This window comes from Arachis hypogaea, chromosome 17 (assembly GCF_003086295.3).
Source record: "Arachis hypogaea cultivar Tifrunner chromosome 17, arahy.Tifrunner.gnm2.J5K5, whole genome shotgun sequence".
Lineage (NCBI taxonomy): Eukaryota > Viridiplantae > Streptophyta > Magnoliopsida > Fabales > Fabaceae > Arachis > Arachis hypogaea.
In genome coordinates, this window is record NC_092052.1 from 9166156 (window position 1) to 9230682 (window position 64527).

Consider the following 64527-nt stretch of genomic DNA (forward strand, 5'->3'; position numbering starts at 1 on the left):
TCACCCTAGGACGATTAATGAATGAATTTGTGATGCAAAATAAGAGTAAATCGTGGCAGGGCGTCTTGGGTTAGTAGTTGAGCATAAATCGTCCCAGGGTAGTAGGTTTTACGAGTTAATGGGCTAAACCAAACTGGGCTGCCACGATTTATGTGTTTTTTCGGAACCTCAGGAGCCTGGGACGATTTATGTGTTACTCTGTAACACTCAAAGGGCTGGGACGATTTATGGCCAAGTTATAACCCTAAGGACTCAAGCACGATTTATGCAGGCAGAAACTCTATAAATAAACGAGTTTCAAACAGACGAGCCACACAAAACATATGTTGAGGTTGTGAGAGATGGCAGAGAGTATTTTCTTGTTAGTGCATCACCGGGGAAAAATAGATGAAAACACAAGTGAGGGTGTAACTTTTTCTAGCAAAAAGCAGATAGGTGTGTTTATTACTCCGTCGACGACGTTGATGGATTTGCACAGTAGTATATTAGAGAAGGCTGGAAATTGTGGCAAGAAGCGCGTGAAGCAATTATTTTTTCGTATTCCGATATCGTTGAAGCCAGGTTATGTTAAGTTTGGGAAGTACGCGATGTTGGGTGATGACGACATGCGAGTTATATTTCATAGTCAATCAAGATTTCCCGACTTAGGCGCGCTGGAGTTGTTTGTCAGAATGGTTGACGTGGAGAGCAGTAGCGGGGGGACTGCTCCGAATCTGCCCACTGGCGTCATAGAAGGAACTTCCACCGCCGTTCCAACAGGGCAACCGGTGACTCCACTTGTTTTGTCCCCATCTTTTGCTGCTGATTTGCCTGTCTCGGGTGATGACTTGGGTGATGGGCGTAGCTTCGACCAGCTTGCAGCTGCGATGGGAGTTGATCCTGTAGTGGACGGTGCACCCGCATTCATGGAGGTAAGAGAGAGAGATCCGTTTGTGGAGGCTATAGGTGATGATGGGTCAGATTCGGAGCCACCAATTATTGGTGACGAGAGCGACGGTGACGAGGACACCGCAGTTGCCGTGGGAGCTCAAACCCATGGTAGCAGTGGAACGCAGCAGTACCCTCGACACTTTACCACATTGAACCTTGAAGCAATGAACCCGGCCGCAAACTTAGATCAGCATCACCAGGTGATTCACGGAGAAAGGCCTAGCGTGATTGGCACGGACGAGTTTGAGGTTGGGCAAAGGTTTGAAACAAAAGAGGAAGCTGTACTGACAATAAAGAGTTATAATATTCGGCGGGGAGTAGAGTATAAAGTGTTTGAGTCCGACCAGTTGAAGTATCATGGGAAGTGTGTCCAGTTCGAGAATGGTTGTAATTGGCTGATCCGTGTCACTATGAGACAGAGAAAAGGCTACTGGGAAGTTAGAAAGTACAATGGACCACACACGTGTCTAGCAACGGAGATATCAATGGATCACAGGCAGCTCGATTACCATGTCATATGTGCCTCGATTTTATCGTTGGTGATGGCTGATGCATCGGTGTCGGTTAAGGTGTTACAGAATGCGGTGTCATCGAAGTTTGGGTTCAAGCCAAGCTACAGGAAGGTTTGGATGGGCAAGCAGAATGCAATTGCGCAGATATATGGAGATTGGGAGGAGTCTTATAACCACATACCACGGTGGATCATGGGGGTTCAGTTGTATATGCCAGGTACGATTGCGCTTTTGCGTACTTCGCCAGTGAGGATAGGTAATACCGTTGATGCGTCAACGGTTTTCTTTCATCGACTATTTTGGACGTTTCCTCCATGCATTGAGGCATTTAAGTATTGCAAGCCACTTATATCCATTGATGGGACCCATTTGTATGGGAAGTATGGCGGCACTCTGCTAATGGCTATTGCCCAAGATGGAAACTCGAACATTCTTCCAGTGGCTTTCGGGTTAGTTGAAGGCGAAAACACGGATTCATGGAAGTTTTTCCTCACTAATCTCCGCCAGCATGTCACACCTCAACCCGACATTTTAGTCATCTCTGATCGGCACAATGCCATCAAGGCTGCCTTGCTTGCAGAGGACGGTGGATGGCTCCCACAGTCGGCATACCGGGCATTTTGTGTGCGACACATCGCGTCTAACTTCGCACTGTCATACAAGTCTAAGGAAGCCCGGAGGATTCTAGTGAATGCCGCATACGCAAAGACTGAGGAGGATCACCGGTATTACATGGATATTTTGAGGAAGGAAGATCCTGGGATGGTTGAATGGTGCGACAGGATTGGGTTGGAGTTGTGGACCCAATATCGGGATGGTGGTCGTCGATATGGTCATATGACGACTAACATCTCTGAGTGTATCAATGCCGTGTTTAAAGGCACACGCAACCTCCCGGTGGGTTCATTAGTTAAGTCAACATATGGGCGGTTGGCCGAACTCTTTGTGAGGAAAGGAAAGGAGGCCGAGTCTCAAGTCGGAGCAAATCAAGAATTCTGTCAGACCCTTGTGAAGGCGATCGAGAGGAATCTACAAGCCTCAAGGAATATGCGGGTGGATCTATATGACAGGGGAAACTCTGAGTTTGTCGTTGAGGAACTTGCGCCGACCGCGGGTAGGATTGCAATGAGTGTGTGTCGGGTGTCTCTATCCGCCCGCACATGCGACTGTGGGAACTTTCAAGCACTCCACTATCCGTGTCGTCATGTGCTTGCCGCATGTTCATTTTGCAGACTGGATTGGAGGACATACGTTGATGATGTGTACCGCATGAAGACCGTGTTCAATGTTTACAAGATGGGTTTCTCTCCGCCTATCCACGATGATCTCTTACCCGTGTATGAGGGACCTCGTGTCATCCCCGATCCTGGCATGATGCGGGCTGCAGTTGGAAGACCTCGGAGCACTAGGATAAGGAATAGTATGGATGAGGCGGATCCGGATAGACCCAAGAGATGCGGACTGTGCAGGACCCCTGGTCATACCAGAAGAAACTGTCCACAGCGCCCGGGAGCTTCTGGATTGCACGAAGGTAGCAATGCGTAGGCACCGTTGGCTTAGGAATGTTTACTATACGTCATGCCTCTTTATAGTATGTCGTCTACTTTTTAAGTTTACATTCGTTATAAACCTTTGTTAACGTGATCTATATGTATTTCAATTCGGTTGTTTTTAATTTGCGTTGACTTTGCTTTTTGTTTGGACTTATACTTATTTTCTATTACCTCATGCTAGTGATACGCGAACTTTATATATACGAATTGAAGGAACATAAACATATACCGAATGGAAAGATACAAAACCATAAAGTAGCATAAACATGTACCAAGCACAAACATGTCCCCAAACGTAAAGATAAAAAACCATGAACAAGCATCAACATAGACGAAATGAAAATAACAACTCTAAAAACAACACAACTCCAATAACTAACACATGTGTGAACCAGTGTCACACTTTGCCGGCTTGATCAAGCGCTTCCTCCGATAGAGAATAACCACATCATTATTTCGGGTACTTATACACACACACATAGAAAATAACTTATGCCATGACAGATATTCAACTCACAGATGCCATCAAAATGGATATGTTCATAATAACATTTCATGTTCAAATCGACATTACCAATACAATGTAAGAACCATAAAAGTCACAACCGAACCGATCATTTCAACGGGTTAACGGTTCAACTGGAAATTCACCGATTGAACCGATTGACCTCGTCCTATATATTTAAAAAATAAAACATATTAATAATTTTCAAAACTAAAATTTAAATACATATTTTAACTATTAATATCTCTACAACATTTTTAAAAAAAAATTTGAAACTCAAGCGGTTCGGTCGACCCGGTCTTACTAACTGATATCAGTTTAAACCATTTCATTCCGGGTTTGACCACACCGAACCGGTTCGTTCCCTCATCCAGTCATATCATCAGACTGGCCCGGTTCAGGATCCCATTGGCCGGTTTAACCCTCAAACCGCTTCGTTCCGGTTCGGTTCGAACCTGTCCGGTTCGGGCCGGTCCGAACTCTATAGTAAAATCAGCAAATTCCATGGGATTCTACCGTCAGAACCATCACCCTATGATGAGTGAATTCCATGATCTTTTAAGACCACTGATTTCTAACGTCTTATACTAAACAAAAAACTAACTAAATCACTATACATGATATCCGGCAACGTCTTAATAAAAAAATATTCTAAGATGCATATTCACCCTATACAATATCATCCAACATACTATATCATCCAAAATTTAAAACCATTACAAAATTTATAAGATTACCTCTTGATCGATAAATCCGGCAACATGCGCAACGCCGTTCAGGCGGTACATATCTCCTTGGTTCGCGGCCATTACCACCGCCGGAGAGATCCCCCAACTCCTCCTGCCGACCACCTGCGGCCCGCTGCCACCACCCCCGGTGCCACTCAGACGCCTCTGCCCACCACCAGTTGCACCTCCGCCACCGGCTGGTCCCACACCCAAAAACACTTCTCCACCCAAACTCTCTCCGGTCAACAATGGTGGCTCCAAGACCTCCCTCAACCCTTTACGCCGCAGCAACAACAAAGATGACTCGTGCTTGAGTCCTTAGGGTTATAACTTGGCCATAAATCGTCCCAACCCTTTGAGTGTTACAGAGTAACACATAAATCGTCCCAGGCTCCTGAGGGTTCGAAAAAACACATAAATCGTGGCAGCCCAGTTTGGTTTAGCCCATTAACTCGTAAAACCTACTACCCTGGGACGATTTATGCTCAACTACTAACCCAAGACGTCCTGCCACGATTTACTCTTATTTTGCATCACAAATTCATTCATTAATCGTCCTAGGGTGAGATAATTTACGTTTTATATAATCCTTTGCACCCTGGAACGATTTATATAATAATACAAAAAGGATAATCACGTTGCAGAATCTGATTCAGGGGAATTGGATAATTTTGAAATGCATTTAATTTATTTAAGTAAAAAACCCTATTTTATATTTAAATATTGTATGTGTATAATTAAGTTTATTACATTATAATATGTATAAAAAGATAATTTACTCTTTAATTTTGAGAGAGAATAAAAAAATTAGGTATTATCTATTATATCACTGATAAAAATAATTTTAAAAATTATGAATTACAGATAAATTTTTAAAAGATTTTAAAAAATAACTAAAAAATAATAATAAACAAGCATTGATTCATTTTTCACTTACACAATGGTGGGACCCATATTTCTCTTCCACTTTGGTGACAAAACTCAAATGACTAGATTAGATTAAAAAAAGAAAAAGAAAAAAAAAATATTTTCAGTTTCCTTGTTGTTCTCCTTTGTTTCTTTCTTCCTTTCTTTTACTGGGTCAGTTTTTTCCGTTTAATGTTGTCATGGTTTGGTTTCTTACATATAGATAACAAGAAACCTGCACCCACCATATGGAATTTAGAATTTTCAATATCATGAGCTGTGTCCTTTCATTTTCTTATTTTCCATTTTTGGTTGCAAGTGGCAGTTACCTATCTCTTTGACTCTCATGATTGAAAGGTTTTACTTCCGAACCCTGCTTTATAGTTATTACTTTGTTCCAAGCAAGAATAAACGAACTAACCATTCTTGTTTTTCAAATCCTGCAGCTGCAGCTTCAGCTTCAGCTTCATTAGTATTTGGTTTCATCTTTTCTGAGTTTCATCGAATCTAATTCTTACTTGCTTTCAACGCCTTCTTAGGTATGTATGTGTGTATTTTTGTTTCTGCTTTGCACCAATTCCTGAATATGCCTTTTGAATTTTGATGTTACTTTTCTGAGATTGGTTACCATGATTTTTTTATTATGGATCTGTTGAATTTTGTTTAGAATTAGATTTTGGGGTTTGACCTTGATTATTTAATGATCAGTTTAGAATGATCTGTTTATATAAAGTTTGTGTGTTGATATTCCATGTTCTTTGGATCCACTTGTAATTTGCCAGGGAATTTTTAGGGAATTTTTAGTACTTATCTCAGCTGGTTCTGTTTATGCCCTTGCAGTGTTTGTGAAATTGTTCTGTAACATTATAATTGGTTATGAGGTTCTGATCTTGACTTGAGAAAAGCTCAGAGTACAAATATCAGAATGGTTGTTGACAATTGTAAAGATGAAATTGAGGAATCTAATGGAAGTAATAAGGAAATGGAGTTCGTTTCGATAGATTTTTCAACTTCAAGAAGAACGTTGCTGAGCAGCGAAAATCCCCAGAAGAAATTCCAGGGCACCTTGAGTTCCATTCCCAATAGGCTCAATCTCTTCAAATTTGGTTCTGCATCTGCGAAATTCAAGCGGCTTGCAACCTCGAAAGACCAGATTTCACAGGCTGTGCCTTCCCCTCATGGCTTGAGAGGAAGGTTCAGCGGGATGCTCTCTAAGAAACTAGATTGGGGTTCACTCAAGAAGATGTGCATAGAATGGTTTAGGGACCCAATGAACATTGCCCTTTTTGTGTGGATCTTCTGCGTCGCTGTTTCGGGTGCAATTCTATTCCTTGTGATGACTGGAATGTTAAATGCTGTGCTGCCGAAGAAGTCCCAGAGGAATGCATGGTTTGAAGTGAACAATCAAATACTCAATGCACTGTTTACACTTATGTGTTTGTATCAGCACCCACAAAGAGTCTACCACCTTGTTCTTCTGTGCCGATGGAGTCCGAAAGATATCTCAAAACTTAGAAAATTGTATTGCAAGAATGGAACATATAAGCCTCATGAGTGGGCACACATGATGGTGGTGGTGATTCTCCTTCAGTTAAACTGTTTTTCTCAATATGCACTTTGCGGTCTAAATTTGGGGTACAAAAGATCTGAGCGCCCAGCAATAGGAGTCGGAATATGTATGTCTTTTTCGATTGGTGCAGCTGCGACTGCTGGTCTATATACCATTCTTAGCCCTCTTGGTAGAGATTATGATTCTCCAACAGACGAAGAAGCGCAGGTTCGAATTTCTCCTGCTCAAAAGCCACAGGTGAAAACATTTGAGAAGAAATATTCATTTGCAACCCATGATCGTCAAAGGGTAATTGAAACTAGACCTCAGTGGAGTGGAGGAATACTTGACCTTTGGGATGATATCTCTCAGGCTTATCTATCACTTTTCTGCACTTTTTGTGTCTTCGGGTGGAATATGGAGAGACTAGGCTTTGGAAATATGTTTGTTCATATTGCCACTTTTATGCTGTTTTGTATGGCTCCTTTCTGGATTTTTATATTGGCTGCTGTTAATATTGGGGATGATACTGTTAGGCAGGCTCTAGTAGCTACTGGGATTCTTTTGTGCTTTCTTGGTTTACTTTATGGTGGATTTTGGAGGATCCAAATGAGGAAAAGGTTCAATTTGCCTGCTTATGACTTCTGCTTTGGTAAGGCTTCGGCTTCTGATTGCGTACTTTGGCTATGCTGTTGCTGGTGCTCTCTTGCTCAAGAAGTTAGGACTGGGAATACCTATGATGTTGTGGAGGAAAAATTCTCCTTGAAAGAAACTGATATTGGTGAACAACCACCGATTTCTCCTTTGCCGCGCGAAGATGTTGCATCTCCCAACTCCGGCACAAGTTCTCCTCTGGGTACCAACTCTTCCCCTTCTATGATCAAACCACCTAGCCCTCTAAGTTCAAGCAGTGTCTTCAAGGAATATCATAGTCCAAACAGGCCACTATCTACTGTAAAAGAAGAGAATCACGAAAGACGGGAAGAGGGAATGATGAGCCCGCCAATACCACCACTATTACACAGAGAATCTCCCTAATCCCTGGTGTTTAAAGGCAGGGTCTTCAAAGTGCAAACCACTGCTTGCATTTTGTATATGACACTATGTGGGATACTCCACTAAGTTTTTAGAACATTCATGTAAATAATTGAGTAGATGTATGTGTAAAGTGTGAACTTGAGGGTCTTTTTTTTCTTTCCTGAGATTTTCTGTGTTTTTGTTCCCACATATGAAACACATCTGTAATAATAGGCATTAAATAATTGTGGAGAGGATTAGTTATGTTCCTTCTTATGAGAGTGTGAAGTTATTGCCTTAATGATTGTGGATGATGAATTATTCTTTGATACTGTTGATTGATCATAAGTCATACATTTATGAAATCATTGTAGAGCTTTAGAGACAATTTACACTTATTGTGTTGAGAGAATGAGAATTCAAGGGCAAGCTTTTGTGTTGTGAATGGTGATGTTCTTTCAAGCCCCTACTTGGTTCTTTTAACACAGTAAAATGTGGCTCACAGTCTTCATCATGAAATAGGGAGAGGCCACATTAATGCAACAGCTTAGTGTTTGTCAATTTTTCTTCCTCACTTATTGTATGGTGGTTCATTCCTCATATGATATAAAACATGACAGAAACTGTTATTGGATCATAGGAGATGCAGTTGCCAATGCTTATTTGAGACCTTGTTTATTACATTTTCTTATATAGATTTTTTATATTTTTTTCTTTTTAGATTCCAAAACTTAAATTTTCAAGGCCATTGAGAAAAAAAGAATAGAAATTATATTGACAAAATCATCACAAAATTCTTCTTCATATATAATTTTTCAGAAAGGTCTATTATATTTGTTTAAATTAGATATTTGTTCATGACAAAAAAAGACAAAGACAGATATTTTTTTTATGTTTTAATCCAAGGGCACCCTTCACCCTTGATTCAAGGATCATTGGCAATTGAACTTGAACCCCATGTCTCAATCTATGATCCATTCTTTTATTCTTCCAATTCCATTATCATTTCCTTAAAATCTCACACCTTTCTAATTCCACCACCAATAACAAAACCCATAAAAGAGGGGAAAAAAAAAAACCCAAGACATTTTCCATCGCTAACTTCTCAAAGATCTAAACTTTAACATTAAAATAACAAAACCCAAAAAAATCCAATCCATTATCAACCATTTGCTTTTCAAAAATCTAAACTTTTATCCATTTCATATATGGGAAAATCAATTCTCTCTGCGGTTAGGTTCCAAGAGTTGTGTCGCATCGTTTCATCATCTGCGAATGGGAATGCGAGGAGGACGGCGACAGCACAGAAGCAACAACCACAAAGGATGCAAACAAACACGGTTGCTGTCCCTTCTCTAAAACATGGTAAGATGGGAACATCGGAGGAACAATGTCGGATGCCACTGTCCCGTGTGGTCGCAGATTGTACCAATCGGTGGTTCCATGATACCCTTAAGGAGGCAAAGGCTGGTGACACCTCTATGCAGCTCCTTGTTGCTCAGATGTATTTCAGTGGATATGGGGTCCCCAAGGATCCTCAAAAGGTTACATTTTTTTGTTCATTTCTTTGTGTTTTATGTTAGCATAGTTGTGAAGGATCAGACTAGGTGCAGTTGTCTTTGTAAATTTTCATATCTGAGAATTGTTAGTTAATTTGACTAAATTGTCATCTATCTTTGTGTATAGTTAAAAATGGTTAGATAGCAATTTAGTCATTTGCAGTTGATAATTGAAAATGGTTATATAACAATTTAGTCTTAGTCACTGGTATACACATAACATAACTTGTGAGTTTCCACCTTGTGAGAAATGTTATTGTTACATGAGATATGTAAACATAACTTGATATAGACAGAAGTACAAAGTCCTAGCTTGTGAATGTTGGAGAGAGAAAAACTAATATATTAGTTATCTTTTTTATAATGTCTTTGTACGTTAGCATTTTTAGTGTGTGGGATTGGAAATGAAACTAATGCATATTGTTCAGAATTAGAAGGTCCGAGTCACCATTTGTGATTGGTATTCGGTGTTTGGTGTTGACATTATATGATTTCTGAGTCTAGCTCAATTGGCAATCTAGATCCATAGCCATGGGTGATTTGATTGTTGTGTGCCATTTGTTTTGTACTACCCTGCTTTGGAACTTCTGGTTACTTAATATGCTGTGATGAACTTGGTTTAAAGGGAAATGTTTGGATCGATAAAGCAGCTAGAAGTCGGAATTCAGTTTGGAAAGCATGTGATAAGCATATAGGTAACACTCGATTTTTATGGGTTAATAGATTGCAGCATTCTGTGTCGTAATTTTCCTCGTCTTCATGGAATTTTAGGTTACAGAACTAGTGATTCAGATTCATATGGACTGGAGAACGATGCTAAGTAATCCCCATAGTTCACTACCACAGGGGTAAGGGGTAATGATAAGACTTTAATGCTCCGTTACCAGATTCAATTTCAATTTTGTAATTTCATTTTTGTAATCTGTAACATGTACTATATGATAGTTTATACATATTTATTATAGCATCAAAATAACAAGGTTCTACTTCAATGATCTCTCTTGTGTCTATATGTAGTAAGCACATGTACTGCTCATTTTCAAGGAGTTAGAGAAACTTAAACATCAAATATAATGTCATTTTTTTCATACCTGATGGTATGTGAATCTTCCATATGTTTCAACCTCTTCTGTAAAAATTGTGTAGAATGTTCATGTTTTTGTTAACTTTATCATCCAAGCCTTCAATAAAAATACAAAAAAGAATGGTTCTGGTTAAGTTAATAGCTGCTACATATACATGTAATTTGTTACAAGTTACAACAATGACACATTATATTGAATGGAAGAGGCAGAATTTTATTTTGCATTTGGCATTTTGATGATGTTATCTAGCTTCTCTCTTGTCCTTTCTCCATTCCCATGGCTTCTCTGGATTCTTTGAGGCCCATAATCCAACTCGCTTTGCTCTTGCTTGTTTTTCCCACTAGAATAAGAGCAATATAAAGTTTAGATATATAGCTTTGGGACAAAGAAATGAAGGAAACCAGAAAAAGTAGTATATCACATACTGTTTCTAGTTCTGGTCTTTTGTCATAGGCTGAGTAGTGCCATGCCAAACCCTTCTTCAGCATCATTTCCTTATCATAAAAGAAAAGCAAAATGAGAAACTCAAAAGCAATCCTATGTTATATAGAGCTAAATTGAACTAACATGTATTTCGTTATTTATTTAATTGCATTGATTCAAGAATCTTCCAAAGGCGACCGTGACAAATGAACAAAAAATCGAGAGAAAGCACAAACCGAATTACCTGTACAAAAACGCCATTACAGTAGAGATCGCCGACATAACGACCATAGCGATCTTCTCCATATACAAGGACCCTCAAAGACTTTCCTTGAACAATCTTTGTTAGTTCATTTTTAGCTTCCTTTCCATATGGCATTGCACTTTCAGGAGCATCAATTCCCCTGTACGAATTTTCAAGTCCAATGAATTCTTACTAATCTGAAACAAAACTCTTGTCTTGTTAGTTTGATCATTAATTACCTTAGTCGAATCCGGTACTTCTTAGCAAGGACTTCCTCATTTTGATGAACAATCACCCTGAATAAGACAACAATTACTAACCATTTGAACAAAAACTAAGTAGCTTTTGGAGCATTTGATATTTAGAACTGGGAAACTCCTAAAAACCAACCGATATCCTGAGTCGATAATCTGTTGGTGAAGTGCATCCGCTTGTTCATAGTTCCTCCGAGCACGCGCTGCTGATCTTTGCACTGCTGCTGCGTGCACGTTGCCGGGGACATATGCTGATTCCCTGGGGTCTGTTGTGCTAACATACACTGTTACAGTATCACCATCTGCCACTGCTTTTGCATCAACCTAGTCCCATTGAGATATTAAATTATGTCAACTACCAAATTTTAAGCTTGATTGCACATATCACTCTAAATGTTATGATAATACTATAGATTTGGATATCTGCATAAAATACACTAAAAATGTACCCAAATTAGATTCAAACATAAACACTACTCTTACTGGCAAGGTGTGAAATTCAAATTTCACTCCATCTGGCAAGGATGTAGGGGGTTGAGCAGCTACTTCAACAAGGGTATGAGGTAGTGGAAGACCATAGAAAGCCAGTAATCCCTATAAACAAACCAAGATAAGTTTTTCCCAATTTTTTTCTAAGATTTGCTTTTGTATGTCAAAAGACACATTCATTGCTGGAACACAAGTTTGTAATTAGTACATGCAAACCTCAACATCTGCTTTTTGGTGTCTCTTCAAGGTCTGAATGACAAGCCTAGCTGCTTCTTCAGGTGTCTTTGGAGGGGGTTTTGATTCTCTCCAAGCATCTACTAACTTTCTATACCTTCAAATTTAGGTCCAAAAAATTTGTAAAAAGAAGAAGAAAAACCAGAAACTGCACTAATATATATACAATCATAATAATAAGTCAACAATTCAGTAATCAACTCAGCGTAAAGAATGTGATTAATACCAGTTAGCCTGAGCCTTCTTAGAAGATACAACATGATTGCTCAGCCCTTCCGGGACCTAAACAAAACACAATAGGAAAATATTAAAAAAAAAAATACAGATCTCACAAAACCGGCGTAGATTAGCTGAAAATAACACAATTAGGCCTCGAGTGCGCCGCGCCATTGTAGATTTGGAAAAACTCGAGTCAACTCATATCGGTTTACAAGCTTTATTGTTCAAGTTTACCTAAGCTAGCTCATTGCTCCACATGAGCTTAGATGAATTCCCAATTCTGATTATCTTGTTGGTAAGTACTTAAGACCTGTTTCTTTTTATGTTCTTCTCAATAGAGAAAGAACTTGACTTTCTGAGATACTTTGAGCAGAAGTAACTAAATAATCAAAACCAAACAAGCATATAATCCTAACATGCTTTCTCTGGCTTCAACAACTAACTATCTCAAGAAATATTTCTTAGTTTCTCACTATAACCAACCAGCTCTAAACATAAAACAAGCTTATTCAAACATGAACCTAGTTCCAAATTAGGGTGTTGTACGGGGTGGCATTATTTACCTGAGAGGTGATGTCAAATTGAAAGAGATCATGGGCAAGTGCCGAAACGCCGACGGTGGCGGAGGAGACACCGTGTGGCCCAAGTGATCCAGAATCAGCTGCTGAGGGCTCGAAGCACTTCCCACACAGGAACCTCAATGCATTTCCCATGGTTGAATTTGAAGCTCAACCCAATCTTTGTTTTTTAATAAAGTATGAAAATTGATGAACCAAATTATGGGAATTGATCAAAGTTCGAAACTTTAGATGCAGAAAATGCAGAGAGGGAAGGAAAAGGGATCAGAAGAGGAGAAAATCTAAGAGGGGTTGCGGCGAATCTGGTTACTGGAATCAGGGGAGAGGAAACACATGCCAATTGGAAAAGATAATAAAAATGTAATAGAATGACACGTGGAGCATTTTGATTTGCTGATGCTAACTATATATTAGAGAGTTGGGATTTCTATGTCAACGGTTTAACGTAAATTTCTGGGTAACACCCAACACTTTTGCTGTGTTTTGGAGCGTGAAAGCGCGTGAGATGTTGCGTTATGACGTCAGAAAGTGAAAACCTTGGTGAATTTTCAAAAAATATCTCCTATATTAAAAAAAAAAACTGCAATAAAAATGTAAAAAAATAAAATAAAATAAAATAATCCCTTTGACCTAGATATAGATTTTGACAAAAATATCTTTTCAAATATGGTAATGAGAACAACAACTAAAAAAATGTTTTATTTAACAAAAATAACACATATATTTGATCGAATCTTAATTTATTTAGCCAACGATTAATATTTTATGAAATTATAATTTAATTCTATTACAATTTTTACTATTTTCATCTCCATATTCATTTGGTTAGAATTAAATTAATAATTTCTTAAAAAATTAATGGTTGATTAAATAAGTTAACGATTAATTAAATAGTATATACATTTTGTCAAATAGACTGTATTCTTTTAGGATCATTTTATTGTTTTAATTTTTTCATAAAGATTTTGTCAAAATATGTCTTTTTAGATATTAAAATTGTTATTTACTAAAAAAAATATTTTTTTAACATCTTTTTTGAAGTTTTTATGTTTTTACTGTAATTGTTAGTTATAGAATTATTTTTATAAGTTATTTAAATAAGGTGGAAATTAAAGTACCGTAAACTTCACGTGAAGTTGATAACTAAGAGCCATTAAATGAAAATTTAGTCAAATTATTTAACGATTTTGCAAAAACTCAAAACAGAAATACTATCTAAAGCTAAACTAAAAATCACACAAATAATTAAAAAAAAAAAAAAAAAGACTCTCCTAAGAGACCTTTATTTTTTCAGAAGACTAATGGCACCCTACTTTGGTCAGGATAGAAAAATAATAAAACATACGTGTATACTGCATAAGCCAAAGTAGGGTCATTTCAAGGTACAATCTTATATGCATAAAAAACCTTTTGGTGTTCAAATATCTTGAATAATATAAATTATTTCGAACTGTATCCTACCAATTACTTAATAAGTATTAGAGTGGAGATGATATTTAATTTAGAAATAAGTTGGTGAATGGTGAAGGATATCAAATCTCGTAAAAACTGTTTCCTTCTATACAAATTTAGTTATGCCAGCACCACCAATGTTTCATAGTTAAAATAGAGAGTAAAGTATTATTTTAGTTTCTAATATTTGAATTAAATTTGAAGTTTATTTTTAATATTTTAAATATTTTATTTTAATTTTAAATTTTTTTAATAAATTTAATATTATTCTATTATTAAATTTGATATGAACAAATATTAATATATTAAAAATATAATAACGTTCGATTTCAGTATGTAAATAAAATTTATTTTTTAACGAATCATTAATATAAATAATTTTTCTTAAATTTTAGAATTTTGACGATTGATTACTAGAGTTTTATATTTTATACGGAAAAAAATTGAAAAAAGAAAGTGTTATAAAAAAAAGTTTTGGTTATGTATATTTTTTTAACATATGAAAATAAAAAAATATGACTTGATTAAAAATATTGCTAATGTTCATGTCACTTCGCTAATTATTTATACTAAATTTAAAGGTGGGACAACATTAAATATATTTAAAAAAATTTTAAATTAAAATAAGACGTTTAAAATGTTAGAAACTAAATTAAAAATTAGTCCAAACATTTAACACAACTAGTACTTTATCCTAAAATAAAATATATGACAATAATAAAGGTCACAAGAATTACAAAACTTCCACAACCCTACCTGGAACGACAAGTTCCTCGCCAGCGACACCTCCGGAATCTCCGTCGCCATCTACGCCGTCGGCACCTTCCGCCTCATCGGGTAGGTTTTACAAATTCATATAGATAGATGATCATGAATAGTTTATATATTATGTTTCTATGGGGAAAGAAAACTTGTAATAATAATAATAGTAAGAGAATTGATTGTGAATTCAGCAATTGGGTTGAGGTTGAAGATCTTGTTCCCAAGGTGTTGCATTCTTGCCATTCTTTTGAAGAACTCTAATCACTTCTTCTGTAGTCACATTACCGGTAACAATGACCTTGTTTAGCTGCTTGTCCACATTATAAGTTTCAATATCTGCAAACCCAAGATTCCAACATTACTTAAGAAACAAAATTAAGCTGTCAAAGGGTAATTGTGAAGTTGAAACCAGAGACAACTTAACTAACTAGAAATTAAAGTAAAATGGTAGATTCAGAGCCAAGGTTTATTTATTAATATGATAATTATTCTATAATGAAGTCATACTATGTAGTTCTATAAGCTTAGGGAATGAATGGATTAATGAAATTACCTTCAATCTTCTTGATGGCCTTGAGAATTTTCTTGATACATTCATCACAGTGCAAACCAACCTTTACTTCTACCAACTGAACCAAAAAAGAAAAAAAGAAAGAAAAATAAGTAATACTGATCAAAGTCCTCTGTTGAAAACTAAACTAAATGATCCAATAATTGCTTATGGATGTGACATTGGTTCTTAGACTCTTACATTGGTCATTCTGACTTCTGAGGAGAAAATTAGTAACAAATGTTTCTTTTCTTCTGCAAAGGCCTTCAATAAAGGAGCAAGTTTGTTTTTAATGTATTGAACAGATTGTGAGATTGAACAAAAAGATTTATATAGAAATAAGGAACATTGCATGTAGGCGAAGATGGAATTAGATTCTGTAATTGGATTATGGCATCCTTTACTTTTGTGTGAACAAATTGAAAAGCTGATGAAAACTTTATTCCTAGTTGTTATTGATTTGGGAGTAATTGGAATCCACTCATTCAGCAAGTTGGCAACCACCATGAACCTGCCGAGTTTTGTCATCAACACCCAACTGAGCTTTCATTAGATACCTGACACCTGTTTTTTTTTTTTTTTTTTAATCTTTCACATAAAATATTAATTTTTTCTGGGATATACTATGATATCTCATGATCACCGTTCATTTTCTTTTCAGCTTTGTTTTATTATTATTATTATTAGTATTAACAATCTTTTAAAAGTCAACCCAATGATATATTTATTAACAATTTAATTAGGAACGTCTGCTATTAGATAAGGTGTACTGTGCATATGTTTAATTTAGATAAAGTACTATTTTCGTCTTCACACGTTTGAGGAGAATTTTATTTTGATCTTTAATATTTAATCGTCTTATTTTTATCTTAAAATGTTTAAAATGATATTAATATTATTTTATTGTCAAATTTTTTACTAATATTTAATAAAATTAATGTATTATTAATAATATTTTTATTAAAATTACGTTTGCTCAATTTTTTTTCTTAATTTCATCCTTTCAATAAACTTAAATTTTATTTTTTTACTTCCTTCTTTTTTCCCTTCAAACTCCTCTCCCAAAATTTGAGGAGAAAGAAAAAGAGAATAAAAAAATAAAATTTAAATTTGATAAGAGGGTGAAAGTAGAAAAAAAATTTAAATAAACGTAGTTTTAATAAAAATATTATTAACAGTATATCAATTTTAATTTTACCATTTTTAATTTTATATCATTCTATTATGAAATGAATTGATATAAGATTTATCTTCCATCTATTACATAAAGTGAATTAGAAAAAATTTAATGCATCTTTTTATATATATATATATATATATATATATATATATATAAATAGCAAAACATACAGTTCAACAAGCCCAAATAAACTATAAGATTGACAAGTGATTACACACATTACCTGTAAGTGTATTTGTGCAACTCTCTAACTAAATAATAATTATTAGGGATAAGTACTGTTTTGATTTTTAAAGTTTAGGGTCAAAATCAAAATCATCCATAATTTTATTTTTTATTTAAAATTGTCCTCAACGTTTTATTTGGTATTAAAATCGTTTTTTCAAATAAAATTTTTCTAAAACGACAAACATACCCATTTTACTTTTTATGATTTCGCACGAAATACTTCATATGTTCATTTGTCTCTAAACCCTCAAAACATTAACCACAATGTTTCAGAAACTAATATAAATGCTTCATGCCCTAACCCAAAATCGGAAACGATGAAGGCTATTCTTGGAGAAAAGAGAGCAGGTGAATGCGATTTGTTCGAAGGAAGGGTCTTGAACAGTTAGTTCGCCAGTAATCGCAAAGTTGACGTAGGTATGATTTTTCTCCTTTTATTGACTATGGTATCTCTCCTCCTAGTAGTTAGTTTCAGATTTGAGGGTTTAGGTTGCAGTTTTTGTTGATGATTGAATGGAGACCAAATGTGTTTGTAGTGCACTAGGGATTAATATCTCTATGAAATAGGGATGTATGTGTATGTTTTTTTTCTCTTCTAATTTAGTAATGTGTTCTGATAGTTGTTTACTAATAGGGTATTGGAGAAGAGGATGGGATATCTTAAACTAAAGTTCTATCATGAAGTATGGTTTAGTTATGATAAAGGGCCATTACAGTATGTGAGAGGAGAAATAACAGTTATAAAACATATTGACTGTGATCGGTGGTCTTTGTTTGAAGCTTATGCAGAGTTAAAGCAGTTTGGTTACCTTGAAGGGAGTATTTCAGCATTGTGGTTCAAGGATCCTATAGATGAAAATGTGGAGGATAATCTAAAGTTGTTTCAAGATGATGCAGATTCGATTGCCATGTATAAAATATCTTAATTAAGAGAACATGTAGAGTTGTATGTTGTGCACAAGGTTGAGGAGGAGGATGTGTTTCCTGAAGCTGGCTACATTGATGTTAGGAGAATCAAGGGGTTGGTGATAAAAGTGAGGAACATGAGGTGGTAGTGTATGATGGAGAACAGGCTGAGGATGGTCAGCAGCTGCATCAGGAAAGTGCAATGTGGTTGTTATAGTCGATAAATCTAATGAGGTAGGGAAAAAGCAAACTGAACCAGCTGATGATACTGGGGCAGAGTTTAGTGATAGTGATGAGGATGAGCATCACGAACCTGAGTTTGTTAATATTGGTGGATGTGATAGTGATAGTCTCAATTCAGATTATCAACCATCTGAAGAGAAAGATGACAGTATAAATGATTTGCACTTCACCGACAGTGAAGATGAACTTGATCCTGATATTAGTGGGTTTGAGGATGTGAATGTCATGGTTGATAAATATAGGGCAGCAAAGAAGAAAGGTGTGGCAAATGAGAATTTTGAAGATGATGAAGGAGCAGATAGTGATGAATTAGAATTCGACCACGAGGTTGGAGCTGGGCTGATAAGGATGGTGAAAATGAGAGGTCAGAGTCAGACCATAAGGGAGTGATGTATCCAGTTCACAGGGTACAAAAACACATGAAGCAATATAAGTGAAAAGTTGGGACACTGTATGCATCTTGGGAGAATAACAAGGACATTGTCACTGCATATGCTGTACAGACTGCTAGAGCCATTACATTCAAAAAGTGTGATCTTAAGAGGGTAGGGGCAGTTTGTTCTGATGACTGTCCTTTTTGGCTATATGTTGCCAAAATAAAAAAAAAGGATACTTAACAGCTTAGAAGTACGAATTTGAAGCACACATGTACACAGGCACATAGAGTGAGAATTTTACACTCCAAATGACTTGGCAAGGCATTTAAAAAGAAGGTTGAATCAAATTCTAAATTGAAGATAAATGAGTTAGTTTCCAAACCTCTGAAAAAGTGGAACTTGACTGTGACTAAATCAATGGCTTCTAGGACAAAACAGATTGCATTGGATGAAATTTAGGGAATATTCAGAGAGCAATATAAGAGAATATATTACTATAGTCATGAGCTGTTGAGGGAAAATCCAGGCTCCTCTGTCCATATACAAGTGCAAAGGTCCTCTAATTTTGCTAATGAAGTGCAAACCTCATCCATGACCCATTATTGCATCTTCCAGAGGATCTATGTATGCTTGAAAGCATACAAGCAGAGCTTTCAGCATTACAGGCCATTCATTGGTCTGGATGAATGCTTTTTGAGAGTTAAGCCCCACTTTAGTTCCTGAGATTGGCGAGTTGTACTGATTTAGTCCCTGACTTTTCAATTGCTACAATTTGGTCTCTCAGATTCAAAAAAGTGTATTAATATAGTCTCTCATGTATTTTCCGTCACCGGAACTCAACACCGTTAGTGACGTGACTCAAGCCTTGTCATGCTGGACATATTAAAACGATATCGTATGCATTTTGACGCTAAAAAAGGCATTAAACTACGTCGTTTGAGGGTTTGAACAATCTTGTCATAACCAAGTTCCTTGTCATAACCCTTAAATGGCGTCGTTTAATGCCTTCTTTAGCGTCAAAATAGGTACGACGTTGTTTTAATATGTCTAGCGTGGTAAGACTTGAGTTACGTCACTAACGGTATTGAGTTCCGATGACGAAAAATACATGAAGGACTACATTGGTGCACTTTTTTAAATCTGGGGGGGACCAAATTGTAGCAATTGAAAAGTCAAAGACTAAATCAATGCAACTCACCAATCTCAAAGACCAAAGTGGGGCTTAACTCACTTTCTGAAGACACTTCAGGGTGGACAACTGCTTATTGCAATAGGGTGGGACCCTAATGACCAAATGCTACCAATTGCATATGCGGTTGTAGAGGCCGAGACCAAGAACTTATGGATTTGGTTCTTGAATCATTTTGCATCTGACATCGGGATTGAGAAGATAGGAAGATCAACATTCATGTCTGACCAATGGAAAGTAAGTCCAGTTCACTAATAGCATCTGTACATTTAAATTGTTAAGTACAATACATTATGATTTAATTTTTAATTTATGACTAACTATATCATGTAAAATATCACCTATGCCAGCATCCCAAGATGTGATACCAGGTGTAGACAACTTATTGTATGTGAGACATTTATACAACAACTTCAGAAAAAAAAATTTTCAGGATTGGGTTTGAAGCAAATGATGTGGAAGTGTGCTAAGGCGACTCACCGGAAAGAATAGGAAGTACATGGCAAAATTTAAATCTGTGAATCAAGAAGCTTTTCGCCACTTAATTGCTATTGCACCTAGATATTAGTCTAGATCTAGGTTCACCTTTTATTCTAAAGTAGATACACTAGTTAACAACATGTCTAAGAGTTTTAATTCTGCTATAGTAGATGCTAGAGAGAAGCCTATAATTATAATGTTGGAGGAGATTAGGGTTAAGTTAGTGACTAGGTGGGAACAAAACAGAGAGCTGGTTCAGAACTATTTAGGGACTATCTTACCTAGGATTAGACTAAGATTAGAGATAAGGTCTAGGTCAGCTGGGGAGTGGTGGCAGTGTTAGTCTGCAGCTAAAAAATATGAGGTAGTTAATGGTATTGAAAAGTTTGTTATGGATATAAGTACTCATGAGTGTTCATGTAGAAGGTAGCAGATGAGGACATACCTTGTGCACATGCTGTTAGTTGCATCAACTTCAAGAGACTTAACATGGAAGCATTTGTGGCTGACTGCTATAAGAAAGAAGCATACTTGAAGTGCTACGAGTCAGTCATACACCAATTGAATGGACCTGATCTCTGGGAGACGACATAATATGGTAATGTTATGCCACCACCTTTTAGAAGGCCTAGTCACCAACCGGTAAAAAGAGAAGAACAGCTGCTGGAAAAGAAGAACAGAACAACCATACTCACTTGTCAATGAGGGGGCAGATCCAAAGATGCTCAAGATGTGGTACAACTGGACACAAGAAGGGGAAATGCCCTGAACCTATTGAAGAGATATGCTGATTTTTTAATTTTTCACAACTTGTCTTTACGCTAATTTTTTTAATTTTTCACAACTTGTCTTATATTTGCTATAAACTTAATTTGTATATATCTGTTAGGCCCAATCATCAAAGAAGCTTAAACAGGGAAAGAAGTAGACTACAAGCACCAACTTACATCCTCAAGCTGCCAAGGGAGAAAGGAAGACTGCATCTTCACAATCCACTACTAAGATAGGTGTGAAGAAAAAAACTTCTTCAACAGCCTAACTCTTCACCCCCAGTCCAACTCTGCATCACAGTCCAAAAGGTCCAGAGATAGGCCTAAAAGAATAACTAAACCCAACTCTTCAGCCCAAGCAGCACCACAACTCAAGAAGTCAACACCTTTTTCATCTTCACAGCCCAAGAAGTCAGAACACTTCATCCTCACAGTCCAAGAAGTCAGCTCCTTCGTAATCACAATCAAACACCACATCCCTTCTAGCATCTCAGCCAACTCCTACCACATCCTTAACACAACCACCACACCAATATAAACATGCAATGAGACAGACTTCAAGCCAACCAATTGAAAAACATGCATAATTCTCTATGAGAAACTTTAGAGCACCTCATGTTTCTCCACAGAAACTGAGGTCGATGGCAAAGTTGCCTCCAAGAAAATGGAGCCGACTTTAAGAAATTTGGACGATTAAAGAATATTTTGATATTTAGATAAAATGCATGTGGTCTTATTTTGGGTTAAGTTAGTATTGAATTTTAGTAATGTCAAGCAAGTGTTGTCAGTTCTATTTTATTCTGGATTATTTGCATGCTGGTGATATTTTGGTTTTGGGTTACTCAATGTTGTTCTGCATTATTGGCTTGGACCATTTGTCCTATTGGGATTTAGTTTCTTGTGAAAAACTATGTTCATTTGGTATATTATTATGATATTTACTATGTTGATGTTATTTAGTTTGTTGTTTATAATTTTGTTATGGAATTGTTCATTTATTAGCAGACTTATAATAGGAAAATTATGCAAAACAAAATAACAAAACTCATCTAATTGCCAAACTGAAATTCTGATCTTATTTCAAAAGCCAACCATTGTACATAATTGTCATTCATACATACCTGAAATAGAATTTAGCTTAAGTGAAATAGGAGACCAATCTAAACAATAAATCCTAATCCAATTTACCCATCTAATTCTAAGTACACACTTAAAATAACAAAATCCACAATAAATTCTAAACCAAAACAGCATACTTCATCCAGACTCCAACATACTGTTCAGCCAAAATTCAATGAAATTACACACGGTAGCCTTATTTTCAAAATTTTCTGCAACAACAAATAAACAAAGCCAACCCACCCAATAAACCCCAACACAGTAATGACTTTCAACTTCCACTCTGCAACTTTCATTCTTAATTTCAGAGGCGAAACTTTTCTCCTCATTCTTGCAATTTATGAATGTTCCACTTTTGCCTTTGGGTCTACCCAATGAAAGAAATTGCACCCTTGTTGAACCTGAACAAACCCACCATTATCACCCTTCAATCCACCACACAAATAGCTCAATTGAAAAAAAAAATAACATACCTCAAAATAGACGCAGCCCCAAAATCTACGACCAGAGTTCTCCAACACAGAACAGCAACATAATAGAGAAGCCAGAGCTAATTAATAATCAAGTAATCATTCAATAAAAATATAAAACATTCAATAATCAATATAATTTATGAGCAGAGCATAAAAAACCAAAGAACAAGCAGTGAGCACTGACTTTTGATCTGAGTAGTCTGCGCAGAGTATGACGGAGAGTGGTTGAGCGCGACGGACGATGGCAACCAAATGAAGGCGAGCACGATGACAACTAGATGACAGCGAGCAGACGAAGACCAGACGACGATCACACCATTGGTGAATGAGAAAACGGGTTAGAGACTTGGAGCAACACGACAGACGAGGACCGAAGCTCTTGAGTGCGACAAACAGCAGCAAAAGCGTGGCTGAGCAGATGAAGATGACGGAGCCGAGCACGAGGGAAGCTAGATGAATGAATGGCGGCAATGTGTCACTGCTTGCGGCAGTAGTAGGTTAGGGTTTTTTTGTCTCTAGGTTTGTGATTTCAAAGAAAGAAAGGGACTTGAAAATTAGAAATTAGAAAGTTCAATATACTATCTAAACAACTTCATTTCTCGTTACATTTGACTCAACCAAATAAGAATGACTTACAAATGAAGATTTACAGGTGGTCCAAAGTAAAAAAAAAAGTTAATACTCAAAGTGGTCCTGAACTTGCAGTCGAGCTTCAATGTCGTCGCTGAACTTAAAAATGTTCCAAATTTGTCCCTTAACTTAATAATGGTCGTCCCTGAGATATTTTTTGGTAACGGAATAATGATGTGGTTGGACGGAAGCCACGCTGGACTGGTAAAACATCGTCGTTTCATTTTTTGCGTTCAAATAGAACATAAATGACATCGTTTGAGGTATTTTTAGAGGATTTTAACATGTTGGAGTTAAAACCCCTCAAAATACCCTAAAAGATGTTGTTTATGTTCTATTTGGGCGCCAAAAATAAAATGGCGACATTTTACCAGTGCAGCGTAGCTTTCAGCGTGGCTTCCATCCAACCACCTAATCATTTCGTCATCAAAAAGTATTTAGGAACGACGGTTATTTAAATTCAGGGACAAATTTAGAATAATTTTAAGTTCATAAACGACATTGAAGCTCGACTGCAAGTTCAGGAATCACTTTGTGTATTAACCTGTTAAAAAAGTTAGCATATTAACATTTTAATAGGTTATAAAGTGTCGAAGGTGAGTGGAAAATAAACAATATCCATGTCTTGAATTATTTCACAAAACTTGATCACGATGATGATGATATAGAACGTTTCCGTATAATAGATGCAAATATATTTTTAAAGCTAGTGATAAATAATATGTGACTTCATCATTTAAGTGTTATTTAGAAAGGTGGATCAAAATTGATTTAAGGATATTGATCAATCATTAATAGATATAAAATTAAAATGAAGTTTCTCAAGATAGATAATAACCTAATTTTTTTAAATATCATTTATCATATAATTTATTTAAAAAATATTTTTTTATTATTTCTATAACTTAACCCTAAAATTTCATAATTAAAGTACAAAATATTTTTACCATTTAAGTTAACCTTACATTTGGTGTTATTCTATATGTTTAATAAATAAAAAATTGGATTAATACACTAATATAATTCTATTTTTTAATGAAATACTGAGTTTATTGAAAATCATTTCATATGTTGGTCTTCAATCTATACACTGGAGAGTAGTGACGAGTCTATTAACCTACTAAGTTCATATTGAAAGGGACAATATAAATAGAAAAATACTAAGATCAGAAACAGGTCTCTTTCACGATTAAACTAATTGGCAGGATACAGTCCCAAATAATTTATATTATTCAAGATATTTGAACACCAAAAGGTTTTTTAATTTTTATGCATATAAGATTGTACCTTGAAATGACCCTTCTTTGGCTTATACAGTATACACTAGGAGTGTATATTGGCTAGGTAAAATTGGGTTATTTTCATCCGAATTTGACTGTAAATTAAATAATAACTGTTTTTATTTTTGAGATTTTATTTGATTCTAAATTTGAGGAAATCTTACTATTTTTGTATCACACTAAAATCAAGTATAACCAGTGAAGTCTGGATTTTGATAAACTTTATATCAAAAAATTATGATGCACTTATTTATAAAAAAAAAAAAAAAAAGTATATTTGTTATCGAGAAGTTAATATCCATATTTGAATTTTAATTTGTCAATAAATTCTAATTTTATGCTTTTTTTTTATTTATTTTCTAATTCAACAAGTGTGATTAAAAACAAATTAATAAGTTTATAATTAATATAACATAATATTAAAATTAATTTAAAACATATATATATTTTTTATAAAATTAATTTATAACACATGGATCGAGTGAAGCCGAATTCTTCTGGGCCTGGACTCGATCCGGACCCGACTCTAAATAATAACTAGATCTATTTTTAAAATCCTTATCTAATAAAATCACACCAAATTAGTACCAAAAGTATTAGAGTTTGAGCTGAGGCAGACTATATACACCCCTAGAATACAAATATATTTTTCTATCCTGACCAAAGTAGGGTGCCATTAATCTTCTGAACAAATAAAGGTCTCTTAGGAGAAGGTTTTTTTATTTAAAGATTATTTATGTGGTTTTTAGTTTAGCTTTAGAGAGTATTTCTGTGTTGAGAGTTTTTATTTAAATAACTTATAAAAATAATTCTGTAACTAACCATTACAGTAAAAATTTCAAGCAAAAAATTATTAGAAAAAATATTTTTTCAATAAATAATTATTTTAATCTCTAAAAATATATGTTTTGACAAAATTTTCATTAAAAAATTAAAACAATAAAATGATCCTAAAAGAATATAGTCTTTTTGATAAAATGTATATGCTATTTTTAATCCTTAACTTATTCAATCAACCATTAACGTTTTAAGAAATTATTAATTTAACTCTAACTAGATGAATATGGAGACGAATATAGCAGAAATTGTAATAGAATTAAATTATAATTTCATAAAATATTAATCGCTGGCTAAATAAATTAAGATTTGGCCAAGTATATCTGTTAGTTTTGTTAAATAAAACATTTTTTTAGAAGTTTTTCTCATTACCATATTTAAAAAGATATTTTTGTCAAAATCTATATTTAGGTCAAAAGGATTATTTTATTTTATTTTTACATTTACTCTCCATTTTAACTATGAAACATTGATGCTGCTGGCATAACTAAATTTGTATAGAAGGAAACAGTTTTTATGGAATTTGATATCCTTCACCAGCTTATTTCTAAATTAAACATCTCCACTTTTTAATACTTATTTTCATCATGGGAATATTTATCTATTATAAATAAATTATATTACGTGTACACTATAATTAATTATTAAAATAAATTATTAGTATAAAATATAATTACATATATATTTATACATAAATTGATATAAATAAGTGTATAATTGGTGGCAAACTTTTGTTTGATACAGGACAGTTTTTCTTAACTTGCCATCATTATTCTTGCGACCGGCAACATAGTGATAAATACGCAAGATAATTATATTTGCACGGCTTAAAATTAATAATTAGGAGAGTGCCAAAGCCACTTTATTACACGTCACACTGAATGAGACTTTTGTGAATAAAAGTCAAATTTTTTTCAGCTCATCGTGACAGATGGAGTGACCTGTTTCACCACAATTGTTGCCCACAATTGACATTGAAAACGACTTTGATATTTTGGGTTTGCATTAGGTTCAAGTACTAGTTATTGTAAAGAGTGTATAATCCTCAGGCCTTGAAGCATAGTTAGCAGTTCTCTCGTTTACCTACACAAATTAACTTCTGCATATTCCAGATTCTGCATAATTATTAGATATAGAAGCAATTCAATTGTAACAAATTCAGTACTAAAATGAACGAATTACTTGCCTACTTTCTAATAAATACTATTGATTTTAGATTTTAGAGGCAATTAAGTTCCATTGCCATCTTATTTTGCTAGTTTGTTATCTCTTTGTCAAAACCAGTTATTGGTTCACAATTGCAGCTTCTTTTGCATCCTTATGAACTGTTTAAGGCTTTTAGTATTTAGAGACAATTTTGAAGGATGAGTTGTGCTGAGAGAACAAAGAGGAATCCGATTAGATGTCAAATTCAGTTATTATTACTTTTTTCCTTTTTTCTTTTTCTTTACATGAAAAGAAGGCCAAGAACAACAGCATGTTCAGAAATGATAAATAAAAAACAAACCTAGGAAATGGGGAAATCTCAACACAAAGGCTCTAGAAGCCACAACATCATCATCTACAACCCTACTCTTATATATGTACAAAGATGGTAGTAGATCACAAACTGAGTGAAACACTCTCTCTCTTAAATCTTATCTCTCTACCTAGGTTGGTGAATTGCCCTTGGACTCACCCTATTGTTCTTCACAATCTTGGGTGCCTTCTCTGCATACCTTGGAACTTCAACAAATTTTGCATCTTTCTGCCATTTCAGTGATCCCAATTTCACCAACTCTTTCCCTTCTCTTCCTTCTTCAACTCCTTCTTGCGCTGCATCAATCAAATCAATTGCATCAACAAAGAAAGTAACCTAAACCCTTTACTTTATACATCAAAATTAATCACCCCCATAACATTTCCCCCATAAAAATTAAATCTTTTTACACCCCAATACAGATATACACATGAAAACTTTACATTTACATGCCAGAACTCGAGAGATCTAAGAAAACGGTAACGAGAAGATAATGAAATCATAGCTTACTGTCAACAAGTTGATGAAGCTCACGAAAGATAGCATCTTCATCAAAATCGAAGTCGAAAGCATCGTTCTGAGGATCCTGGAAGCGCTCACGGAGCCAATAGTCGCGGAACCAGGGTGAAGAGTGAACAAGGTCCCACCATTGGTCAGAGAAATCCTCGACCGTACGGTAAGCAAGAGGAACGAACATGGGAGCGTTGGGATTCAAAGTGGAAGACGAGGATCTTGAAGCAGACATCACTTCCATTGTTGAGTGAAGAGGATAAGGATGAAAGTTTTGATCTTTGTTCTCTGATGCTTATCCATAAGGACTTAAGGGGATGCTATATATAGGGACTAAATGGTCCAAAAGGGATATGGGTCACGTGACATTAGGCACGTGACATGTATTATCCCTTACAAAAATGAAAAATTGTTTTACCAATTTACCCTTTCAAGTTTCAATCAATAAAAATAAAAGGCGTGTTGGGACATGGGTGAATGAGGGAAGATAAAAGTAGTAATTTAGTAAATTATAATTTTTAATTATAAAAATTAAAAGTTAATATTTATATCAAAAAATGATATATTTCACTAATTTAATATACAGTTAAAATTTAAATAAAAATAAATTTTTGGGACATATATTAATATATTTTTTTTCTAAAGTTAGAGAATAATTTAAAGTGTACTTTTTTTTTATCCATTACATATATAAAACGACAACTCTCAACACTTATTTAAGCGAACAAGTAAACTAAATTGGTCATTCAATCAATCAAGTTGGTTATTTAAAGTGTAACTTTGATAGCAGAATAATTGAGCGTGTGATATGACTGAGGGTTACGTGTAGCCAAAGGGGAAAAGGTATTGGGATTGGAGAAAGTAACGACTAATGAGTAATGAGGCAGCCACTGTTTTTGGACTCACACACTATGGGCCCTTTTGGCAGCCGTTGTGGTCTGCCAAACCATGCGCGCTTATCTTCGCTCCATCATCCATAATGCACACTATGTTACACGTCATTTCTTGTCTCATTCTTTTTTATTCTCACCTTCGTCGGTGATTAAACTATAAATAAATAAATAAATTATATATTTGTCCCAGTTTTTACTTATATTAATATTACTCCAAATTAAATATCTCTAACTTTTGGAAGCCTTCCACCTAAAAATAAGCTGACAGTGTGTCCCCATGCAGATTCTTTGCATTTCGGTTTCAATTTTTACTATGCTTTACAAATAAATCTTGTTAAATGTAAAACAAAATTAATTATTAAAATAAAATATATATTAAAAATAAATTAAATTATTTATATATTTTTTAAATATATAGTAATTAATTTTAATAGTTGGTTTTAGTAGATAATTAGTATTTTAGTAATTTGTATAAGATAAGATAATTGAGAAAGCCTAAAACCATAATCATTAAAAAAACATATTATCATGCTCTTCCAAAATGTTACTGTGCAAAGTCATCCATGTTAGATCTCTTCGTTTCTTATTTCCACATCTAAATAGTATTAGATGCAATGCAAACGGAGTTACTATACAACAAATGCACCAAAAAATTCATCTTTTCTTTTGATTAAGTATTAAGAATTATATGTACTTTTCATATAACTCAAATATATATTTTATATTTTATTATATATTATATAGGAATAGTTAATTAGTGATTAATTTTTTTTTGTATATATAGGATAATCGTAAATACTTTTTTTGTATATATAGTTAATTTATAATTTGGTAAAAAATAATTTAAAATAATGCGAACAACAATAAGTTTATAAAAATTTGAAAATGTGATAAAAATAATAAAAAATTATATTTTTGATAAATGATAAACGACTTTTATAATTAAAAAATAACTTGCATATTTAATTCTAATTTTATAAGAATATAAAGATAACTATTTAAAAGATACAACCCAAAAAAAAAATTCAATTTCTAATCTTTTAATTTTTTTTTTAAAAATCGACAAAAAGAATAGGAAAAAAAATACCAAACATAACACCACCAAATTTTTACAATATACATCTAAGATCAAGTTACTTTTGTTATTTTTTTTTAATTTTTCGAAATTATAATAAGGACATATCACTCTGTCATGAAGAGAATGTTAATCTATGTTTAAGGGTGGGACTTATGTTTATGTTTAGACAAAATTAAATGAAGGCAAAACTGAAGTGCTAAAAAGCAAGTGTTGAGTGTTAGAGAAAGGAAATAGAAAAAACAAAAGTACAGTGTATCCTTGACGTATAAAAAATTGACACGTGTTGAGTTGCCTGGTCCCCTAACACCTTCAGCATAATCTTAACCTTAGCCATCACAAACTGGATTTGGTTGTGCAGAGTGCACTTCTATCTTCCAATCAAACATGTCATCATCATCATCATCATCAGCTCTCAAAATTGGCATAGTTGGATTCGGCACCTTTGGCCAGTTTCTGGCAAAGACTATGATCAAACAAGGCCACACTCTTACAGCTACTTCAAGAACTGATTACTCCCAACACTCCCTCCAACCTGGCATCCAATTCTTCAGGTAAGGAACAACGACTTCCACTCTTCTCAATGAAGTTTCATTGATTGATTCATGTTAAGGAAACTTTCAGGGATGTGAATGAATTCCTTGAGGCTGATAATGATGTCATACTCATATGCACATCCATTATTTCTTTATCTGGGGTTCTTGATTCTATGCCAATTTCTTCTCTGAAGCGATCATCAACACTCTTTGTTGATGTTCTTTCAGTCAAAGAGCACCCAAGAGAACTTCTTCTGCGGGTAAATACATGCTTTGGTTCTTAGTTAAGTTGGATAATTTGGACCATTGGTTTTTTTTATTCCTCTAGTATTGTTTGATAGAAATTGCCAGAGGAATCAGACATTCTCTGCACTCATCCCATGTTTGGCCCAGAAAGTGGTAAAAATGGGTGGAAGGATCTCACTTTCATGTACGATAAAGTTCGAATTCGAGATGAAGTTATCTGCTCTAATTTCCTCAATATTTTTGCAACCGAGGTAGTCAATGCTCTTAATTAACTTTGACAATTTTGATCTGTAAGTGCTGTGAGACTTTACTAAGAATAATTTTTTCTGGAGTCAAAAGAAATGAAGAACAAAACAACTATCTATGTCGAGTTAGTTTCGAACAAAATAATCTTCAGATCCTGCACAAGAACATGACACAAGTATAGGGTGATGTAATAATCCATGTGAAATTGTTATTTATTGAACAGGGTTGCAGGATGCTACAAATGACATGTGAAGAACATGATAAACTTGCTGCTAAGAGCCAATTTATCACACACACTATAGGAAGGTATGCAGATTTCTATACATTTAATTTAATCATTAAAGATATGCTCACTAGATACAACTTTAGGATTTTTTTTTTTTAAACAGGACATTGGCAGAAATGGATGCTAAATTCACACCTATTGATACAAAGGGCTTTCAGACACTTGTTCAATTGGTACACTTCTAATTATACACTTTCCAAACCTAGTCATGAAACAATCTTAGATAATAATTTGACACTTGACAATGACAACTTAATTGCAGAAGGACAGCACCATGAGAGATAGTTTTGATCTGTATAGTGGATTATTCTTGCATAACAGATTTGCTAGACAAGAGGTATGGATCTCAAAACTTTTAAAGTAAGCTGTATTAGAGAGGAAAGAAATAATCATTCATTCTATCGAGCAATAAACCACATAAATAAACTCATCCATCATGCCAATTATGCAGCTGGAAAACCTAGAACATGCCCTACACAAAGTGAAAGAGATGCTGGTTCAAAGGATGAGTGATGTGCTGGGTACAGAGAAGACTGCATAATTCTTTAGTAAAGTTTGTGTAGGTACAATAATCTCTTTATACCAAGGGAGTAAAATAGTGATTTTTCTCATTGATTAATGGGGATCATTAAGATTTCATAATCCCTTAACTTTTATGGATATTCATTTCTTGGACACTAAAATGCCTTCTTAGTGGTGGAGGTCAATCAATTTCATTTATAATATAATAATTTGTTCACAATCATCCCGTTGTATTAAGGTTCAGTTTGGATAAATAATTTAAATAAGTTCTTTTGGAAAAAGAGCTTAAAACATAAGGACTTTTATTAAGAGCAGCTTATAAATAAGTTATTTTGTGTTTTGATTTTTAGTTATAAAAGTACTTAATTTGAAGTTGTAGCATTTGGATAAATAACTCAAAAAATAATTTTTTTATAGAAGAGAATGAATATTAAAATAATGATAACAAATACTTTCTAATATTAAATGTTGATTTTATATAACCTAATCACTAATATTATGTATGATATGGTAGGTGAAAATAAAAAATAAATATAAAATGTGTGTCATGTATATTTTGTTGCTATTTTTTATTTTACTCCTATTAGAACTCTCTTTTCCTTGATTGAGGTCAAGAATTTGCTATAATTAACTATGAAAATAATAGCAAGCTATAAAATCACATGTGAAAAAAATAAAATTAAAACTGAAATTTCATACCATAGTTAAATACAAATTTAATAATAAAAAATAGAGTGATAAAATGATAACAAAAATACTTAGAAGGAATATATGCAGTAGATTGTTCAGATGCAATATTGTTTGAAAATGAAAATGGTGGTGGAGGATCAATACTTCCTTCAGATGAATCATTACATGAAAATGATGAAGTTTGTAACATTGTGTGAGAATGATGGTGGAATGATGATGGAATGCCAGTACTTCTAGCAGACCTTGCGTGAAAATGGTGGTGAAGGGTCAGTATTTTTCACAGAGTCAAGAAGGAAAGTAGATTTTTTTTTGTTTTGAAATTAATTTTTTTAAGTAGATTTTTCACAGAGAAGTCATATATTTCTACTTCTTCAAAAAGTTGTAAATTAAAAGTTAAAAGCTTTTTTAAAATGGTGCCAAACACGCAGATTGTGACTTTTCATAATCCAAAAGTTAAAAAAAAAAGTAGTTTCTGCTACTTCCCAAACGGGCTCTAAGAACTATATATGGACACAGTAGATGTGATCAGTAGGTTATTTTATGTGCTCTGAGATCATTCAGCCCAAAAAAGAAAATGTTTGCACATTGTTACAATGCTGGTTCAAATATCTCTAAGCAAGCTAAGCACTATAGAACTAGAAGTTGCCTTGTAATATCTCATGCAAATTCTTATAAAGGACTCCTTGCCAATATAGCGGTACCATTCATTATTTCTTGACTTATTTGCGGCCGAAAAGAAAGAATAACCAGACTACAAATGAATTTGTCATATCAGCTGCTCAAGAAATGATGTCACATGACTCATCATTTGATATTCTGGAATGCAGGTAAGACAGCCATAAGAGGATCTCCATAACCAACAGCCTCTGTAAATCATAAACAGAAAAACAATAAGAATTCACAGTTATGAATATCAAACTGCACCTTAGTCTTGGTGGTTGCAAGCTGCAAGTTGCAACTAGGCACTAGGCAGGATGCAGGAAATCATGAATAACAATCAAAGGGACATTGGAGAGGTAGATCATAAGCATTAAGTTAGTGAATAACCCATGAAACTCGTACCCCAGCTGTAGATTTTTATGGTAATTTACTAATTTATAATGAACCATGTTAATCTTGATTATCCCATAGCTTATAGGAAAGTTTTCAAGTATACCGGTATTCAGTGATTTTTAACAGTTGATTTTAATTATTATATAAAATCACTGAAACACCGATGTACCGGTACACTTGAAAATTTTCCTAACTTATATCATTTAAAAAGTACAAGCGAAAGAACAGGCACACAGTTTGTAAAGTGTGTTTAGTTTCACTCATGTCTTCTATGTAGAAGAATTCAAGATCTTCATGGATATGATGTGACTTTGTCAGTTAACACGTGAAAAGATTTTAGGCTAGTACCAACCATAAATTCTTCAATATCTTAAATAGTCATTTTTATAGTTAGGCTAGTACCAACCATATCATCCAAGTTACTAGAATATCTTACAAAGGTGGGAAAAGGCTAAGTACTAAGTCTCCCTAAGATGGTAGAATTCAGTTTAGAAAAACAAGTTTAGGACTTCTACTACTACTATCTCAAAAGTCATATATTATAACTTAATTTCGGTGGACACTACCTCCATCCTGAAAGAGTAGCTTGAACACCTCTCCAGACACATCTGACTGCAACATTTAAATTTAACCCAAAAAAAAAAATAAGAAAAAGGTCAGTAGGAAGTAGACATTTCAGAATTACTCAGGATTAAAGAGGCTAAGAAAAATCACCTTAACAGGAAGTGAAGTGCCAAACTGATCCAGATACCCTATTACTTGGCCTTCTTTGATGTAATCACCCTGTATATGTCAAAATTAAAAGGCAAAACAGAAGGAAAAGAGAAGATATTGCAGAAATGATAGTGCTGAATCAGGAACATGGTGATAAAGTGATTTGTAATCGGTCAAATGAACTTTAGACCCACAAAAATCATGACTATGCAACTATATGATAGCATATATATAATTAACTTAGTAGAAAATATAACTAAATTATATTTGTATTCCCAGGATAAAATATATCATTTATATCTTTCATTCATAAGTTTGCATGGAAAGAAAGGCCAATTTGTTAGAACATACTACAAATTTTCCAAATTATGGATCAACTTAGAGAGCCTAAGATACATTTCATTTATGTAGTTTCCACAAACAAAAACATCAGTCATAAACTCATAATTGGTTGATTACTTAGAAACAGAATGGTGGAGAGTGGAGAAAGCAGCATGCTAAATGTACCTCTTTACAGATAGGAGGCTGCTTCTTCCCTTTCACTGTCCTACCTCTTCGGAATGAACCAACCTGACAAAAGAGACAGAAAATGAAAATAAAAATCCACTCTAAAACTCTACAAGGCTTTAAGTAGACAAAATAAACCAGTAAAAGCAGAGTTCAGCGGAAAACAGTTAAAGATACCGTCGGGGATGACACAAGGACATAAGTATTGGGACCAGAAGCATCCAGTGCTGCTAACTTTGATGACTTCACGGTGGCATCATTCAGAAATGGATTGGTCTTCGCTGGAGATGGTTTTGGTGGTTGTGGTGATGGTGCTGGGGTAGCAGGTGCTGATTCCACCATAGGTTTACTTGGAACATGTGGTGCTGTAGTTGGTGAAATGTTGGATAAAGGAGCTTTGACTACTCCAATGTTGCGTTTCATATGCATCTCAAACTCTCCAACCTATCAAAATAAAAGTCAACTAAGGTCATAAACAAACCGATACAGAACTCTCTTCCATGTAAAGGAAAAATGTGTTATATATTCAGATAGGATTTTAGTCTCAATAAACATCACTACCTCACGTCTGAAAAAAAAATTGTGCTGAAATGGACAAAAGCTCCATTATCCAATAATTTGCCAAATGATATGTTGGTAATTTAAAATTAATATTTTTAAAGCATAGGAAACATGTTTTTCATTTATATCATAAAATAAGGAAGGAAAAGTGAAATCATGCAATTTACATGAATAAGTAGGTGAAGGATTGAGTAAATCACTTAAATTGAGCACAAATTATATCATAAAATATGGGTTTATCAACCTTCCCACACTTAAACAATAGCATGTCCTCATGTTAAATCCAAGAGAAAAGGTGAAGTTAGAATGGTAGAATCTCATGCAATGCAATCTATTCTAAATGCAAACTACCTACATGAATCATGCAATTTTAATTATCATCCACCTATATATATTCATAATTTCATACCAAACAATTAGACAGTAAAAGGGAAAGCAGAAAACCATACCCTCCTATAGCCTATAGGATACAGTCTAACATTCATTTCATTTATATCTGAAAGTGATTTCAAATTTTACAAGAGCAGAAAACAAGAGAAGAGAAAGGTCACCTTTACTTTCAATTCAGCAATCTGAGTCTCATCACATACCTCTGTGACCAAAGCCTGATCATAACCAGATGAGACAGGAAGAGTTACAAAGATAATGATAGATTGTGATACAATCGTTGTCAAACCTAAGCTCTGTCGTATGTCCAAAAGACATCTCATGCAACATATAACTTTGTATCATAGGATAATGAAGAAAAAAATGTTGATGCCCAGTCATGTTTGTGGTTCGGATTTCAGAGTACTTCTAGGGGATTTTTAGAGGTTTAGAACCATCCTGTGACATGGCTATTTCATAAAGCTTTTTTATTTGTGGCCACATTATTGCTGATTACCATCAAGCATATAATTATCAAGAATCAGAGAAATGAAATGTCAAGAAAATTAAAGGATGGATGGCTGTAGACCTCAAATCCATAAGGAAAACTTGCAGCTTGTGAAGGATTTTTCTCCGTAGGAAAGCTTTGCAAAGAAGCTGCATCGTCATAGCATGATTATCAGGCCTTTAAAAGAAAGAATGTCAAGAAGCAAACTACTTTAACTGCCAACTTTTTTAGAGTATAAAAGAGTTATAACATGTAACTACCAAGAACTAATTCTCGGTTAGAACATTAACCTTCAGCAGTAACATACCATACTTTGCATTGATATATTTGTGAACTTTCAATTTCAATAACGATAGTAATGGAACAATTCCTTCATCTATTTTTTTCAATACAAATATAAAACTGTAGAACTTGTACAATTGATAAAATAACTGCTATAAAAGTTTGAAATCTTCAACCAACAGCCATGAAGAACAAAGACAAGTACACGATTCATTTAAATACGAAAAAATAACCCACCATCAGACTTGGAGAGGCTGATGGGTTCAGCTGTTTTCTGACATGATACTTGTGTTCGCTTCCACTTGGTGGATCGAGAATCCATGTGCTTCTCACCCATGGTTAAGCTCTGAATCAAAAGCCTACTTTCAGAGCTCCTTCCAGCATTGTGGATGGTAAAACCAGAATTTTGAAGTGAGGGCTGAATATGGGACATGGTGCCTATGGGAGCCAAAGTTGAAATATAATGATTAAAGTATCTAATTGCAATTCTTTCCATTCCGATCATTACGTATGCATTGATAGTAAGAAATAGATGTATGCATACATAATATGGAAACAACAACACCTAAAGTGATGGTAACTTAACAAACAAACATAAAAGGTTAAATTCGCAAAATTATACATTGTAATAAGCCAAATCTAAAGCAATGGACCATTAAAGAAAGCTAAACCAATTACAAAACTAATTAACTCTGAAATGAAAAAAACATTACTACTATATTAATCCAACAGAACCACTTAATCCAAAATCAATAATACATTAAGTTCATACACGATTCGATTCCGATCAAGTATATATTAACAATTTTCACTTTGTTTTTTCCTATAAAAAAATCAAAGATGAAATGCTATAACAGCGAGATTAAAGATCACAAAGAAAACAGAAGCGCAGCTGGCAAAAAAAAGTATCAAAATATGAAACACATTCAGAGAGAGAGAGAGAGAGAAGAGAGTGAAAATTAATACCGAATGCGAGAGAGAATGGAGCGAAGGAATTGAGATTTTGCAGAAAAATGCAGCGAGCGATGAAATGGTTAAGAGTGTTAATAACGATTTAAACGTCTTTCTTTCTTATTGCCGTGGGCTTCGATATCTTCGCCTTCTCTCATCCCATTCTCCGTTACACTTCGCACTCCCTCCATTTTTCTTCTTGTTGTTGCTAACATGCGCCCTCTTACGTGGACTTGCCCCCATGGTGCATGCATGCTCCTCTTAATTTATTTCTTTTCTTAGTGAAACTCATATATGTTTATAAGTTAAATTAATGATTAATCATGGACATAAAATAATATGCAGACTCATATTCAATTATTTTCGTATAAGTTGGATAGTTGAAATTTATTAAATAATAATTTAATTAAATATGTTAAATTATTTAACGATTTCTTATAAATACATGTAAATTTTTACAAAAAAATTATTGGTGACTTAAATGTAATTTTATGTGAAAAGTTAATACTATTGGATAATTTTATACATTTAACTAGGGTTGGAAGTGAGCCGAGCTGAGCCGAACTAGACTAAGCTCAAGCTCGGCTCACGAAAATTAAGCTTGGCTCACGGCTCGGCTCATTAACAATCGAGCTTATTTCTTAAGCTCAAGTTCGGCTCACCAAAAGCTCACGAGCTGGCTCAAATAAGAGAAACATAGATACATAATCTATAATTTTATATCAATAAATTATAACTTATATATTTTTAAAAATATTTGAAAAGATCAATTTTATATATTATTTATCTATCAATAAATTATAAAATTTTTATTTATGTTCTATATTAAAATTATATGTAAAAAATAAATATAAATATTAAATAATTAAGTATATATATATAATCGAGCCAGCTCACGAGCTAATGAGCTGAGCTTATCCAAGTTCAAGCTCGGCTCATTTAATTTATGAACTCAATTTTAGGCTCAAGCTTGGCTCACCAGCTCACGAGCTTAGCTTATCGAGCTGCTAACGAGTCGAGCTCGAGTTGGTTTATGAGCTGGCTTGACTCACTTCCAGCCCTACATTTAACTAAACAAAATAATATAACATATATTTATGATTTAATTATCATTTTCATACAAAGACATTTTTGAATTATTTTGTATATCGCAAAACTTTAACATGTTCTCAATTACTTTGGTAGAATAAAAATATTAGTTTGTACTTTAATATCAATAGAATATAAAGATGTTATTATAATTTATTTAAAAAACATATTATATTATATATATATATTTCTATGTTTTATAAAAAAATAATTAGGAGTCTTAATTTATCCTTATAACTCTTAGATAAAGAAAGTTTTAAATTTTTGTTTTATCTTTTTAATGTTTTTAAAAAATAACATATTTTAAATTTTTATTCTTTTAAATATTAGAAAAATAATTAAAAAAATAAATTAAGATTTAATTATTATTTTATAAAAAATTGAAATAAATATGTCCGTATTTTTCATGTCATATTATCCATGTCAATACTAATAATTAATGTTCATATATTAAAAATAAAAAAAAATTGTTTATTTCAAATTTTGATTTTATCTTTTATCCGCATGCATGCTGTTGCAAGGATACACAAAACTCTCTCTAGTTTAAAAATATTCATTAGTAAAACAAGAATAACAAGATTCACACATGTGAATCATACACAAGTGAGGAAAATTAACCAAATGTACAAATCATATCACACCATTATTTAATTTAGATTTAATTTTTCTCTTAGCACTACATCACATCTGGCAGTTAACGGCGGTTATAGAAACGAATAGCAGCGGTTGCTAACTCGTTAAAAGATAAGGTGTGGCAAAATCTTTAACAGCGATTAATAATAACCGTTGAAATAATCGCTGTCAGGTATCATTTAGCAGCAGTTTTTGTAAACCGTCCCTAAATGTCTGCCTCTGCCATTTTTCTTGTAGTGTATAGTAATATAATAAGCTAAAGCTAAGGAATGTTAACATGAAGTATCTCCCTAAACTCCAACCTCCTAGTTTCATCATAGAATGTCTTATACTTGTTAGGCCAATATGTCACCCAAATCCAACCCCTAATCTCCCACTCCATTGTTTTGCCCTTAGCACCTTTATCAACTTTCCAACACACACTCTCTCCATACTCATCCCCAGCAAAAATAACCCCTCCTTGCCTAGTAAAAGGTCTATAAGCACTAGAGTATCTATCTTTAAACCATGACTTTGGATTCACCAATGCAATCTTTGAAGGCTTTGATGAGAACACTTCCCTACCATCAATGCTATCATGGAGGATCCAATTCAAATTCGCGCTATAGCCGTAAACGGATTGCTCGAATTTCCAAGGCTTTAGGCTCACGCTCGACGACTCGCCGGCCGAAAAAGTGAGCCCTACTTGGGGATTTGGTGGCTGGAATGAGGCTTCTATGCCTCTTTCCATGCCAATCTCTATTGATGGATTTTCTGAGGACTTGCCAACCGATAAGCTCAACACTTGGTGTTGGACCATGGGAGTAAGTTGCAACAATATTCTTGATGGGAAATATTTCTCAGATGCTCCTGCTCCTCTTTCTCTCAAAAGGCTATCATCTACTAGTTTCAATACATCACACCTATTGCAAAATAACAATTAAAAAGCAGTTTAACAAAATATACTAAACTATTTAATCTTCATACAAAATATTTTTATACAAGTAATGAACCTATTTAAATTTATAATACAATACAATTACAAAAATCAAAATCCAAAACCTTCAAAATTACTGCCAATAAGCTATAGTTCAAATGACTGTCTCCTCATACTTATTTAGAAATCGCAGGTTTGAGTCTTCTTTTCTTTGGTTAAAAAAAAAATTACTTCAACATACACTGTCTATTATTTAAAATTTAATTTTGATGTACTATAAAAAAGTTACATATATATCTAATTATTTAATGTTATATCGATAAAATTAACTACTTTGATATATAAATTTTATAAAATAATTAAAATATTTAGAAAAAGTTCTTTCAATCTTTTTAGAAAAGATTGTACAAAATATAGCTATTATATATATGTATATAAAATAAAGTAGAAGTGAGTTTGTGTATATATGTTTTGATGGTTATTTTTAGCTAATTCTCCCATAAATAGAGGGTTAGATATTCTTTATGACTTGTCTAATTGTGATTGGAGAAATTCAAACTCCTTTAAAATGAAAAAGATTGATAAAGTAATAGAGTAATATTCTAATCACACTTGAATTAAGATAGTGTGACTCACAGATAATAAATATTATAAATTAAAGATAGTTAAAATATTATATTATCACTTTATTAACATCCTCACTTTAAAATTTTTTTTTATCATGATTAATGCTAATTATCTCTCTAATCTTAATTTTAAAAAGTAAATTACTAAATTAGAAATTTTTTTATCATGATTAATGCTAATTATCTCTCTAATCTTAATTTTAAAAAGTAAATCACTAAATTAGAAAACTTTTTTTATCATGATTAATGCTAATTATCTCTCTAATCTTAATTTTCAAAAGTAAATCACTAAATTTGATAACATTTATTATGCTTTAGCGATTTAGTTTTCAAAATTAATGTTAAAGAGATTGTTAGAATTAATAATCATGATAATACATTTAAATTCTTTCCATTATAATTAGATAAGTCATAAAGAATAGTTAACCTCCTATAAAATAAGAGGATTGGCTAGAATTTACTTGATTTGTAAATATACCAAATCTCTAAAAGTGGAATTAATTAAAGAAATGTGTAACGATAATTGATGGAATACCTTATGTTGTCAATGTTGACGATTATGTCAATCCACCTTTCTCTGTTCAAGACTCTGTGATTGAACTGAAGAACACCTTCAAGTTGATGATACTTAAGAGAGAATTGAAGCCTCTCATCAGCTGCTAAATAATGATGGTGATTTGAATGCACAACATCCATGCTTATAACAGGGCAATACAATTGAACTTTCCATAACCCAAGAGTTGAGAATGAATAAGAGTACAAAGGAGATGGTGTTCTCATCATGCTATGATTAAGAAGATGTGGTTCATGTTGTTGAGTCTCCACAATCCAATTAGTTATTGCAAGGTTTATAGAACGCATCCATTGTTCTTCTAGATTGTTCCCCAACATCTTCATCAACAACTTGGATGCTTGTCTTGATTGACAACCTTGTAAGTTGTTCTTCAAAGTAGTAAGACATGTGGATCTAATATCCAAAGGTGCTTCATATATGCAAACTAGGAACAACAAAGTGAGGAATGCAAGGTTGAAGATTTCTTCAAAGTTTGGAATATTATTTGGATTTGAATATGGGAATTTTATGTAGGAGGTGTTGGTGTTTTTGTTGGGGCCATAGTGAAGGATATCTTCAATGAAATTAACAAGGAGATTGGAAATGGTTTCTTCACTATCTATGAGCCTCATGGTTTTTGGATTTGGTTTGAAGGGTTTTGAGGTCCATAGAGAGATGGGGATGCTAAAATCAGCTACAATTGCAAAGATTACTTTATTTGGGGTTTGGTGATTTTTGGCTATGGTGAGAGAGAGAGAAGGTTGTGATGATTTTGATGAAGAACATATGGTTAGTGACATGGAAATTGTTCTCCATTCTGAGATTGGTGGAAGCTTTTGAATCCAGCAATAAACATCAGGGAATTTGCAATAAGCCATTTGCTTTGCTACCAATAACTTAGTCAATAGTTTAGTTGGGATAATTTTTTTCTCCATGCCTACTATATATAGAGTTTAATTTTGATACACTAACAGTGTAAAGCGTTTTGTATAGTCATACAATCACATCCACTCTTTTAAATGATCATTCATGCTGTTAATGTAAAAGATAGTTATTTTTATTGATGTGACATTACATAATTAAATATACATATAAAATTGTATTTACTGACAGTGCATCAAAATTAAATTTATGTATATATGCATAAAAGTTTTTTTTCCATGTACGGATACTAAAATCATATATAAAAAATTACGTGTTGATAAAATTATTAATTAAAAAGAATTAACAGATAGACCTAAAAAAGTTTTAAAAAAATAATTTGAAGGACAACTAAAATTTTAATTTGGCAATATTTTTTAAGTAATGATAAAATTAAACTTATATTTTTTTATATTTTTATAATACTTTTTACTTTTATTTTTAAATTAAAGATATTTTTAAATTAAAAATGTTTTTAAATATAAACAATAATAATATTAATTTAATTTAGTAAGTGTTACTAAAATTATATAATTATTGTAACTATCGTTACAGTCACTATAACATGCAACCTATTTAAAAAGTTGGTATTTGTCTACAACACTAATAAAATTGTTATACAAATAATGTTTTTCTTTTTTTGTGTAATAAATGATTTTGTTCAGTAATTGTATCATACTTCATTATTTATTTGTTTATTTGATCTTGAAATTAATACACACTATTTTATCAATAGATAAAATACAAGATTTTTATATAATAAGTTTCATCTATATATAATAAGATTTTTATACACGTAAACGATGCAAGTATATATTAATCCAATGCTTATTTAGTAAAAAGAATAAGTTTATTAAGAAAAAAAATATAGGTTGTATCAGATGAATAAGATTAAAAAATAACATAACCACATGCAAAAAATTTATATAATTTAATTTTAACAAGTTAATATTAATATGAGATCAATAAATTGAAAATTCCAATTTTTTTTCTTTTTAAGCTTATATAAGAGTTATCACATCTTTTTTGAAGTCACTTGTTTAACTATAACTCAGCTTCACATATTTTTGGGACTCCACTTTAGTGGATGCAAACTAAAGCAATGATTGATTCTTTATTGGGGTAAAAAAAGTCAAAAGTACTATGCATATATATAAATTATATTTAATAATAATAATAATAAGAGTCTACGGGCTACCTAGAAAAGAACCTAAGAGAGCTAAATGTGCAAGAAAAGAAAAGAGACAACTGGTTTGTTATATTCCATTTGATTTTATTTCCATCACATGTCATAAATATAATAAGCAGAAAATGCATGGCTTCAGCATAGCCACAGGAGTAAAAATTATGGTGAAGTAATATATAGTTATCAGAGTCAGATAATTAGGCATAATAACCTTATAAGTCAATATATATCATCTAATTAATATTCATCATAGTTCAAAAAATCGAAGTGATCATTGAACTAATAAAATTAAAAATTTAAACGAAATTTAATTGAAATTAAATCAAATATTATAAAATAATATATTTATATATAAAATATATATTTTTAAAAAAATAATATTTTGTATTTTATTATTTTAATTTGATTAATTGTTAAAAATTATATCGATTAATCACTTTTTAATTGATTTTTTAATTCTTTAACCAATTTGTTATCAATTATTTTTTTTTTGGAATCGAATTAATATGATAACCGATTAACTTTATTAAATCGATCATCTCGATTCGATTCTCATAACCATGATATTTATTCATTTTATTATAATGGATACACATATATATAGGGGACATACATATAATGATAACAAGTACATAGATTTAAGGACCGTTTGGGAAGTTTTAAAAGTAACTTTTTTTAGTTTTTGACTTATGAAAAGTAATAATATTAATGTCTGGTACAATTTTTAAAATCAAATTACGGCTTTTTAAGAAGTTATTTAGGAGCTTATACAGAAGTTAAAAAAAATGACTTCTCTCATAATACTTCTATTTTTTATCATATTTCTATAAAATAAGTACTTTTAAAGTTAAAAATCTAAATACAAAATAACTTATTTATAAGCTACTTTTAATATAATTATTTATTATTTAAATTATTTTTTTAAGAGGAGCTTAATTAAGCTGTTTCTTCAAACTGCGCCTATCCACTGAAGATTTTGTTGCATTTGAAAATAGTATGTGTAGTACTTCCATCATATAAGTTAAAGAAACATAAAATGGCATCTTTTGTTTGGTAAGGACATCCAATTTACTTAGATGCAATGTATGAAAAGTGGCATGTAGTTAATTCAATAGTGCTTAAGTAACGAATATAATCCATTACCATAAAGATTTCAAAGCTGGAATATATATAGATTATGCGGATTCGTGCTCCATTTTCTTATGCAAGGTAATTGGCTATATAATATCTGAGCAATGCTATAAAATTAACACAATTTATTTTTTTTAAACAAAACTTAGTTAATCAATATATTTTATAAATTGGTGTTAAAAAAGGTCTAAATACATTAATAGAGTGCGTTTTAGCTAAAATTATTAACTAATATAAATAAAAATGATTAATTTTTGAATTCTTTTTCTTAATATATAAGTAGGGATCTATATTATTGGATACCCCTACCATGGAAGAAAAATATGAAATTTTGAATTGAATTTGATGAAGATGAGATTTTTAAAGTTATTTGTAAATGAGATAGAAGAAATTATTAAAACTTATGTTGTGTTCAATAAAAAATATGTATGAATTAGTTATTATTATGAAATATAATTTACTATATTTTTTTATAAACAAAGAGACTCAAACTCATAATTTCTTAGATAAAAATAAAAAAAAAATATAATTCGTTGGCATAACTTACTATACTTTAATTATTATGGAATATAAGTTACTATATTTTATCACTTTATTGATCCATAGTCAGCTCATCCCAAAAGAAATAGGATAAGATGGAACCATGATGAATGGTATAAAAAGAAATTAAAAAATAAAATAAAAATACGATAGGCCTTATTATTAGCTTGCAGAACTATATATAATCTGTATATCTACATATTATTTTCTAACTCTCTCATTATTTAGTCATCCGAAAAACTAAATTTATCATTGTAAAATAATTAAATTTATAATAAACGAGTAATCAAATTTATTTATATAAATAGTATAATATTTTTTTAATAATAATATATTTTTACACGCAATAATTATTCGTTGATGTCTGTTTTTTATATACACGAAAGTAAGAAACTTGCCCTCAACGCATGCATTTCAGTTGGTTTTTGAAAGAAAAAAAATTAGAGTAAAATGAGAAATAAATTTATAAAAATTTATATTTTAAATTAGTCTCTTAAAAAAATTATTAATAAATATAGACAAAGTAATGTGTTCACTTTTGATATTTTGAAAAAATTTATTGGTATTTTTTCAAAAGATTAATTTATTCAAAGTGTAAATTTTAGAATTTATTTATTATTTTACTTTAAGAAAATAACTAATTTGTACTCTAAGAATATATTTTAAAAATATAATAATAATTTTTAAATATTTTAATATATTCAATAATACATTAAAAATATAAAAAAATTAATTTTTACAATGATTTTATAAAATATTTTTTTATAATATACTTCATTTATGTTCTTAGAAAACAAGTTCACAAAACTCTTATTCTAAAAACTATTACGTAGTCATTTATCCATGAGTGATAACTGAATTTAAACAATGTTCAATATCATGATCTTAATTAAGCCACGGAAATTAAAGGTTAATTAGCTTCTAGCTAGACTGCTAGAGGCAAATTTAGGTTTCAGTCTTCAGATGCTGCGGATATAGTTGACTCTTACATGCATGAACAACTAATTTTTTAAAGATTAGAAAATTAAGAAAAAAGAGGAGGAAGATGAGAAATTTAAAATTAGGGTTTGATTGGGTGATATTTTTGAAAAAAAAAATTATGATTTTTTAAAAAATATTTTTTATAAAAATAAAAGTAATTTTATATTTAAATATTTCATATAAAAAGATCTTTTTATTTATCAATTATATTTGAGTAATGCCAGGATTAGTGGGAGAGTGATGCCAGGATTAGTGGGAGAGTCCCAGCAGAGTGTCTTCGTGAAAGGAAGGAAGATACACGATGGAGCTTTAATTGCATGCGAAACGGTACATTGGCTAAAACGACAAAGAAAGGCATCAGCGATTATCAAACTGGACTTCCACAAAGCCTATGATAGAGTTAAATGGTGCTTTGTTGATACTGTGTTAGAGAAGATGGGTTTCGGCAGTACATGGAGGGCATGGATTAAGGAGTGTATAAGGTCGGCATCCATCTCTATTCTGGTTAATGGATCCCCTTCAAAAGCATTCAAAATGGAGAGGGGACTTCGTCAAGGTGACCCATTATCACCATTTTTGTTTGTCTTGGTAGTGGATGTGCTCAACAGAATGATCGGCAAGGCAGTGAGGAATGGTTGCATTTTTCCACTGTTGGTCGGTAGGGATGATATTGAGTTATCACACTTACAATTTGCAGATGGCACAATATTATTCTGCCCGCCAGAGGAGGGGACAGTGAAGAGTTATAAGAGACTTCTGAGGTGTTTCGAGGTTATGTCGGGACTGAGCATTAACTTTGAGAAGTCTAGTTTGATACCAGTGAATTACAGTCAGGAGTGGACTAGTCGAATGTGTCAGATGCTTGGATGCCAGGAAGCAACCCTGCTGGTGAGGTATCTTGATATTAGCCTAGGAGCAAATCTGCGGTTAGTAAAAACTTGAAAATCGGTTATAGAGAAGGTGGAAGAGAAGCTTAGCCTATAGAAAGCGAAGGTGCTAAGTAAGGCTGGAAAGCTGGTACTCATTAAGTCTATAATAAACAGCCTACCAGTGTACTACCTGAGCCTGTATAAAATGCCAAATGTGGTTGCTCGAAGAATCATTTCTTTGCAGAGAAGGTTCTTCTGGGGGAAGGATGACGGACGACCTGGCATGGCTCTTGTGAAGTGGGAGGTGATCCAGGCACCAAAGAAGCTAGGAGGGCTGGGAGTGGGTGACGTAGTGGTTCGCAACACTGCTTTACTGTTTAAATGGTGGTGGCGTTTCTCGAAGGAGGACTGTCCGTTGTGGAAGAAGATTGTGTGTTCTTGCAATATACTGAACCCAAATCAGTTGCTGTCTACTCAGACTTTACCAGTGAGAGGGGGTCCATGGAGAGATATATGTCATCTACAAATAAAGGAGCAACAAGTAAGGCAGAAGATGATTGATGGCCTCGCTATTGAGGTAGGGGATGGCAGGACTACCAGATTTTGGGAGGATACGTGGCTGCAAATAGGAAAGCTGAAAGACTCTTATCCGAGACTCTTCTTGATTTCGAACAAAAAAGGATCACCAATTGGGAATTGTGGGTTTTGGGATGAGATAGAGTGGGTTTGGCATTTTCAGTGGAGGCGGAAGCTCCGCCAGTGGGAATCAGAGACTTTAGATCAGCTGCTGCATGCCTTGCAATCTGTTAGGCTGATAGCAGAAGTGCAAGATAGAGTGGTGTGGAAATTCGATAAGGAATGTGTTTATACGACTAACTCATTTGTGCAGATTTTGCAGGAAGCGACTCTGGATGAGGAGATTCTGAGGTACAGATTCACAAAAGAGATTTGGAGAGGTTTAGTTCCACCTAGAGTTGAGTTATTCTCTTGGTTTGCTCTGATTGACTGGATCAACACAAAGGACTGGCTTAGTAGGTTGGGTATCCTGGGACCACATGATAATCTGTGTGTGTTGTGTAAGAAAGCAGTTGAAAGTGTTCATCACCTGTTGGTTGCTTGTGAGTTTTCTTGGCAAGTGCGGTGTGGATGGATTTCGAAATTTGGTCAGGAGTGGACAGCTCCTGGCACCTTGAAAGATCACTTTGAGAGTTGGAGGTACATGCCTATGAGACAGGAGGTACGCAAGTTATGGCTAGTTGGGTTCTTTTCAGTGATATGGAACATTTGGTTACGGAGAAATGATGTAATCTTTCAGAACAATACAGTAGGCGTTGTAGAGTGTGTGACACAATCGTTTCTTAGTGCTGCGGAATGGTGTGGGAACTAGCTTATGTTGTTGATAGCTATGCCGAAGATGACATAAGAGCTAGTTAGTCTTGTTTTTACCTTATTCCGTATATGCTCCACTTCGAGTGTTGAGCTTTTTCTTTCTTTCAAAAAAAAAAAATATGTTTGAGTAAAATAAGATAAAAATATTTTTTAAAAAAAATATTTTAAAATGTAAATTATAATTTTTTAAAAAGATGTTTTTTATTTTTTAATATTTTTACTTTTATTATTAAAAATCTGTCAAACACCCTAAAAAATAAAAAAAATAAAAATTTATCGATTTAATGACGTTCAAATAAGCATTTGGTAATTGGTAGTATGTAGTAGTAGTAGTAATAATTTTATGCACTCTTGGCTTATTAATTTAATAAGGAGAAAAGATTAAATCTATTTTATGCAGAAAATAATATTGCACTCTTGGCTTATTAATTCAAATCTTAAAAAGATTATGGAGGTTTTAAATAAAAAGAGATATAATTCTTATTTGGAAAAACTACTATTTGTACCCATAAATTTTGTGAACACTGACAAAAGTACCCATCAAACAAGAAAACTAACGTTGTACCCATAAAAGATGGGTTCCGTGTGACAATAGTATCCAGACCGTAATTTTTTGTTGATTTTTTAATAAAATTCCCAAATTATCCCTTGTATCTTCTTCCCCAAATTTTAAATTTCGCAACCCATTACCATGTTCAACAACAGTCCCCTTCTGTCTCTCTTCACCATCATCATCATTAGAATCCAAAGTGAAATTCATGGAATTCTCCAACTGATGCATCTCAGCAAAACCAATCGGCCTGTAACTGGTAGCAGCAGAAGAAGATTCTAGAGATCCTCCATTCCTCGCAGAGATTACCGAATAAGCACCAACAGAAAGAACAACCATGAGAGCAAGTTGGCAGTTGAACTGAAGTGTGGCAAGGGCGCTGGCTCTGTGGTAGTCCATGTGGCCCTTGCACCTCAGAGTATAGTTTTCTCTGTTCAGCTGGTGCAGGGAGCACCCTTGCACCACCCAGCCGGAGAACAAAGCCAGGCCAATCTGAATGATCCACGTGCCCTGAAGGATGAAGCCCATTCCACGGCCCAATTTGGGAAAAGCGGAGCCCGGAGACTTCAATTCAAGAAAAGTGGAGAAAACACATACAGCGATAGGAACCAGCAAGAGACTGTAGTAACGATTTTCGACCCCGCTTGGATCCTTCCTCTGAAGGTAGAGAACAAGAGGAACTCTTGGACGAAGGCGAATGCGGCAAGGAGTTCTAATAATGATGAGGGAAAAGGGAGGGGGAAGGTGAAGAGAGAGAGGAGGGAGTAAGAGGGGAAGAGGAGGGCGATTGTAGGAGCTGGAGTTGGAGGACGGAGCCAATGGCATTGTTTGAGTTGTGTGCGTCGAAGAGGGAGACGAGGGAGTTGATGATGAAGAAGGCAGAGAAGATGGAGACGGAGATGGAGAAGAGAGAGGATTGAGATCGAGAATGGGAATCTTGTTTGCGGTTGGAGAAGGTGGCTTGGAGGGCTTCGTGGGAACTCACCGGAGGTGCAGAGGAAGAAAAGGGATTAGAGTTGTGAAATTTGGAATTTGGGGATGAAGATAGAAGGGTTGATTTGGGAATTTTATTAAAAAATTAACAAAAAATAACGGTCTGGATACTATTGTCACACAGAACCCATCTTTTATGGGTACAACGTTAGTTTTTTTGTTTGGTGGGTATTTTTATCAACGTTCACAAAATTTATGAGTACAAACAGAAGTTTTTCCTTTTTATTTAAGAAGCATTTTTAAAACACGAAAAGGAGGAGAAAAAAAAGGGGACTAGCTAGCTATGGCCTATAGGGATGGATTTATGGCTTTATGCATTCATAGTGTCGCTTGCACGCAATACATTCATAGAAGGAGAGCTTCAAGGACGAATAATGTTATTCTTAGAATTGATATATTTGGCATTTTAATTTCTTATAAAAAGATTTCATAAAGACATCAACTTTTCATTTTTTTTTCATACTAAAATTTGAGAGGCGAAAGCATATACATTATCTTTATATGGAGTTAATAAATAAAAATTATTAAATAATTTAATATATTTAATTAAATTATTATTTAATAATTATTAACTATTAATTTTATCTAAAAATAATTGTACATAAATTTCTACCAATTTGTGACAAAATAAAAAAAATATTGACCCCTCTAATTTATGCATAGGCAATATTTCTATTTTTTTTTTCAAATTAACTGTCATCTTTCAATTATATATAGTTATTTTAATAAATATTCTTAAAAATATAAACAATTAATAAAAAATAAATAAATTTTCTGACATTAATTGTTTATATTAATTATCTATTCTTAACATTTTTTTTATTTAATATTAATTATTAAATGATATGATAAATTACTAGATTGGTCTGTTAGGTTTAGGCTTAATTTTATTTTGGTTCCTAAAATTTAAAATATCTTATTTGAATCTAAAAAAGTTTTATTTAGTTTCAATATAGTCCTGTCATGAAACTCAAGAGGCATACTATCAGCAGCAAATGCATTACCGCGAGCCACTGGCCTTGCCTTAAGCACATAGAGAACATCGTTGATAACTCGCTTTCCGTGGAGAAGTTCGCCGGTGACGACAAGGACAAGGCCATCGTTGCCAGGAAACTCTCCTCGGCAACTCAAAGAGTTTGATTATATAAGTTTTCCATATCTACAAATTGAGTTTCGTTAATTATTTAACATTGACTTCACGGCAGTAGGACTACATTGAAGCTAAATGAATTTTTTTTATTCAAATAAGATACTTTAAATCTTAGAAACTAAAACAAGATTAAGCCTAAATATAAGGACCAATTTAATACTTTATCCTAAATGGTATAATAAAAAAATTAATTAAAATATTTTTGAAAAAAAAAAACACTCAGTTTAAAAATATATATAAGGAAAGAGATGAATAAACTAAGAACTAGAAGTATTTTGGAAAATTCTTATAAGTAAACATTTAAATTTTTTTTTGGTGACAAGTAAACATTTAAATTGATTCTTAAAAAAAATCGTGATCCTTTTTTAAAATTATATATATATATATATTTTAATTTCAAACCAAGTTTAAAATTGATTTTTGCTTTCTCATATAATTCATGTATTAGCAGTATTATTGCTAACATTTTCTATTTTGTTATTTTTAAACTAATTATTTCCTTGTAGTTATATACGGTAATTAAGTTAATCAATAAATATTATTAAAAATATAAATTATTAATGAAGAAAAACACAAATATTCTAACGTTAATTTTTTTTATTAATTATCTGTTGTTCTAAATTTTTATTTAACAATAAATGATATAATAAAAAATTATTGACGAATAATCCTTTGTTTTTTGGACATTGTAAGTTAGTTGAAAGAATTTTCGAAAATGTCCTCACCGAAAATAACAACCGATCCTTCTTTGAAAATTTTCCCCACCCTCCGGCAGCAGCTGATGTCTCCTCCCTTCGCCAGTTCTCCCTTTTTCGATGTCGTCGTCAATTGAGCCCAAGACCCTAAGGCTGGCTCTCTAAACCCCCAAAATAATTTCAGCCTACAGCCATAAAATTTTTGTAAGCCTTAACCTTAATTAAGCCCTCCCAAAAAAATTAAAACAGGGCTGGCCCTAAAAGCCCCAAATCTGATCTCCTCCTCCCTGACCCTGAGATGCTGAAAGTCTGAAACGGGGAAACCTGCGCGGTGCTCCTCCTCCTCCTCTGCATTCTACTTTTGCATTCTGCTCCTCCTACTACGGTGGACGACGCGGTGGCTCCTCCTCCTCCCTGACGCGGTGCTCCTCCTTCTTGATGCGGTGGACGAAATCAGTGGCTGCTCCTCCTCCCTGACGCGGAATCAGAGGTGAGTTTCTTCTTTTTCTGTCCCTCTCTGAGTTTCTTCTTTGTTTGTTTGCATCACCCATTTTAATTCTCTTGTTAATAAACCGAGGTGGGTCTATGGCTACCCTTTCTTTGCCCCTCTCTGTGATTTCAAAATGGTTGAACTGTGAACTGTGAACTTGAACTGTGAACTTGTTTCTTCAATTGTCTATTTTCAGGTTAATTGATTGTAAACATTTTGATTCCTCTGTTTCCTGAGAATTTGAGCATGGTTTTGATTCCTCTGTTTGTTTAGCAAATGTCCTTGAACTGATCTGAACTTTAATCTGCATGGTTTAATATTTTAGTCTACCTTGATGAATCTTCAAGTTCAGTAACTGCATAATAGTACATTTGGATTGTGGATGAACTATATTCTGAAGCCATAATAACATTTTCACCACATTAAGTAATACAAGTAAAAACTTTGCTTCTTTTTGTTTCTTGCAAAGAATAGATGAAAATCATTTAGAATTGGTTTAAATAAATCATCAGAAGCAATTAGTTGGCCAGCAGTGGCACCTGCTATCTTGTTTTTAGTCTCTCACCGAATATGCAAGTAGGTTTTGAATGGTTAATCAGGGCATGAAAATCAGAAACTTAGGAATCAGTGAACCCTTTTGGTTTTGGTTTGAAACTTAGTTGTTTTTCTTGCTGTTTTTGCTTCCTAGGATCAAACCTTGTTTTGTTCTCTGTTGAGAACTATTTCCCCTTTGGATCATGCATTCTGTGTCTCTATTTTCCTTATTCTCTCATAAAGATTCAACCTTCAAATAGAGGTTTACTATTAAACTGAATTTTTAGAAAATAAAGTAATTAAAGAATATATAAATGATGCCAGCTCCTCTTGGTTTTGGAACCTTGCACACTTTCACAACTCTTGGTTGATTTAGATGATGACATTGGTGAAATTCATGAAGAAGAAGTGTCAACGGAATCGATGCATCTCCCTCAACATTCATGATTTTAGATGATAAATTTTTGTGTAAACTTTATTTTGATTTTCTACTAGAGACATTATTGATGGTAGATATTAAGGAGTAAGGAGAAGGGTGATGAGATAGTGAATGCCATGTTTGATTTCTTGATGTATATAGTTAAAAGTTGGATTTAATATGAACAATGCACATTATTGATATTTATTTTTTAACTTCTTTGTTTTCTACACGTAAAAAATGACAGAGATAGAATAAGCTAATGACTTTTAATAAGTTTTATATGTATTATTGAGATAGAGAGCAATGTATAAAAAAGGATTAGGTGGCCCATGGGTTGGCCCTAGGGCTTTTGGCCCTGAGGGCTTTTTAAAAATTTGACCCTAATAGTTATAGGGCCTCTTGTTCTTCCGGCCCTATAAAGTAGGGCCAAAGCCCTATAGGGCCAAACATGTTGACACCACTAAATTCCCACTCCTTCATCCGCTGCCGCCATCATTCTCTTCGCCGCTGAGGAAAGCTTTTTCCCCCTTTTTTAGGTATTGTTCAAATTTATATTGTTTTTGCTATGGTTTTTCATAATATTTTTCTGAATATTTTTGAAATGGTGGTTTGATTTTTATTTTGATATTTTTATTGCTGTTGTCACTGTGTAGTTTGATTGGGTGATGTCGCTATACTCCGAGCTATTAATAATGTTCAAAATTGTCAACATAGAAATTCAGATTCATTTCATACACATTCCAAATAATATAGTTCAATTCAATTAAATTCAATTCCGTAGTTATCAATCAACCACACGATTTAGACTGAAAGCAATTTCTCACTTTCTTTCAGTTTTCGGATGCAGTCTTATGAATTGGGCTGCTTGCTGAAATGAAAGGAAAGGGGACTAGTGACACTGTTAGTGTAGTTGATGGTGATGGAAACCAGTGTTGCTGGTGGTGGTGGCTGGTTCACAAGGGAACAACAACTACATTCCTTATTGTTGGATTGTTTGCACTTTTGGTTCGCGCCGCAGTGTCCCTCCACCCTTACTCCGGTTTTGCTAACCCTCCGAAATTTGGGGACTATGAGGCACAGAGGCATTGGATGGAGATCACCATCAATCTCCCAATTCAAGAATGGTATAGAAACAGCACCAGCAATGATTTGAGCTACTGGGGCCTTGATTATCCACCACTCACCGCTTACCAGAGTTTCATTCATGGCCTTTTTCTGAGATTTGTGCACCCTGAATCTGTTTCCCTTTTCACCTCCAGAGGTCATGAGTCTTATCTCGGGTGCGTATTTTACACATTTTCTTTCATAGTTTAACAGATCTGTTGAAAGAAATGGTATTTGGTTCTTGGAATTTGAAAGTGTGCCTCTCTTTTCATTTAGTCCCTGGTTTAAATTATGTGCATAATTCAACAACTAAATCATGTTTCAGTTTAAATCAGTGGCTAAATCACGCATGAGATATTTATATTTTGGGGGACAAAAGATAGTTTGTCCATTTAAGATCTTATCAATTGTTACAATTTTAATGCTTTCTGTTCAGGTTCTGAGCTAGCACCGAGTATTTTGACTTTATTGATAATTTATTTTGAACTCTGCAGAAAACTACTAATGAGGTGGACAGTGTTATCATCTGATTTGTTGATACTCTTTCCAGCTGTTCTGTACTTTGTTATTGTTCGCTATGGTCAACCTTCAAGGAGTCGTAAAAGTGACATAGGATGGCACATTGCCATGCTTTTGTTAAACCCCTGTTTGATCTTAATTGACCACGGTCACTTTCAGGTTTGCATAGAAATTCTTTTGTTGTTTATGCCCTTGCCCCTTTAGGTATTTTTCAGGTTTGTAGTGCTCTAACGTTGACTGTTGTATGTGTTGTATGTCAGTACAACTGCATCAGCTTGGGCTTTACCATTGGAGCTGTTGCTGGTGTCCTCTCTGGGAAGGATCTTGTAGCATGTGTTTTGTATTGTCTAGCTCTAAATCATAAGCAGGTTTTAATCTCTGATCTTAGCATGGGTCTATTTGTCATTAATTTCTTTTACTACTTTCAGCTATTATACATAGTCTATACCATGTATGGTCAATGGTCATATAGGATTGCTCAACCCTGTCCAGGTGGAATTGTCACTAAAAAATTGGGTGTGTGTTTATAGTTTGTGTGCATGGTGAATGGTCATACATATATGTCTCTTAATTATATGTTAATGTGTGCATGGTGAATTGTATCTTGATATATCTTTAGGCTGTATTATTGCTTTGCGTCAAATAAATCCTATTAACATTTTACTTGACCAATCTTGATACTGATGTCTTAAATGGATTGCAGTCAGTAAATGGCAATTCATTCTGTTATTTGTTTAGTTTGAATTTAGTACCTAGTTTCCATAAACATACATTTGCAAGGAAAAAAATATTGAAGTAATGTGGGACACAACAATGTTTGTGGATAAGCTAAGTCTGAACCTGCATTTCCTTTATTTTTTGTCTTTATCATCGATTGGGATTTGATAACTGTTGTTAGTTACTCTTTTACAGATGAGTGCATATTTTGCCCCTGCTTTTTTCAGCCATCTCCTGGGTAAATGCTTGAGGCGTAAACATCCGCTCCTTGAGGTATCAAAACTGGGGTTTTATGTTTTGGGAACCTTTGCAGCTGTGTGGTGGCCTTATCTGTATTCAAAGGATTCCATTTTGGAGGTAAAATACTGAAATTGTTATCATTGGCTGCTAGAAAGTAGATTTAATCCTAAACCCAGCAGAAGTTGGATTGTTCATTCCATTTGCTGTATGCTCTTGAATCTTGATGCATGGAATTGGAATCCATTTAACATTACTGTTACTGCTGTGCTTTATTTGAACAGAGATTTTAATAATTCCTACTTGTGCTATTTGCTATTTATTTGATTGCTTGATAGTCCATTTTTTCTTAATAAAAGTTACATATGATGCTTCTACCTGGTCTCGGTCTTAAATGTGGTATCAGAAAGTCTGTTATTTGATATGGAAACAATAGGTCTAGCCGTCTAGACTAAGTCCGACTCAGTGTTTTATGTATACATGTGGTAGTAGAGTAAGTTCAACTGGTGAATTGAGAAATCTAGTTACATAATAGAGATGTCTGTCTTCCTTGATGCTAAAACTATTTTTGATCTTGGATAAGAACCTTGGGTATGGATGGTCCTTGTAACAGGTCCTCTCACGCCTTGCTCCTTTTGAAAGAGGAATATTTGAGGATTATGTGGCCAACTTTTGGTGTGCCTCTTCCATTATCATCAAGTGGAAGAGATTATTTACGCCAGAGTCACTGAGGCTTCTCAGCTTAATTGCAACAGTTATAACTTGCCTTCCTTCAATGATTCAACAAATAAAATCTCCAAGTAATCGAGGTTTCCTCTATGGGCTGCTAAATTGTTCATTTGCCTTCTACTTGTTTTCTTTTCAAGGTTTGTAACATTTAATTTTTTTTTTTTTACAATGCCAAATTGCAATCATTTTTGTTGAAATTATCTTACTGAGTGTATGCATGGTGCCTTACAGTGCATGAGAAGTCCATTTTGCTGCCACTTCTTCCTGCAAGCCTGCTGGCTATGGAAGAGCCTTTTATTTTTAAGTGGTTCATGCAATTTGCCATGCTCTCCATGTTCCCTCTGATATGTCGCGACGGCTTGGTTGTTCCATACTTTGCTTTGCTTGCTCTCTTCATCCTGATATTCGACGCACCTGGTCAACAGAGAGTTAAAGAGGGAAATTATTTGTATAATTATTTGGGTGCAACAACTGTACGCCTTGTTTTATTTTGCTATTTCATTCTTCACATAGTTTACTTGACCATGAATCCACCTGAGAAGTATCCATTCCTTTTTGAAGCAATAATTATGAATGTGTGCTTCTCTCAGTTTGTGCTTGTAACTCTTGGCTGCAATATAAAGCAGTGGGTGTTGAATAAACCTACCAAATTAGAAGTAGACAAGAAGTTTATTTGATAGAGTTTTTACTTTGGGGGCTAGATAGATTGTTTTTGTTGTTAATTGGTTTAATATTAATTGAATTGAGAGTTTGGCCGCATTGACCTCTTCTCTTCTGTAATGAGTTTATGATCTTTTAGGTTTGTTTGTCCCTGCACTTTGTAGTTCAATGTTTCTGTTTTATTTTCATTTAACTTTTTGTTCAGATTTTATTGGTCCTCTCCTATTGATAAACAATCTCTATGCCTCATAATCTTATATGTAAGTCTACGAAAAACGAATTTTAGACTCTAGTGTCGAAATTAGTGGGCTATCGATTGTTAACCAACACTTCTCAAATGCCATGAATTGATTATTATTGTTGTCATATTTCAAAATAAATGTGAAATTATTAGCTAGCCAGATCAAGATCCAAGCACCAAGATAAAGTACCCTCATTTTTTGTACCCTATTAAAAAACAATAGCAAAAACTACAAAAGAATGCAGCTTCATTTCCCTTCACATGAATGTCTAAATAAGTAGTGGTTGTCGGTGAGGCGGTGAATTATGGGATATCCTTTTTATATATATTTTTTAGATTTTTTATTTTCTTTTTTTAACTCTTTTTTTCGAATCTAACAATATCTTTTTCTGCAAAATAGATTTATCCCCATATTAGAATTATTGGTCATTTTCTAGCATTTGTTCCACGCCGTACAATTATTTTCTTTCGGCATTTAATATACATGCACGCCTTAAAGCCCAAAAGCCCAAAACCAGAGTGTTTTCGTTATCGCTAACTTCCTAAGTTCCTAATAGAGTCTCCAATTGCCTCGCGCTACTTCTCACTCTCACGCGCGGGCGTTCGGAGATTCACGCGCCACCATGTCTGCCCCACCGACACTCCCCCAATCCACCAACACAGCCGCCGCAGGCGCTGCATCTCAGCCTCCCATAGCCACGCCTGCTTTCCGCTCCTTCATCTCCCGCCTGTCATCCTCTCTCCGCCAAGGCTTCTCCCAGCGCCGTCCGTGGACGGAGCTCGCCGATCGATCCTCCTTCTCGAAACCGGAATCCCTAACTGAAGCGTACTCAAGGATCCGCAAGAACTTCAACTACTTCCGCGTTAACTATGTAACCCTAATCGTGTTCGCGCTCGCGGTTTCGCTCATCACGCATCCGTTTTCGCTTCTCGTCCTCCTCGGACTCCTCGCGTCGTGGTGCTTCCTTTACCTCTTCCGCCCCGCAGACCAGCCGGTGATTCTCTATGGCCGCACCTTCAACGACAAGGAAACCCTTGGACTCCTCACCGCGCTCACCATCTTCGTCGTGTTCCTCACCAGCGTCGGGTCGCTCTTGATCTCGGCGTCAATGGTTGGATTGGCCATCGTGTGTGCTCACGGCGCGTTTAGAATGCCGGAAGATCTGTTTCTCGACGAACAGGAGCCAGGATCTACCGGACTTCTTTCGTTCCTCGGTGGCGCCGCCACTTCCGCCGCCGCTCCGGTAGTTTCGCGGGTGTAGAGTTTCGGGGAATCTACAAAGGTTCGCCGCTGGATCGACGGTTCGTGTCAGTGGTGTTGTATTATGGTGACTTGGGGAAAAAATCGTAATGTGCCGGATTCTTTTTTGACTTGCGAATTGCATAGGGTTTAGTTATGTGACTTTTTTTTGTTTTATTATCAAGAGATTGTTCTTCAATATTAAATCAATGCAGTTTAGTCACCAATTTATTTTTGCTATATTTGCATGCATGTTTTTTTCTGATTTCATGCGTCAGTATAGAAATGTGCCCTGTTTTGTTCTATTGGTTACAAGTATTTGGTTGATGTTTGTGGAATCCTTCTATGGTGGTGTTTATATACAAAAATTTAATTTTAAGTGCAGGTTATTTTGGTGTTTCGATAAAAGGCTCTTGGTTGCTGGAAGTAATTTCTGGTATTATTCATTTGTATGTGTCTTGAAGTGGCTTCTGCATGAAGCAACATGGGAGATATTTACCCCACAAACCATAATTGGCTTGAGTGTAGGGACATATATATATAATTATTCTATCTAGATTTGCCTTTGAGCGTGATAGATGTTACAGAATATCTGGTTTTGGGGCCTTGTTGGATTTTGAGTTAGATGACCTGCTGCAGATTGGCATTCCCAGAACTTAGAAATGATCGGTTTTGTTGGGTAGTTGCCTCCAACAAATTCTATAATCTTTTGTTTTGTTATTGCCTGGGTTTTGGTAAGAAAAAGTGTCTGGTTGTTGGAACCTGGATATTGGTTTCTTCTCATTCTGACTTCTTAAAGATTAATGCTAATATCTTACAAACATAAATATATGCCTAACAGTGAGTCTGTTATCTTTAGAAGGAGTGTTATGCTAGTTAATACTTAATATCATTGAGGAGCACTTCTTTTTCCTCTATATTTTCTTACTTTTCTCTTGATCTCTTGTTTTCTGGTGTTGGTAAGTATGAAAGATGGAATTAATAAACGAGTCTGTATGATAGTGATTCCTTTGCTGGGTGTGAATTGCATCAGCTGGAAGGAATTAGGTGATTGATGGTTTGCATGCAAGAACTGATACCTTTCTTATCGACTGGCTTGGTAAGCATCTATCTTGCTTAAAATTTGTGCTTCTCCGTTCTTCAATCTTCAGTGAGGGAAATTGAAACTGGTTTATTGATTAATCTCGTGCACAAAGAAAGATATAAGGGTAATGCAATGTCATGATTCACAAGTCAAGTCATGATCTCAATTCTCAAATTCTATTTGTTTGTTTGTTTGTTTGTTTTTTAGATGCGGTATCAACGTAAAGTGTGGAATATACGAGTTAAATGTGTTTTAGGAGTATAAGATAATTTAATTTCGGGGTAACTCGCACCAAAAAGACAACAATAATTAATTAATGCAACATTATAGGTCCGGGGGAATTGGTAAGTTGACCTTCGCATGTTTTGATGCTGACATTTTCAATTGGATGGTTTTTTTATTTCACACAATTTTTCGGACTTTGAGTTGATGCGTTTGAAAGTTTGTAAGTTTGTATGTTTGTTTTCATTCACTTTGCTAGCAAGTTGGGGAGGACTAGCTATCGCAACAATAAGGAATAACTAGAATTAAACTCTAGGAGCGTTTGGAACTAAATCCCATCCAGCACTTGTCTCGTGACGGTAGTAGATCACGTTACAAGACTGAAACATTCACACCAGTCAGCAGTCCTTTCATCCCGTATACTTCCGTTACCAAACTATATACAAAATGATTCGAATTTGATAGAAAGAAAGGCTCGCTTGTTATTTGAGGTACTTATTAATTATTAATTTCGCGAGGTACGGAGTATATAACTATGAGGTGTTTCTATTGAAGCGTGAACCTTGCTTGAAGATTGAGTTGGTAAATTTAAATGATTGGTGAAAATTCGAAAGTAAGATGAACATTACCGTTTTAGTCGAATCAGACACTTACAAAATTGACCAATAATTTTAGTATTGAATGTGCCACTTCAATGAAACAAGGCATTTCGAACGATGGATCATGGATATTGATTCCCTCAAATTTAATAACCTAACAAACGTACGTACATACATACCATCATCCTCATTACAAACTAAGGAGGATGAGAAGATGATTGATGAACGGCATTGTTCTCCATTTACATAAAACGACATGAAGGAAGTGTCAAAGGGCAAAAAGGTGTCGTAATATGTTGTATGCAAAGGTATAGTAATAGTGGACCAACACCAACTACAGCAGCAGCAGATAAGTACCCCTTTGATATGATGAACATGATGACGACGACGACTCTTCCCATATTTCACAGCCTGTTATCGATACCAATTGGAACGACCCACTCGAACGTTTTCTAAAGTTAGCTATACATCATTCAACATTTCAACCCCTTCTTAATAAAATGCGACCTTTCTTTTTTGGTATCAATAAAGGAGAAAACACCCATGTCCCCTTCAAAGTAATAAAGAAAACAAAAAATAAGACCGCGGTTGACGTTTTAAAATGAAAGACACTTCTAAATTCTAATTAAAAGAGAAGACATCCAAATTACTAATGAATTTAATACATTAAAAGATTTTCTTAAAAGGATCGCTTTTACTCCAAAATCAATGTATTTGGATGCAAAATAATTTTAAAACACTAATTTTAATGTATAAAAAAAAATCAAAACGATTATTATTTAAAATAGATAGAACTTTCGTTAGTTAAGATATTGGTTAAAAGAATTTTTTTGGTATGTAGTGAACAATTCTATTTTTGTTTTTTTCCTCACAGTATCTTTCAGTCCAGCAGATTAATGATAAATTCGTTACAGATCGAAACTTTATTTAAGAATTTGTCACTCGCCAATGAGTTATTACAAACAGAATTCAAACATTCAACACTTGTTTAAACAGACTAGTAAAATAACTGTTAATCCAATCTAATTTGTACAATTTAACTTCACACGTCACGACCCACCTAATAGAGTTGGCAGAAAAATGGTGAAAATAACAAATCCAAGTATGTAGGCCGTAGAGTACATTTTCTTCTTCAAAGCAGCTCCAATGCTCAGAAAATTAGAAAATTAGAGTTTTCATTTACTATTTGTCAAAAAATTTAGCGTTCCAATAGTTGGAGAAGAAAAGCAAAGAGTCCCTCAGATCAAGGAAGGGCAATCTCTCCTCAGAAGGACTTTGAATATCTAATGAAACTTTGCCATGTGGCAAATTAGTAACAGAAAAAATAAAAATGATACACACGGTTATTATTAATAAATTATTATTTTGTTATTTTATATACACTATTTACACTTTTATTCTCACAATTTCTTTTAATTTTCTTCGATCTTCTTTCAAATTTCTGAAATCAAAATTTTACTGATTTTTTTTTTCAAATAATGAATCTAAATCAATTCAACTCTTTTTTAAATTACTTACAATTTTTTTTTTCAAAATCTAAATATCCAACAATCTTAACTTTCAAATTCTCAAATTCCAAATCAAAACTTCACACTACCAACAATAAAGTAACTATTGCAAAAACAGTCATTGAGAAGCAACTACTTATTGTGAATATACTTATAAATATCAATTATCAAACAGTTACAATCACATACTCCACTTTAAAGCTAGTTTTTCACCTCAAAAAAAATACTACACATTATATTTCAACAAAAAGCTAGAAATTTTTTATATGTTTAACGAGACTTTGTATAGCAGAAGAAGAAGACGAGATAACGCACTCATGTATATTTGGATTGATGAATGTTTGTTCGATGATTCAGAAGAAGATATCAACAAAAACTCTTTCCCAACTCCTCATAGATGAATTAACAGATATTGAGAAGCAAGACATAATCGTCTTTTCAAATATTATTTTGCAGATGAACCTGTGTATAATGCTGACATTTTCTGACGGATATTTCGAATGAGAAGACACGTATACTTTCGGATAGTAGAGACTCTCTCAAATGTCTATTCGTATTTCCAACAAAGGGTCGATTCTACTAGGAGAAGAAGCTTGTTACCATTGCAAAATGCACTTTTGCGATGTGGATGTTAGCATATGAAGTAGCAGCTAATGCTGTTGAAGTTTACATATGCATAGGCAAGAGCACTACAGTTGAATGCTTAAAAAAATTGTTAAAGGTGTCATTTTAGTTTTCGAGGATGAATACTTGCGAAAACCAAATTCAAATTATGTAAACGTCTACTACAAATAGCAGAGGCTTGTGGCTTTCCTGTCATGTTAGGTAGCATCGACTGCATGCATTGGCAATGAAAAAAATTCAAAGGTGTGAAAAGGTATGTACATGAGTGGTTATCGTGAGATTGCAACTATAGTACTTGAGGTTGTAGCATCTTCAGACCTTTGGATATGACATGCATTTTTTGGAGTTTCTGATTTAAATAACGATATCACTATGTTAGATCATTCACCAGTATTCGATGATATTCTAAATGATCGTGCTCCGGAAGTAAATTTCACTTCAATGGTAATAATTATATTATGCGATACTATTTAGCAGATGATATTCATCTTGAATGGGCCATATTTGTTAAATCAATATGAAAGATAAAATGGGAGAAACACAAGTTATTTGCACAATATCAAGAAGGGCAAAGAAAAGACGTGAAGCGAGCATTTGGAGTGTTGCAAACACATTCTGCAATTATACGTGGTTCAACGCGCTTTTCAAAAAGAAAAAAATTGCAAACATAATGAGAGCTTGTATTATATTTGCATAATATGATTGTTGAGGATGAAAGAGACATTTATGCAAAAAAATTTTGCTCAAGACGATGTTGAAAATGGTTTATCGCAACCTCATTTGGGAGAAAAAAACTTTGCACTATATCATCAATTTCTCCAAAAAAATGCCCAACTTCAAAATAGATAGCGACATCAACAACTGAAAAAAGACTTAATTAAATACACACGATAATTTCACAATATGCGTCGTCAACTATAGAGTTTAACTATTTTTTTATATTAAATAACGTTGTAAATTAATTCAACCTTAAATTACAGGGTAAAGTACTAAATTGGTCTCCTAGGTTTGGGCGTATATTTGTTTTGGTCCTTAAAGTTTAAAGTGTTCTATTTGAATCCAAAAAAGTTTCATTTAGCATCAATTTAGTCCCACAGTGAGATCAAAATTAAATAATTAACAAAATGTCCTACATAACAACAGTACAAAAACAAAATCGATAATCTGGAGAACAAGTACAAGCTCCAGAGACATAAAATCAACCATTGATACATCAATACATTTATTTATTATTTTTTTATAATATAAATAAAATATTTTCTATAAAACTAAAGAAAATGATAAATAAATGTATTGATGCATCAATGGTTGATTTTGTGTCTCTGGAGCTTGTACTTGTTCTCCAGATTATCTTTTGTTCTTGAACTGTTGTTATGTAGGACATTTTGTTAATTATTTAATTTTGACCTCACTGTGGGACTAAATTGATACTAAATGAAACTTTTTTGGATTCAAATAGAACACTTTAAACTTTAAGGACCAAAACAAAATTACGCCCAAACCTAGAGGACCAATTTAGTACTTTACCCTAAATTATATGTTGTGTATTATCGTTATTTACGAAGTTATTAAATTTTTTTGAATATTAAATATTTTAAATAGAAAATTATTTTTTAATTTATAAATTTTAATAATATTATTATAAAAAATTAATAATTATATTAATTTATTTTATTTTAATTAATTAATTAAAAACCATAATAAAGACCAAATTTAATCTTTTTTTATTAGAAAAGAGATAAATATTTTGAGTTTTTAATTTTTTATTTACTATTTATCACATCAAAATAGATGTAGTATTATTTTTTTTTTATGTCAAATGAATCCTAAATAAAGATGGTGATGAGTTTTGTCCCGAGATGGTCTAACCGTCTAATGCTTCAAACCCTTCAACTGAGCTTCAAAAGAGTCAAGAATGATGTGTTGTCACTTGTCAACCCTGAATTGAAGGGGCAACAAGGTCATTTCAGTTAAGTTTGCGTTTCATGGTAAGGAATGGAAGAGAGAGAGAGAAGCAAATGAAGCAATAGTAATGAAGATGGACCAACAAAAGAAGGGAGGAAGAAACTAGCCGTTGGGACATTGGGGTGCGGACTTGCAACTAAAAGGAAGAACCGAAAAAGGAGTGTTGGAACCTCAAAATAAATCAAACCTTCGTTCATTCATTCATTCAATAAAATAAAATTAAAAAGTAGCCGTTTGTGTTTGTAAGAAGAACAAAGAGAGCCTTGTATTGTACTCCTATCTCCCCTTTCTGACAACTTGTCTCCAGTTTTTCTTTCTCCTCTCTCTCTCTCTCTTCCCAAAACAAGATTCCCTCTCTCTCTCTCACGCTCTCGACGCGCCCATTCATCATCAACAATTGTTAAAATGTTAATATTATTGATTCCATTATCATATTAATAGATCAATTTATTAAATTAGATACTATTATAAAATATGTATAATTTAATTTTAATGTAATATTAATGTAAAATAATTTTACACGTGCATCTAATTACGTAACATCATATCATAAAAAATAATTTATTATTTTCATTAACGATACGAATAATCATAAAAAAGACGAATGCGATTGCATAATTATGTAAAATATTTTATGCAGTCTGTGTATCAAAATTAAATTCAGATATATATTAAAATATAATAT

General features: G+C 33.6%; 10 protein-coding genes and 1 pseudogene across 12 annotated transcripts; 5 read left to right on the top strand and 6 right to left on the bottom strand.

The window, feature by feature from the left end:
- The first annotated feature begins 5193 nt into the window (after window positions 1-5193).
- Window positions 5194-8088, top strand: LOC112766458 (uncharacterized). Its single transcript, XM_025812357.3, has 3 exons — window positions 5194-5491; window positions 5581-5673; window positions 5975-8088. Exon 3 carries the CDS (start codon window positions 6060-6062, stop codon window positions 7719-7721), a length of 1662 nt encoding a protein of 553 aa, XP_025668142.1. The 5' UTR covers window positions 5194-5491; window positions 5581-5673; window positions 5975-6059; the 3' UTR covers window positions 7722-8088.
- A 469-nt stretch (window positions 8089-8557) lies between these two features.
- On the top strand, window positions 8558-10254 carry LOC112766461 (uncharacterized). Its single transcript, XM_025812360.3, has 3 exons — window positions 8558-9244; window positions 9885-9954; window positions 10031-10254. The coding sequence occupies exons 1-3, from the start codon at window positions 8909-8911 to the stop codon at window positions 10081-10083; spliced, it is 459 nt and encodes a 152-aa protein (XP_025668145.1). The 5' UTR covers window positions 8558-8908; the 3' UTR covers window positions 10084-10254.
- A 62-nt stretch (window positions 10255-10316) lies between these two features.
- LOC112766459 (staphylococcal-like nuclease CAN2) lies at window positions 10317-15136 on the bottom strand. Of its 2 annotated transcripts, XM_025812358.3 has the most exons (10): window positions 14994-15132; window positions 12771-12945; window positions 12215-12270; window positions 11971-12085; window positions 11749-11859; window positions 11402-11589; window positions 11251-11307; window positions 11012-11171; window positions 10770-10838; window positions 10317-10684 (listed from the first exon to the last, which is right to left on the bottom strand). In XM_025812358.3, exons 2-10 carry the CDS (start codon window positions 12918-12920, stop codon window positions 10586-10588), a joined length of 1005 nt encoding a protein of 334 aa, XP_025668143.1. In that variant the 5' UTR covers window positions 12921-12945; window positions 14994-15132; the 3' UTR covers window positions 10317-10585. The 2 variants fall into 2 exon arrangements, with proteins under 2 accessions (XP_025668143.1, XP_072078388.1); XM_072222287.1 differs by lacking the exon at window positions 12771-12945 and having other exon boundaries at window positions 14994-15136.
- On the bottom strand, window positions 14837-16033 carry LOC112766460 (copper transport protein ATX1). The gene is made up of 3 exons (XM_025812359.3): window positions 15751-16033; window positions 15553-15628; window positions 14837-15335 (listed from the first exon to the last, which is right to left on the bottom strand). The coding sequence occupies exons 1-3, from the start codon at window positions 15901-15903 to the stop codon at window positions 15187-15189; spliced, it is 378 nt and encodes a 125-aa protein (XP_025668144.1). The 5' UTR covers window positions 15904-16033; the 3' UTR covers window positions 14837-15186.
- Window positions 16034-26659: 10626 nt separating this feature from the next.
- On the bottom strand, window positions 26660-27623 carry LOC112764854 (protein EARLY RESPONSIVE TO DEHYDRATION 15). Its single transcript, XM_025810657.2, has 2 exons — window positions 27291-27623; window positions 26660-27076 (listed from the first exon to the last, which is right to left on the bottom strand). The coding sequence occupies exons 1-2, from the start codon at window positions 27532-27534 to the stop codon at window positions 26907-26909; spliced, it is 414 nt and encodes a 137-aa protein (XP_025666442.1). The 5' UTR covers window positions 27535-27623; the 3' UTR covers window positions 26660-26906.
- Window positions 27624-29552: 1929 nt separating this feature from the next.
- On the top strand, window positions 29553-31317 carry LOC112765553 (arogenate dehydrogenase 1, chloroplastic). Its single transcript, XM_025811451.3, has 7 exons — window positions 29553-29812; window positions 29883-30054; window positions 30136-30291; window positions 30510-30592; window positions 30676-30745; window positions 30835-30909; window positions 31024-31317. Exons 1-7 carry the CDS (start codon window positions 29646-29648, stop codon window positions 31111-31113), a joined length of 813 nt encoding a protein of 270 aa, XP_025667236.1. The 5' UTR covers window positions 29553-29645; the 3' UTR covers window positions 31114-31317.
- Window positions 31318-32306: 989 nt separating this feature from the next.
- LOC112765554 (uncharacterized) lies at window positions 32307-36976 on the bottom strand. The gene is made up of 9 exons (XM_025811452.3): window positions 36742-36976; window positions 36013-36213; window positions 35575-35642; window positions 35171-35224; window positions 34236-34502; window positions 34059-34121; window positions 33552-33620; window positions 33404-33449; window positions 32307-32650 (listed from the first exon to the last, which is right to left on the bottom strand). The coding sequence occupies exons 2-9, from the start codon at window positions 36206-36208 to the stop codon at window positions 32589-32591; spliced, it is 825 nt and encodes a 274-aa protein (XP_025667237.1). The 5' UTR covers window positions 36209-36213; window positions 36742-36976; the 3' UTR covers window positions 32307-32588.
- Window positions 36977-38354: 1378 nt separating this feature from the next.
- On the bottom strand, window positions 38355-41466 carry LOC112767043 (uncharacterized). The gene is made up of 2 exons (XM_025812932.3): window positions 40526-41466; window positions 38355-39350 (listed from the first exon to the last, which is right to left on the bottom strand). Exons 1-2 carry the CDS (start codon window positions 41419-41421, stop codon window positions 38711-38713), a joined length of 1536 nt encoding a protein of 511 aa, XP_025668717.1. The 5' UTR covers window positions 41422-41466; the 3' UTR covers window positions 38355-38710.
- Window positions 41467-47794: 6328 nt separating this feature from the next.
- Window positions 47795-49185, bottom strand: LOC112762740 (uncharacterized; annotated as a pseudogene).
- Window positions 49186-50925: 1740 nt separating this feature from the next.
- LOC112762425 (probable dolichyl pyrophosphate Man9GlcNAc2 alpha-1,3-glucosyltransferase) lies at window positions 50926-56458 on the top strand. 2 transcript variants are annotated; one of them, XM_025808259.3, is made up of 7 exons: window positions 50926-51438; window positions 53228-53673; window positions 53992-54175; window positions 54277-54384; window positions 54929-55090; window positions 55584-55836; window positions 55931-56458. In XM_025808259.3, exons 2-7 carry the CDS (start codon window positions 53267-53269, stop codon window positions 56374-56376), a joined length of 1560 nt encoding a protein of 519 aa, XP_025664044.1. In that variant the 5' UTR covers window positions 50926-51438; window positions 53228-53266; the 3' UTR covers window positions 56377-56458. The 2 variants fall into 2 exon arrangements, with proteins under 2 accessions (XP_025664044.1, XP_025664045.1); XM_025808260.3 differs by having other exon boundaries at window positions 50935-51438; window positions 53241-53673.
- A 476-nt stretch (window positions 56459-56934) lies between these two features.
- On the top strand, window positions 56935-58080 carry LOC112762426 (PRA1 family protein B3). The gene has a single exon (XM_025808261.3). It carries the CDS (start codon window positions 57224-57226, stop codon window positions 57860-57862), a length of 639 nt encoding a protein of 212 aa, XP_025664046.1. The 5' UTR covers window positions 56935-57223; the 3' UTR covers window positions 57863-58080.
- The last annotated feature ends 6447 nt before the right edge of the window (window positions 58081-64527 follow it).

Bases quoted from the DNA above. Each gene is read 5' to 3' on its own strand.
- LOC112766458 (XM_025812357.3), top strand. From the start codon at position 6,060: ATGGTTGTTGACAATTGTAAAGATGAAATTGAGGAATCTAATGGAAGT.
- LOC112766461 (XM_025812360.3), top strand. From the start codon at position 8,909: ATGGGAAAATCAATTCTCTCTGCGGTTAGGTTCCAAGAGTTGTGTCGC. The intron at 9,245-9,884 runs GTTACATTTTTT...CTTGGTTTAAAG, and splicing joins TCCCCAAGGATCCTCAAAAG to GGAAATGTTTGGATCGATAA. The intron at 9,955-10,030 runs GTAACACTCGAT...ATGGAATTTTAG, and splicing joins AGCATGTGATAAGCATATAG to GTTACAGAACTAGTGATTCA.
- LOC112766459 (XM_025812358.3), bottom strand. From the start codon at position 12,920: ATGGGAAATGCATTGAGGTTCCTGTGTGGGAAGTGCTTCGAGCCCTCA. The intron at 11,590-11,748 runs GTAAGAGTAGTG...CAATGGGACTAG, and splicing joins TTGAATTTCACACCTTGCCA to GTTGATGCAAAAGCAGTGGC. The intron at 10,839-11,011 runs GTAATTCGGTTT...TTTTATGATAAG, and splicing joins GTAATGGCGTTTTTGTACAG to GAAATGATGCTGAAGAAGGG.
- LOC112766460 (XM_025812359.3), bottom strand. From the start codon at position 15,903: ATGCAATGTTCCTTATTTCTATATAAATCTTTTTGTTCAATCTCACAA. The intron at 15,629-15,750 runs GTAAGAGTCTAA...TTTTTGGTTCAG, and splicing joins CAGAAGTCAGAATGACCAAT to TTGGTAGAAGTAAAGGTTGG. The intron at 15,336-15,552 runs GTAATTTCATTA...TTGGGTTTGCAG, and splicing joins GGCCATCAAGAAGATTGAAG to ATATTGAAACTTATAATGTG.
- LOC112764854 (XM_025810657.2), bottom strand. From the start codon at position 27,534: ATGGAAGTGATGTCTGCTTCAAGATCCTCGTCTTCCACTTTGAATCCC. The intron at 27,077-27,290 runs GTAAGCTATGAT...TGATTGATGCAG, and splicing joins GCTTCATCAACTTGTTGACA to CGCAAGAAGGAGTTGAAGAA.
- LOC112765553 (XM_025811451.3), top strand. From the start codon at position 29,646: ATGTCATCATCATCATCATCATCAGCTCTCAAAATTGGCATAGTTGGA. The intron at 29,813-29,882 runs GTAAGGAACAAC...GGAAACTTTCAG, and splicing joins CCTGGCATCCAATTCTTCAG to GGATGTGAATGAATTCCTTG. The intron at 30,593-30,675 runs GTATGCAGATTT...TTTTTTAAACAG, and splicing joins ATCACACACACTATAGGAAG to GACATTGGCAGAAATGGATG.
- LOC112765554 (XM_025811452.3), bottom strand. From the start codon at position 36,208: ATGTCCCATATTCAGCCCTCACTTCAAAATTCTGGTTTTACCATCCAC. The intron at 35,643-36,012 runs GTGGGTTATTTT...ATGACGATGCAG, and splicing joins CAGCCTCTCCAAGTCTGATG to CTTCTTTGCAAAGCTTTCCT. The intron at 32,651-33,403 runs GTAGTGTCCACC...TATGATTTACAG, and splicing joins GCTACTCTTTCAGGATGGAG to AGGCTGTTGGTTATGGAGAT.
- LOC112767043 (XM_025812932.3), bottom strand. From the start codon at position 41,421: ATGGCTTATTGCAAATTCCCTGATGTTTATTGCTGGATTCAAAAGCTT. The intron at 39,351-40,525 runs GTATTCCATCAA...ATTTTGCAATAG, and splicing joins GTCAACATTGACAACATAAG to GTGTGATGTATTGAAACTAG.
- LOC112762425 (XM_025808259.3), top strand. From the start codon at position 53,267: ATGAAAGGAAAGGGGACTAGTGACACTGTTAGTGTAGTTGATGGTGAT. The intron at 54,176-54,276 runs GTTTGCATAGAA...GTTGTATGTCAG, and splicing joins TTGACCACGGTCACTTTCAG to TACAACTGCATCAGCTTGGG. The intron at 55,837-55,930 runs GTTTGTAACATT...GGTGCCTTACAG, and splicing joins CTACTTGTTTTCTTTTCAAG to TGCATGAGAAGTCCATTTTG.
- LOC112762426 (XM_025808261.3), top strand. From the start codon at position 57,224: ATGTCTGCCCCACCGACACTCCCCCAATCCACCAACACAGCCGCCGCA.